The sequence below is a fragment of the Triticum urartu genome, chromosome 6 (assembly GCF_003073215.2).
Source record: "Triticum urartu cultivar G1812 chromosome 6, Tu2.1, whole genome shotgun sequence".
Lineage (NCBI taxonomy): Eukaryota > Viridiplantae > Streptophyta > Magnoliopsida > Poales > Poaceae > Triticum > Triticum urartu.
Window position 1 is genome coordinate 517,324,661 of NC_053027.1, and position 69,847 is coordinate 517,394,507.

A 69,847-nucleotide genomic window follows, 5' to 3' on the forward strand; every position below is an offset into this window, starting at 1 on the left:
CGACACCGACTCCGACCCTAGTGATGATGACTTTGAAGACGAAGCTGGAGCAAACATCATGGAGTCTTCCACTGATCAAAATTTCTAGATGACTACCATATATTAGTAGTATTTCCCCCATGTATATAGTAGTAGTGAGCACTTTTGCGATAGTTCTAGACCGTTTGTATGCCCTTGCTTGATTGATTGAGTGAAATGATTGTGTTTGTCTCATGTGCATATGGGCAGTGTTCTCTCATTAGACCTCTTCTATTCTAAATCTCTCCCATCTAAACCCCTCAGATGCCTCCGAGACGTGACACCGGTTTTGCTTTCCCACCGGAGCTCACCCAGTTGATCCAGCAGCACAATGCCTTGATGCAATTGCTAGTTCAAAACCAGGGCAACAACAACAACAACAACAACAACAACAACCCACCGCCAGTGGACAACCTAGCCCGTTTTCTAAGGTTACAGCCGCCGGTGTTTTCCAGTAGCACCGAGTGTTGGGGAACGTAGTAATTTCAAAAAAATTCCTACGCACACGCAAGATCATGGTGATGCATAGCAACGAGAGGGGAGAGTGTAATCTACATACCCTTGTAGACCGACAGCGGAAGCGTTATGACAACGCGGTTGATGTAGTCGTACGTCTTCATGGCCCGACCGATCAAGCACCGAAACTACGGCACCTTCGAGTTTTAGCACACGTTCAGCTCGATGACGATCCCCGGACTCCGATCCAGCAAAGTGTCGGGGAAGAGTTCCGTCAGCACGACGGCGTGGTGACGATCTTGATGTTCTACCGTCGCAGGGCTTCGCCTAAGCACCGCTACAATATTATCGAGGATTATGGTGGAAGGGGGCACCGCACACGGCTAAGAAAATGATCACGTGGATCAACTTGTGTGTCTAGGGGTGCCCCCTACCACCATATATAAAGGAGCAAGGGGAGGAGGCCGGCCGGCCCTATAGGCGCGCCAAGGAGGAGTCCTCCTCCTAGTAGGAGTAGGACTCCTACTAGGAGGGGGAAGGAAGTGGGGAGGGAGAAGGAAAGAGGGGGCGCCGCCCCCCCCCCCTCTCCTAGTCCAATTCGAACCAGGGGGAGGAGGCGCGCGGCCCACCCTGGCTGCCCTTCTCTCTCTCCACTAAGGCCCATATGGCCCATTGCTTCTCCCGGGGGGGTTCCGGTAACCCTCTGGTACTCCGGTTTTCTCCGAATCACCCGAAACACTTCCGGTGTCCGAATATAGCCGTCCAATATATCAATCTTTATGTTTCGACCATTTCGAGACTCCTCGTTATGTCTGTGATCACATCCGGGACTCCGAACTAACTTCGGTACATCAAAACTCATAAACTCATAATATAACTATCATCGAAACCTTAAGCGTGCGGACCCTACGGGTTCGAGAACAATGTAGACATGACCGAGACATGTCTCCGGTCAATAACCAATAGCAGAACCTGGATGCTCATATTGGCTCCCAAATATTCTATGAAGATCTTTATTGGTCAGACCGCATAACAACATACGTTGTTCCCTTTGTCATCGGTATGTTACTTGCCCGAGATTCGATCGTCGGTATCTCAATACCTAGTTCAATCTCGTTACCGGCAAGTCTCTTTACTCGTTCATAATACATCATCTCGCAACTAACTCATTAGTTGCAATGCTTGCAAGGCTTATGTGATGTGTATTACCGAGAGGGCCCAGAGATACCTCTCCGACAATCGGAGTGACAAATCCTAATCTCGAAATACGCCAACCCAACATTTACCTTTGGAGACACCTGTAAAGCTCCTTTATAATCACCCAGTTACGTTGTGACGTTTGGTAGCACACAAAGTGTTCCTCCGACAAATGGGAGTTGCATAATCTCATAGTCATAGGAACATGTATAAGTCATGAAGAAAGCAATAGCAACATACTAAACGATCGGGTGCTAAGCTAATGGAATGGGTCATGTCAATCACATCATTCTCCTAATAATGTGATCCCGTTAATCAAATGACAACACATGTCTATGGTTAGGAAACATAACCATCTTTGATTAACGAGCTAGTTAAGTAGAGGCATACTAGTGACGTTTAGTTTGTCTATGTATTCACACAAGTATTATGTTTCCGGATAATACAATTCTAGCATGAATAATAAACATTTATCATGATATAAGGAAATAAATAATAACATTATTATTGCCTCTAGGGCATATTTCCTTCAGTCTCCCACTTGCACTAGAGTCAATAATCTAGATTACACAGTAATGATTCTAACACCCCCATGGAGTCTTGGTGCTGATCATGTTTTGCTCGTGGAAGAGGCTTAGTCAACGGGTCTGCAACATTCAGATCCGTATGTATCTTGCAAATCTCTATGTCTCCCACCTGGACTAGATCCCGATGGAATTGAAGCGTCTCTTGATGTGCTTGGTTCTCTTGTGAAATCTGGATTCCTTTGCCAAGGCAATTGCACCAGTATTGTCACAAAAGATTTTCATTGGACCCGATGCACTAGGTATGACACCTAGATCGATATGAACTCCTTCATCCCCAGACTCCTTCGTTTGCTGCTTCCGAAGCAGCTATGTACTCCGCTTCACATGTAGATCCTGCCACAACACTTTGTTTAGAACTGCACCAACTGACAGCTCCACCGTTTAATGTAAACACGTATCCGGTTTGCGATTTAGAATCGTCCGGATTAGTGTCAAAGCTTGCATCAATGTAACCATTTACGATGAGCTCTTTGTCACCTCCATATATGAGAAACATATCCTTAGTCCTTTTCAGGTATTTCAGGATGTTCTTGACCGCTGTCCAGTGATCCACTCCTGGATTACTTTGGTACCTCCCTGCTAGACTTATAGCAAGACACACATCAGGTCTTGTACACAGCATTGCATACATGATAGAGCCTATGGCTGAAGCATAGGGAACATCTTTCATTTTCTCTCTATCTTCTGCATTGGTCGGGCATTGAGTCTTACTCAATTTCACACCTTGTAACACAGGCAAGAATCCTTTCTTTGCTTGATCCATTTTGAACTTCTTCAAAATTTTGTCAAGGTATGTGCTTTGTGAAAGTCCAATTAAGCGTCTTGATCTATCTCTATAGATCTTAATGCCCAATATGTAAGCAGCTTCACCGAGGTCTTTCATTGAAAAACTCTTATTCAAGTATCCCTTTATGCTATTCATAAATTCTATATCATTTCCGATTAGTAATATGTCATCTACATATAATATCATAAATGCTACAGAGCTCCCACTCACTTTCTTGTAAATACAGGCTTCTCCGAAAGTCTGTACAAAACCAAATGCTTTGATCACACTATCAAAGCGTTTATTCCAACTCCGAGAAGCTTGCACCAGTCCATAAATGGATCGCTGGAGCTTGCACACTTTGTTAGTTCCCTTTGGATCGACAAAACCTTCCGGTTGCATCATATGCAACTATTCTTCCAGAAATCCATTCAAGAATGCAGTTTTGACATCCATCTGCCAAATTTCATAATTATGAAATGCGGCAATTGCTAACATGATTCGGACAGACTTAAGCATCGCTACGGGTGAGAAGGTCTCATCGTAGTCAATCCCTTGAACTTGTCGAAAACCTTTTGCGACAAGTCGAGCTTTGTAGACAGTAATATTATCGTGAGTGTCAATCTTCTTCTTGAAGATCCATTTATTCTCAATTGCTTGCCGATCATTGGGCAAGTCAACCAAAGTCCATACTTTGTTCTCATACATGGATCCCATCTCAGATTTCATGGCTTCAAGCCATTTTGCGGAATCTGGGCTCACCATCACTTATTCATAGTTCATAGGTTCATCATGATCTAGTAGCATGACTTCCAGAACAGGATTACCGTACCACTCTGACGTTTAGTTTGTCTATGTATTCACACAAGTATTATGTTTCCGTATAATACAATTCTAGCATGAATAATAAACATTTATCATGATATAAGGAAATAAAATAATAACATTATTATTGCCTCTAGGGCATATTTCCTTCACCGAGCCTATAGTTGCTGATGATTGGCTACGCCGTATTGGAAGGGAGTTGACCACCGCAGGTTGCACAGATGCTGAGAGAGTGCGCTTTGCCACACATCAATTGGATGGACCAGCAGCCTCATGGTGGGAGAATTACACAGCCACTTTTCCTATAGCCAATGTCACTTGGGACCAGTTTCAGCAAGCTTTCCGCACAGCCCATGTCTCCACTGGAGCTATGCAAATGAAGAAGCGGGAGTTCCGCAACTTACGCCAGGGGAACCGTACTGTGGCTCAGTACGTGGATGAGTTTAGCAAGTTATCTCGCTACGCCCCTGATGATGTGGCCACAGATGCCGCGAAGCAGGAGAAGTTTATGGAAGGGCTGAATGATGAGATGACCATGCAGTTGATGGTAGCAACCTTCAACAACTACCATGAGTTGGTAGATAAGGCTCTTATGATTGAAGGGAAACAGCAGCAGATTGAGAGCCGCAAGAGAAAGTATGGACAAGGGAAGTATAACTCAGGAGCTCAGCAGAAGCCTCGCCTAACCCCGAACACGGGAGGACTTGTTCACAACCATGGAGGTCACAACCACACTGGAGGAGGATCACATAACCACAGTGGTGCTAAGAATGGGAATGGGAATGGAGCTAACAACAATGAGAACCGCTCCAACCCGTCCACTCCCGCCAAAAGAGACTTAAGTCAGGTTACCTGTTTTAAGTGCGGGAAGACAGGGCACTATGCCAATTATTTCCCCGAAGGAGGAATGGAAACGGAAATGGAAGCACTGGGAAGAAGCCCAATCCATAAAACAAAGGACAAGTGAACCACGTTAACGTGGAGGAGGTTGAAGAGCAGCCGGACGCGGTAATAGGTAAGTTTTTGGTTAAGTCATTTACCGCTCTTGTTCTTTTCGATACTGGTGCATCGCATTCATATATATCAAGGGGATTCGTGGATAAGTTTAAACTACCAACCCAAACCCTTAGGACCCCTCTTTTAGTGAGTTCACCCGGAGCAGAGTATATGGCTAGCCAATGGTGTGACCAGATACCCTTAACCATTGGTACACATGTTTTTCCGTCCGACCTAATTATCTTGGGAGTCACAAGGATTGGATGTGATATTGGGTATGGACTGGATGTCAAAGTTTGGAGGAAGCATTGACTGTGCTAGTAAGTCGATTTATCTCACCACCCCGGAAGGAAAAAGGATTAAGTATGTATCTAGGCATGTGCCTAGGAGGAGTCAAGTGAATGCCCTTACGGGAGTTGTTCAGGAGGAAGTGCCTGTAGTGAAGGATTACCCGGTTGTTTTCCCAGAGGAGTTACCAGGCATGCCACCAGATAGAGATATTGAGTTTTTGATAGAGCTGTTACCAGGAACAGGACCAATATCCAAGAGACCCTATCGGATGCCCGCAAATGATCTGGAAGAAATTAAGAAATAGATCAAGGAGTTATTGGAGAAAGGATACATCCAAAGGAGTTCATCACCTTGGGGAGCCCCAGTACTTTTGGTTGAGAAGAAGGATAAATCCCTAAGGATGGTTGTTGATTATCGAGCCTTGAATGAAGTGACGATAAAGAACAAGTACCCACTGCCGATGATCAATGATCTGTTTGATCAGTTGTAAGGAGCTAAAGTGTTCTCAAAGATCGATTTACGATCAGGGTATCATCAGTTGAAGATACGAGAGAAGGACATACCAAAGACGGCGTTCACAACGCGATATGGATTATACGAGTACACGGTCATGTCGTTTGGACTAACTAACGCCCCTGCCTATTTCATGAGCATGATGAACAAGGTGTTCATGGAGTATTTGGACAAGTTTGTTGTGGTGTTTATTGATGATATCATGGTATACTCGAAGAACGAGGAGGAGCACAAAGAGCATTTGTGTTTAGTTCTCGAGAAGCTCAGGGAACACCAGTTGTATGCTAAGTTTAGCAAATGCGAGTTTTGGCTGAAGGAAGTCGGATTCCTTGGACATGTTATATCAGGAGAAGGTATAGCAGTAGACCCCAGCAAGGTTTAGTCAGTCACTGAATGGTTGGCACCCACCTCAGTTAGCGAGATCTGTAGTTTTCTTGGACTCGCAGGATACTACCGGAGATTCATTGAGAATTTTTCCAAGATTGCAAAACCAATGACTGAACTGTTGAAGAAGGATACCAAGTTTAAATGGACAGAAGATTGTGAAACAAGTTTCCAGGAGTTGAAGAAACGTTTGACTACAGCCCCAGTGCTAGTACTGCCAGATATACATAAGGAGTTCCAAGTGTATTGCGACGCCCCTCGCTTAGGACTTGGATGTGTGCTTATGCAGGACAGAAGAGTTGTTTCGTATGCCTCACGACAACTAAAACCTCATGAGTTGAATTATGCTACGCATGATTTGGAGCTAGCAGCCGTAGTGCATGCGTTGAAGACTTGGAGACATTACCTTATTGGAAACCGTTGTGATGTGTACACGGATCACAAGAGTTTGAAGTACATCTTCACCCAGAAGGAGCTGATGTTGGGGAACGTTGCAGAAAACAAAAAAAATTCCTACGTTTTCACCAAGATCCATCTATGAGTTCATCTAGCAACGAGTGATCGGATGCATCTACATACCTTTGTAGATCGCGAGCGGAAGCGTTCAAAGAACGGGGATGAGGGAGTCGTACTCGTCGTGATCCAAATCACCGGAGATCCTAGCGCCGAACGGACGGCACCTCCGCATTCAACACACGTACGGTCAGCGTGACGTCTCCTCCTTCTTGATCCAGCAAGGGGGAAGGAGAGGTTGATGAAGATCCAGCAGCACGACGGCGTGGTGGTGGATGCAGCAGTCACCGCAGCAGGGCTTCACCGTTCTTCTACGAGAGGGAGAGGTGTAGCAGGGGAGAGGGAGGCGCCAAGACTCCAGGGGTGCGGCTGCCCTCCCTCCCCCCCTTTATATAGGCCCCCTAGGGGGGTGCGCCGGCCCTAGGAGATGGTATGTCCTATGGGGGGCGGCGGCCAAGGGGGAGGAGTGCCCCCCAAGGCAAGTGGAGGCGCCCCCTACCCTAGGGTTCCCAACCCTAGGCGCATGGGGGCCCAAGGGGGGCGCACCAGCCCACTATGGGCTGGTTCCCTCCCCACTTCAGCCCATGGGGCCCTCCGGGATGGGTGGCCCCACCCGGTGGACCCCCGGGACCCTTCCGGTGGTCCCGGTACAATACCGTTGACCCCCGAAACTCTCCCGATGGCCGAAACTGCACTTCCTATATATAATTCTTCACCTCCGGACCATTCCGGAACTCTTCGTGACGTCCGGGATCTCATCCGCGACTCCGAACAACTTTCAGATTACTGCATACTCATATCCATACAACCCTAGCGTCACCGAACCTTAAGTGTGTAGATCCTACGGGTTCGGGAGACATGTAGACATGACCGAGACGACTCTCCGGTCAATAACCAACAGTGGGATCTGGATACCCATGTTGGCTCCCACATGCTCCTCGATGATCTCATCGGATGAACCACGATGTCGAGGATTCAAGCAACCCCGTATACAATTCCCTTTGTCAATCGGTATTTTACTTGCCCGAGATTCGATCGTCGGTATCCCAATACCTCGTTCAATCTCGTTACCGGCAAGTCACTTTACTCGTACCGTAATGCATGATCCCGTGACCAGACACTTGGTCACTTTGAGCTCATTGTGATGATGCATTACCGAGTGGGCCCAGAGATACCTCTCCGTCATACGGAGTGACAAATCCCAGAGATACTTGACATTGGAAAAACTCTAGCAAACGAACTATACGATCTTGTGCTATGTTTAGGATTGGGTCTTGTCCATCACATCATTCTCCTAATGATGTGATCCCTTTATCAATGACATCCAATGTCCATAGTGAGGAAACCATGACTATCTGTTGATCAACGAGCTAGTCAACTAGAGGCTTACTAGGGACATGTTGGTGTCTATGTATTCACACATGTATTACGATTTCCGGATAACACAATTATAGCATGAATAAAAGACAATTATCATGAACAAGGAAATATAATATAATCCTTTTATTATTGCCTATAGGGCATATTTCCAACAGTCTCCCACTTGCACTAGAGTCAATAATCTAGTTACATTGTGATGAATCGAACACCCATGGAATTCTGGTGTTGATCATGTTTTGCTCTAGGGAGAGGTTTAGTCAACGGATCTGCTACATTCAGGTCCATATGTACTTTACAAATATCTATGTCTCCATCTTGAACATTTTCACGAATGGAGTTGAAGCGGCGCTTGATGTGCCTGGTCTTCTTGTGAAACCTGGGCTCCTTGGCAAGTGCAATAGCTCCAGTGTTGTCACAGAAGAGTTTGATCAGCCCCGACGCATTGGGTATGACTCCTAGGTTGGTGATGAACTCCTTCACCCAAATTGCTTCATGCGCTGCCTCCGAGGCTGCCATGTACTCCGCTTCACATGTAGATCCCGCCACGACGCTCTGCTTGTAACTGCACCAGCTTACTGCCCCACAATTCAAAATATACACGTATCCGGTTTGTGACTTAGAGTCATCCAGATATGTGTCGAAGCTAGCGTCGACGTAGCCCTTTACGACGAGCTCTTCGTCACCTCCATAAACGAGAAACATTTCCTTAGTCCTTTTCAGGTACTTCAGGATATTCTTGACCGCTGTCCAGTGTTCCTTGCCGGGATTACTTTGGTACCTACCTACCAAACTTACGGCAAGGTTTACATCAGGTCTGGTACACAGCATTGCATACATAATAGAACCTATGGCTGAGGCATAGGGGATGACACTCATCTCTTCTATATCTTCTGCCGTGGTCGGACATTGAGCTAAGCTCAATTTCACACCTTGCAACACAGGCAAGAACCCCTTCTTAGACTGATCCATATTGAACTTCTTCAATATCTTATCAAGGTATGTGCTTTGTGAAAGACCTATGAGGCGTCTTGATCTATCTCTATAGATCTTGATGCCTAATATATAAGCAGCTTCTCCAAGGTCCTTCATTGAAAAACTCTTATTCAAGTAGGCCTTAATGTTGTCCAAAAGCTCTATATCATTTCCCATCAAAAGTATGTCATCTACATATAGTATGAGAAATGCTACAGAGCTCCCACTCACTTTCTTGTAAACGCAGGCTTCTCCATAAGTCTGCATAAACCCAAACGCTTTGATCATCTCATCAAAGCGAATGTTCCAACTCCGAGATGCTTGCACCAGCCCATAAATTGAGCGTTGGAGCTTGCACACCTTGTCTGCATTCTTAGGATCGACAAAACCTTCCGGCTGCATCATATACAATTCTTCCTTAAGGAAACCATTAAGGAATGCCATTTTGACGTCCATTTGCCATATCTCATAATCATAGAATGCGGCAATTGCTAACATGATTCGGACGGACTTCAGCTTCGCTACAGGTGAGAAAGTCTCACCGTAGTCAACCCCTTGAACTTGTCGATAACCCTTAGCGACAAGCCGAGCTTTATAGATGGTCACATTACCATCCGCGTCTGTCTTATTTTCTATGGCTCGCCGATCATCGGGCAAGTCAGTGAAAGTCCATACTTCGTTTTCATACATGGATACTATCTCGGATTTCATGGCTTCCAGCCATTTGTCGGAATCCGGGCCCGCCATCGCTTCTTCATAGTTCGAAGGTTCACCGTTGTCTAACAACATGATTTCCAAGACAGGGTTGCCGTACCACTCTGGTGCGGAACGTGTCCTTGTGGACCTACGAAGTTCAGTAGCAACTTGATCTGAAGTTTCATGATCATCATCATTAACTTCCTCTCTAGTCGGTGCCGGCACCTCAGGAACACTTTCTTGAGTCGCGCCACTTTCCGGTTCAAGAGGTAATACTTCATCAAGTTCTACTTTCCTCCCACTTACTTCTTTCAAGAGAAACTCTTTCTCTAGAAAGGATCCATTCTTGGCAACAAAGATCTTGCCTTCGGATCTGAGGTAGAAGGTATACCCAATAGTTTCTTTAGGGTATCCTATGAAGACGCATTTTTCCGACTTGGGTTCGAGCTTTTCAGATTGAAGTTTCTTGACATAAGCATCGCATCCCCAAACTTTTAGAAACGACAGCTTAGGTTTCTTCCCAAACCATAATTCATACGGTGTCGTCTCAACGGATTTCGACGGAGCCCTATTTAAAGTGAATGCGGCAGTCTCCAAAGCATAGCCCCAAAATGATAGCGGTAAATCGGCAAGAGACATCATGGATCGCACCATATCTAATAGAGTGCGATTACGACGTTCGGACACACCATTACGCTGAGGTGTTCCAGGCGGCGTGAGTTGTGAAACTATTCCACATTTTCTTAAGTGTGTGCCAAATTCGTGACTCAAGTATTCTCCCCCACGATCTGATCGCAAGAACTTGATTTTCCTGTCACGTTGATTCTCAACCTCACTCTGAAATTCCTTGAACTTTTCAAAGGTCTCAGACTTGTGTTTCATTAAATAGACATACCCATATCTACTCAAGTCATCAGTGAGAGTGAGAACATAACGATAGCCACCGCGAGCCTCAACACTCATTGGACCGCACACATCAGTATGTATGATTTCCAATAAGTTGGTTGCTCGCTCCATTGTTCCTGATAACAGAGTCTTGGTCATTTTACCCATGAGGCATGGTTCGCACGTGTCAAATGATTCGTAATCAAGAGACTCTAAAAGTCCATCTGCATGGAGCTTCTTCATGCGTTTGACACCTATGTGACCAAGGCGGCAATGCCACAAGTATGTGGGACTATCATTATCAACCTTACATCTTTTGGTATTCACACTATGAATATGTGTAGCATTACGCTCGAGATTCATTAAGAATAAACCATTCACCATCGGAGCATGACCATAAAACATATCTCTCATATAAGTAGAACAACCATTATTCTCGGATTTAAATGAGTAGCCATCTCGTATTAAACGAGATCCTGATACAATGTTCATGCTCAAAGCTGGCACTAAATAACAATTATCGAGGTTTAAAACTAACCCCGTAGGTAAATGTAGAGGTAGCGTGCCGACGGCGATCACATCGACCTTGGAACCATTCCCGACGTGCATCGTCACCTCGTCCTTCGCTAGTCTCCGCTTATTCCGCAGCTCCTGCTTTGAGTTACAAATGTGAGCAACCGCACCGGTATCAAATACCCAGGAGCTACTACGAGTACTGGTAAGGTACACATCAATTACATGTATATCACATATACCTTTCGTGATGCTGGCCTTCTTGTCTGCTAAGTATTTGGGGCAGTTCCACTTCCAGTGACCACTTCCCTTGCAATAAAAGCACTCAGTCTCGGACTTGGGTCCATTCTTTGGCTTCTTCCCGGCAGCTTGCTTATCGGGCGCGGCAACTCCCTTGCCGTCCTTCTTGAAGTTCTTCTTACCCTTGCCTTTCTTGAACTTAGTGGTTTTATTCACCATCAACACTTGATGTTCCTTTTTGACTTCTACCTCTGCTGATTTCAGCATTGCAAATACTTCAGGAATGGTCTTTTCCATCCCCTGTATATTGAAGTTCATCACAAAGCTCTTGTAGCTCGGTGGAAGCGACTGAAGGATTCTGTCAATGACCGCGTCATCTGGGAGATTAACTCCCAGCTGAGTCAAGCGGTTATGTAACCCAGACATAGTGAGTATGTGCTCACTGACAGAACTGTTTTCCTCCATCTTACAGCTGAAGAATTTGTCGGAGACTTCATATCCCTCGACCCGGGCATGAGCTTGAAAAACCATTTTCAGCTCTTCGAACATCTCATATGCTCCGTGTCTCTCAAAACGCTTTTGGAGCCCCGGCTCTAAGCTGTAAAGCATGCCGCACTGAACGAGGGAGTAGTCATCGATACGTGTCTGCCAAGCGTTCATAATGTCTTGTTCTGCAGGGAGAGCAGGTGCTTGTAGGACATAATCTTTCTTGGCAGCTATGAGGATGATCCTCAAGTTCCGGACCCAGTCCGTATAGTTGCTGCCATCGTCTTTTAGCTTGGTTTTCTCTAGGAACGTGTTGAAGTTGAGGACAACGTTGGCCATTTGATCTACAATACATGTTGTAAAGATTTTAGACTGAGTTCATGATAATTAAGTTCATCTAATCAAATTATTCAATGAACTCCCACTCAGATAAACATCCCTCCAGTCATCTAAGTATAACATGATCCGAGTTAACTAGGCCGTGTCCGATCATCACGTGAGACGGACTAGTCAACATCGGTGAACATCTTCATGTTGATCGTATCTTCTATACGACTCATGCTCGACCTTTCGGTCTTCTGTGTTCCGAGGCCATGTCTGTACATGCTAGGCTCATCAAGTCAACCTAAGTGTTTGCATGTGTAAATCTGTCTTACACCCGTTGTATGTGAACGTTGGAATCTATCACACCCGATCATCACGTGGTGCTTCGAAACAACGAACTGTCGCAACGGTGCACAGTTAGAGGGATCATCTTATTTACTACTGTCATTCTAAGTAAACAAGATGCAAAAACATGATAAACATCACATGCAATCAAATAATAGTGACATGATATGGCCAGTATCATATAGCTTCCTTTGATCTCCATCTTGGGGCTCCATGATCATCTTGTCACCGGCATGACACCATGATCTCCATCATCGTGTCTCCATGAAGTTGCTCGCCAACTATTACTTCTACTACTATGGCTAACACGTTTAGCAATAAAGTAAAGTAATTTACATGGCGTTTCTCAATGACACGCAGGTCATACAAAAAATAAAGACAACTCCTATGGCTCCTGCCGGTTGTCATACTCATCGACATGCAAGTCGTGATTCCTATTACAAGAACATGATCTCATACATCACATATATATCATTCATCATTCATCACAACTTTGGCCATATCTCATCACAGAACACTTGCTGCAAAAACAAGTTAGACGTCCTCTAATTGTTGTTGCAAGTTTTACGTGGCCGCAAGAGGGTTCTAGCAAGAACGTTTTCTTACCTACGTTAAAGCCACAACGTGATTTGTCAACTTCTATTTACCCTTCATAAGGACCCTTTTCATCAAATCTGCTCCAACTAAAGTGGGAGAGACAGACACCCACCAGCCACCTTATGCAACTAGTGCATGTCAGTCGGTGGAACCGGTCTCACGTAAGCGTACGTGTAAGGTTGGTCCGGGCCGCTTCATCCCACAATACCGTTGAAGCAAAATTAGACTAGTAGCGCCAAGAAAGTTGACAACATCTACGCCCACAACAAATTGTGTTCTACTCATGCAAAGAGAACTACGCATAGACCTAGCTCATGATGCCACTGTTGGGGAACGTTGCAGAAAACAAAAAAAATCCTACGTTTTCACCAAGATCCATCTATGAGTTCATCTAGCAATGAGTGATCAGATGCATCTACATACCTTTGTAGATTGCGAGCGGAAGCGTTCAAAGAATGGGGATGAGGGAGTCGTACTCGTCGTGATCCAAATCACCGGAGATCCTAGCGCCAAACGGACGGCACCTCCGCGTTCAACACACGTACGGTCAGCGTGACGTCTCCTCCTTCTTGATCCAGCAAGGGGGAAGGAGAGGTTGATGAAGATCCAGCAGCACGACGGCGTGGTGGTGGATGCAGCAGTCACCGCAGCAGGGCTTCACCGTTCTTCTACGAGAGGGAGAGGTGTAGCAGGGGAGAGGGAGGCGCCAAGACTCCAGGGGTGTGGCTGCCCTCCCTCCCCCCTTTATATAGGCCCCCTAGAGGGGTGCGCCGGCCCTAGGAGATGGGATCTCCTGGGGGAGCGGCGGCCAAGGGGGAGGAGTGCCCCCCAAGGCAAGTGGAGGCGCCCCCTACCCTAGGGTTCCCAACCCTAGGCGCATGGGGGGCCCAAGGGGGGCGCACCAGCCCACTATGGGCTGGTTCCCTCCCCACTTCAGCCCATGGGGCCCTCTGGGATGGGTGGCCCCACCCGGTGGAACCCCGGGACCCTTCCGGTGGTCCCGGTACAATACCGTTGACCCCCAATGTCGGGGAACGTAGCATAAATTCAAAATTTTCCTACGTGTCACCAAGATCTATCTATGGAGTCATCTAGCTATGAGGGAGGAGTGGATCTACATACCCTTGTAGATCGCGCGCGGAAGCATTCAAGAGAACGGGGTTGATGGAGTCGTACTCGTCGTGATCCAAATCACCGATGATCCTAGCGCCGAACGGACGGCACCTCCGCGTTCAACACACGTACGGAGCAGCGACGTCTCCTCCTTCTTGATCCAGCAAGGGGGGAGGAGAGGTTAATGGAGATCCAGCAGCACAACGGCGTGGTGGTGGAAGTAGCGGGATTCCAACAGGGCTTCGCCAAGCGCTGCGGGAGGAGGAAGATGTGTCGTGGGAGGGAGAGGGAGGCGCCAGGGCTTAGGTATGGTTGCTCCTCCTTTTCCCTACTATATATAGGGCCAAGGGAGAGGGGGGAGGCGCAGCCCTAGCCCCTTCCTCCAAGGAAGGGTGCGGCCAAGGGGGGGAGGAGTCCATCCTCCCCAAGGCACCTCGGAGGTGCCTTCCCCTTTTAGGACTCTCCCTTTTTTTTCTCTACTCTTGGCGCATGAGCCTCTTGGGGCTGGTGCCCTTGGCCCATATAGGCCAAGGCGCACCCCCTACAGCCCATGTGGCCCCCCGGGGCAGGTGGCCCCACCCGGTGGACCCCCGGGACCCTTCCGGTGGTCCCGGTACAATACCGATGACCCCGAAACTTGTCCCGATGGCCGAAATAGCACTTCCTATATATAATTCTTTACCTCTGGACCATTCCGAAACTCCTCGTGACGTCCGGGATCTCATCCGGGACTCCGAACAACTTTCGGGTTACCGCATACTAATATCTCTATAACCCTAGCGTCACCGAACCTTAAGTGTGTAGACCCTACGGGTTCGGGAGACATGCAGACATGACCGAGATGACTCTCCGGTCAATAACCAACAGCGGGATCTGGATACCCATGTTGGCTCCCACATGTTCCACGATGATCTCATCGGATGAACCACGATGTCAAGGACTTAATCAATCCCGTATACAATTCCCTTTGTCTATCGGTACGACACTTGCCCGAGATTCGATCGTCGGTATCCCGATACCTTGTTCAATCTCGTTACCGGCAAGTCTCTTTACTCGTTCCGTAACACATCATCCCGTGATCAACTCCTTGATCACATTGTGCACATTATGATGATGTCCTACCGAGTGGGCCCAGAGATACCTCTCCGTTTACACGGAGTGACAAATCCCAGTCACGATTCGTGCCAACCCAACAGACACTTTCGGAGATACCTGTAGTGTACCTTTATAGCCACCCAGTTACGTTGTGACGTTTGGCACACCCAAAGCACTCCTACGGTATCCAGGAATTGCACAATCTCATGGTCTAAGGAAATGATACTTGACATTAGAAAAGCTTTAGCATACGAACTACATGATCTTGTGCTATGCTTAGGATTGGGTCTTGTCCATCACATCATTCTCCTAATGATGTGATCCCGTTATCAACGACATCCAATGTCCATGGTCAGGAAACCGTAACCATCTATTGATCAACGAGCTAGTCAACTAGAGGCTTACTAGGGACATGGTGTTGTCTATGTATCCACACATGTATCTGAGTTTCCTATCAATACAATTATAGCATGGATAATAAACGATTATCATGAACAAGGAAATATAATAATAACTAATTTATTATTGCCTCTAGGGCATATTTCCAACAGTCTCCCACTTGCACTAGAGTCAATAATCTAGTTCACATCGCCATGTGATTAACACTCACAGGTCACATCGCCATGTAACCAACATCCAAAGAGTTTACTAGAGTCAATAATCTAGTTCACATCACTATGTGATTAACACTCAATGAGTTCTGGGTTTGATCATGTTGCTTGTGAGAGAGGTTTTAGTCAACGGGTCTGAACCTTTCAGATCCGTGTGTGCTTTACAAATCTCTATGTCATCTCCTAGATGTAGCTACCACGTTCTATTTGGAGCTATTCCAAATAACTGTTCTACTTGGAGCTATTCTAAATTGTTGCTCCATTATACGTATCCGGTATCTCTACTCAGAGCTATCCGGATAGGTGTTAAGCTTGCATCGACGTAACCCTTTACGACGAACTCTTTTACCACCTCCATAATCGAGAAAATTCCTTAGTCCACTAGTTACTAAGGATAACTTTGACCGCTGTCCTGTGATCCATTCTTGGATCACTCTTGTACCCCTTGACTGACTCATGGCAAGGCACATTTCAGGTGCGGTACACAGCATAGCATACTGTAGAGCCTATGTCTTAAGCATAGGGGACGACCTTCGTCCTTCCTCTTTCTTCTGCCGTGGTCGAGCTTTAAGTCTTAACTTCATACCTTACAACTCAGGCAAGAACTCCTTCTTTGACTGGTCCATCTTGAACACCTTCAAGATCATGTCAAGGTATGTGCTCATTTGAAAGTACCATTAAGTGTTTTGATCTATTCTTATAGATCTTGATGCTCAATGTTCAAGTAGCTTAATCCAGGCTTTCCATTGAAAAACACTTTCCAAATAACCCTATATGCTTTCCAGAAATTCTACGTCATTTCTGATCAACAATATGTCAACAACATATATTCATCAGAAATTCTATAGTGCTCCCACTCACCTTTTTGGAAATACAAGTTTCTCATAAACTTTGTATACACCCAAAATCTTTGATCATCATCAAAGCATACATTCCAACTCCGAGATGCTTACTCCAGTCCTTAGAAGGATTGCTGGAGCTTTGCATACTTATTAGCATCTTTCAGGATTGACAAAACCTTTCGGTTGTATCACATACAACCTTTCCTCAAGAAAATCGTCGAGGAAACAATGTTTGACATCCTATCTGCAAGATTTCATAAATAATGCAGTAATCGCTAATATAATTCCAACAGACTCTTAGCATCGCTACGAGTGAGAAAGTCTCATCATAGTCAACTCCTTGAACTTATCGGAAAACATCTTAACGACAAGTCGAGCTTTCTTAATGGTGACATTTACCATCATTGTCCGCCTTCCTTTTAAAATCCATCTGCACTCAACAGCCTTACGACCATCGAGCTGTTCTGCCAAAGTCTACACTTTGTTTCCATACATGGATCCTCTCTCGGATTTTATGGCCTCGAGCCATTTATCGGAATCTGGGCCCACCATCGCTTCTCCATAGCTCGTAGGCTCATTGTTGTCTAGCAACATGACTTCCAAGACAGGATCACGTACCACTCTGAAGTAGTACGCATCCTTGTCATCCCACGAGGTTTGGTAGTGACTTGATCTGAAGTTTCATGATCACTATCATAAGCTTCCACTTCAATTGGTGTAGGTGCCACAGGAACAACTTCCTGTACCCTGCCACACACTAGTTGAAGAGACGGTTCAATAACCTCATCAAGTCTCCACCATCCTCCCACTCAATTCTTTCGAGAGAAACTTTTCCTCGAGAAAGGACCCGATTGACCAAAGTAGCTCACTTCATCCCAGTGAAAACCACCTATACAAGTGCAAAGTTGGCCAAGATCTATATGTCCAGGATCGTATGTCTGCATAGAGTTCCGAGGACCATCGTATCGGATCGAGGAACACAGTTTACTTCAAAGTTTTGGCATAAGTTACACCAGACTTTGGGAACGAGATTGGAGTTCAGTACAGCATTTCACCCGCAGACAGATGGACAGACTGAGAGAGTCAATCAAATTTTGGAGGACATGTTGAGAGCCTGTGCGCTAGATTATGGATCTAGTTGGAATGACAATTTACCGTATGCAGAGTTCTCATACAACAATAGCTACCAAGCCAGTTTGAAGATGGCACCGTTTGAAGCCCTGTATGGACGCAGGTGCAGAACACCGTTGATGTGGGATGAGGTAGGTGACCGACAGTTGTTTGGACCAGACTTGATTAAAGAATCTGAGGAGAAGGTAAAACTGATCCGAGACCGACTAAAGATTGCTTAGTCCAGGCAGAAGAGTTACACAGACTCAAAACGCAAGGAGGTAACCTACAAAATTGGAGGCAGAGCATATCTGCGAGTATCGCCCTTGCGAGGAGTGAAACGTTTTAGAGTTAAAGGAAAGTTAGCCCTGAGATTTGTAGGACCGTATCGCATTTTGGAACGGATGGGAGAAGTCGCCTACAAGTTGGAGTTACCTGAGGGATTGTTAGGAGTCCACGATGTGTTCCACGTTTCACAGCTGAAAAAGTGTCATGCTGAGATGGCGGAAATACCATTAAGAGATACAGTACCCTTGGAGGCATTCAGTTGGACAGTGATTTGACTTACGAGGAGAAGCCAGTTAAGATTCTTGAGTTTGCCAGCAGAGTCACCCGCAGTAAGGTTATCAAGTTTTGCAAAGTTCAGTGGAGCCACCATACCGAGGATGAAGCTACCTGGGAACGAGAGGATGATCTCCGCAAGGACCACCCATACCTATTTTCTAGCCAACCCGAATCTCGAGGGCGAGATTCATCTTAAGGGGGTAGGTTTGTAACATCCCAAAATTTCAATTTGGAATGTTATACATAGATCATCCATGCATATCATGTTTTATTGCTTTTCCGTTCCGTAATCCTCAAAATCCTAAGCAGCTCAAGGACCCTCGGAGAGAGTTGGGGATTTCCCGGTCTTCATATTTGATTCTTTTATCAAATAATGAAAAGAGGATTTGATTTTAATTATTTCTCTCCGAAAAATATTTCACATTGAAAATTAAAGAGATGAGATAATATGACTTCTCCAAAATAAATGATATATTGAAGGAAAAATATTAAAATCATTAAATTGATTTTTATTTGATTTTATTCGGATTTTATTTGCATTAGAAAAATTGCATGTTTTTCAAAATTGCATTTTAGGGCCAAGAAAATGATCATCTTGTTCTAAATATTTTATTTAGACGGTGAAAAATTGTTTTGGCATTTTTTAGGTTTTTTTTTAGGATTTTATTTCGGTCGGCGAAGTTTTTTTTAAAAAAAAAAGGTTCCGCACCGACTAGGCCTAAGGCCCAGCCGCGCCAGGCCGCCGCCTCCTGCGCGCGCGCTGCCGCCGCCGCCGCCACTCGGACCAGAGTCCGAGTTGGACTCCGCCTCCGCCGCGCCTTGCCCCCTTCTCCAAGTCGCCACCCCGCCCCCTTTATATACGCCGCCACCGCCGCCCCAACACCACCACCATCGCCGCCGCCGCCGCCAAGCCCCGCCGCCCCGCAAGCCGCCGCCCCGCACCCCGCCTCGCCGGACCTCTCGCCGGAGGTATCCGCCGGATCCGAGCCGTCGTTTTTAAAAAAAAAACCGTTCGGTTTAATTTTTTTTCGAAACCCTAGTTTTCGTTTTTTTATTAATAGATCGGTTTTTCTCCTGTTTATTATTTTAGCGAGCGTTCGCTCCTTCGTTCGTTTTAACGAATGGTTCCTCGTCCGTTAGAAACAACTAACGAACGCTCGTTCGTTAGTCTGTTCGTGAGTTTTCTTTTATCGGATTTATTCTGCGATTTCTCTGGTCGTGATTTATGATCCGATCTTAGTTTCTGTTTATCTTTTCGCTCGTTTAACGGAATCAGGCGATTCAAGCGCATGGAGTTTCGTCTCGAAACCCTCTTTCCGTTTAACCAACTCAAACAAGTTTTTGCTACTGTAAAATTTGACCTAGTTTTAGGTTAGTAAACGAAGCTTCTTTCTTTCGTCGTTTGAGTTTCGTTGCTCCGTTTGATTTGATTCTTTTTGCGAACCGGAGTTCTTAATTTGAACTTTCTGGTCAACCTCTCTTATTTGAGTTTTGCTTGTGCATCGTTGCTTGTTACTTATGTATGTTATTGTTTGTTTGCGATAGAATTCCCGGAGTGCGAAGCATGTTACTACGAGTCTCTAGGATTCGCGGATCGTCAGCAAGGCAAGTAACACTTTGATCATATCCCATCATTACCCAGTTTTTATGCATTAGTTCCAATCCTCAAATATTGCATGATTAGGATGTCATTAACTTGTGGGTTGAGAAGTAGTTGCTGAGGTAGAACCTATTGCCCTGTTACATTCAAACCCTTAGGAGTTACTTCTACGTATTGCTTATTGCTATGCTATGCTCGTAGATGTGGTTTGGGTTTGAGTGAAATTCATGTCAAATGTGAGATTGTTAATTAATGGTTCAACTTAAGGTGGCAACTTAATCAAACAACTGGGTGGACTGAGGCACCTGGGGAACCCAGTGTTGTCTGTTTTTTTTTGGAAATCCCGGGTACCCGTGTGATCTTCCTATGGACCGCCACTCAGGCTCAAAGGGAACTGAGATGATTCATGCTAGAAACTTCCGTGTGCAGCCACAAGCTATTATGGGCTCTAGCATAGTTGAGTAAGTTACGTGAAGCTCTTGAAGAGGTAGATCAACAGGTAGTGGGTTTTGTAGGTTTGGTATGGTCTAGCCAGATAGAGAGTTAACGTTTCTGAAGGACTGTGTCTCGGTCATCCGTTTCTCAAACACCATGTAGTGCGAGAAATTCAACGGAGGCGATCGAGTCTTGTGAGGAAAAGTGCGCAAACCTCTGCAGAGTGTACAATCTAATCATGGTTAGCCGTGTCCCCGGTTATGGATAATTCTTGAGTATCTTGTACTTGGGTTATCACATGTATCTCACCATGCTTAATTAATACTGTTGGGTTGACTTTAATTGGGATTGAGTTGGGGATACCTTCTCAATGATGTTTCAACCACCATGATAGTAAAATTAAAATCTATTTCGTTGTTGTAGGGAAAAATTGGCTTTTTGCAAAACTACAACCATACAGCTTTCCACCAGCCATATATGCATGTAGTGATAGCATTATTCTGTTTCTGCTCTACTGTGTTATATTGTCAGCATATTCCATGTGCTGACCCGTTTTCGGATTGCAACGTATTATGTTGCAGACTTTTCAGACGAGGAGTAAGGTTCGTTAGGTCGTTTCGTGCAGCTCAGCTATGCCGTTGGAGTTGATGGACTCACCTTATCTTCCAAGCCTTCCGCTGTTATCGCATTAGATGGCCTTAAGCCATATTATTGTAATAAGTTCTCTTTGGAGACATTCGATGTAATAGTGTGTGATTGCTACTCTGTTATAAATCCTTCGAGTACTGTGTGTGTCAGCATTACCGATCTAGGGATGACACTGAAGCACAGAGACTTGACCATCTGAGGTCGGGTCGCTACAGTTAAAGGCAACGTCATTGCGACAATTCCATAAAGACCAAAGTAATGCACATGCTCCCACTCGGATATGTGCCGCGGACTTTAGCTCCACTCCAGCCAACCAGTTATCAAACAAATGTGATGTCGTGAGAGGTGTAGTTATGTTAAATGTAGCATGAATAGTTCTCCAAAGCAGTTTAGCAAGTGGACAATTGATAAATAGATGTTCTATTGTTTCATCCTGATCACAAAAGCAACATCTTTTATTTCCTTCCCACTTACGCTTAACTAAGTTATCTTTAGTAAGAATGACACCCTTATGCACAAACCACATAAAAAAATTTATCTTCAAGGGCACCTTAACTTTCCAAATATGAACCGTCCTCGGGATAGTCCCGGTATTAATCAAATTCGTGTACATGAATTTAACCGAGAAGACACCTGAGCTGAAAAGCTTCCATTGCATAGTGCCTGGTACATCCGAAAGGTTAACCTCCGTTAACCTACGCACAAGATGTATCCACCTAGTCCAACGGTCACCAATAACAGACCGTCTAAACTGTATGTTAAGCGGAATAGTACCCAACACTGTAGCAACGGAAACCTCGTTCCGTTGCGCAATGTTGTATAGGGATGGATACTGTAAGGCCAGCGGCGAATCTCCTAACCAAGTATCCTCCCAAAATCGAGTATCCCGTCCATTCCCGACGATAAATTTAATCCTGTTGAAGAAAGCCACTTTCGTCCTCATAATTCCTTTCCAGAATGGCGAGTCAGTCGCTTTTGCCGTAACCTGGGCTAATGTTTTGGCATAGAGATATTTGTTACGCAATAGTTGAGCCCAAACTCCATCTCTTTCTATGGATAACCGGTATAGCCATTTGCTGAGTAAGCACCTATTTTTCACCTCCAAGTTTTCAATTCCCAAGCCTCCCTGGTCCTTTGGTCTACAAATTACATCCCGCTTTGCCAAACGATACTTATTTTTGTTCTTGTCAATTTGCCAGAAAAATCTAGATCGATAAAAGTCCAATCTTTTCCGTACCCCAACCGGGACTTCAAAGAAAGAAAGGAGAAACATGGGCATACTTGTAAGTACAGAATTAATAAGCACCAATCTTCCTCCATAAGACAAGAGTTTGCCCTTCCAGCAACTCAGCCTCTTTTCAAATCGATACTCGATACATTTCCATTCTTTATTAGTGAGCTTAGGGTGATGAATCGGAATCCCTAGGTACATGAAGGGTAGTGTGTAGCTGCATATGTGTAGCTTAAAAGTGCTAGTAAAACAAGTCAGTTCGTCAGTGGAGCCAAGCCAAGCAGCAGCAGGTGCCCAAGAAGGGAGAAACATGTGCTGTTGGCAGCCTAACAAGCACTGTAATTACTAGTCCTATACCATTATCCACGCTCGTCGGCAAGCTAGCTAGAGCAGCTAGCAACGGTTTCACCTACCACGGAAAGATCGAGAGAGAGAGCGCGCCGGATCGGCGGCAGGGGAGGCGAGGTGTGCACGCTACAGCAAACGCAACGCCATTGATGGGGACTCGAGCCCTGTGCGGCGCAGTGCAGCGAATCGATCGCGCGGGTGTCAGCTCACATGCAAAGGGAATCCGCCCATCCTTGTTTTTCCAAATGAGACAAGCGGGCGCTCTGTTAAGCCCGAGCTTTGCACTGTGCGACCAGACCGCCACCATCAGGCCATGAGCAGCAGCAGTGCGGTGCAGTGGAATCACCGGCCGGGTGAGTAAACGTGTGGTGGTGCGACTGTTACGAGGGGCGATCGCGGGCTCACGGGCAGCATCGCGGGGCTTTCTCGGTGGCAAATCTGGGCCGCTGTTGCTGCTGCTCCTGCCTGTAACGCCGATTTAGCACTGTATATCGCACGAAGATAGTCGGCAGTGAGCTCTGTGTGCAGAGCCATGGCTTGGGTGGGAAAAAATCGTCAAGTGGAAGAATCATGCAGCGGTAAAAAAAATGAAGGGAGCTGACAGAGCTGATCTGCCCAGCAGGCTGTGCTGTCCTCAGTTAGCAGCTTACATGTTTCCTTGTGTAATTTCTGAAGCCATTCTATCATTCTGCCTGGCTGGCTCTGATATCCCTTTTTCTTTCGGGGTCAGTGAAACGGAGAACAATCTTTCTCCTAACCGCAATTCACACCATTAGTTTTACCACCAAACAGTGAGCAGTGAGCATTTCTGCTCGCTCTGGACCGGACCGCAGTACTACCTGCATCACAAATGAAAATTATGACTCGCTGCAGAGCCTGGAGATTGGTTGGTTTCTGGAGACGGATAAAAACGGGGCAGGGCAAATCAGAACTGCAGCGGGGGCAGCCAAACCCCAATGCCTGCAAAACGCTTTGAAGGCGCCATCATTTGCCACGCAGTGGATACGCGCACAGCTCAACGTGTGGAGACACGACGTATACGTGTCAGGTCGGTGGTGCTTCCTGACGATGTGCGTGCAAGGAAAGATTTTTTTTAACAGGCAAACAGCGCCTTGGATTAATCTGGGAAACAGCTTACATAGAGAAATACAAATCCCTGCATCTGAATCTGCATTAATCCCTGAAGCAGGTAACAGCGCCGTCGAGTATGATCAGGGCTAGCGCAGCTAAATCTATGCGTAAGAGAAGCTTCATGATTGTCTGTGATTGCTAACCTTGCTGCCACTCGTACGTACCTGCTAAATCTAACAAAGTTGATTATTGTGACACGTGTCATAACACCCAAAGGGTGGGTCAATCTAACCAAGTTGACTATTGTGGCCCATCAACGTTTACGAGTGGGCCAACCATATCATAATCACGTTTCAAACTGCTGAACCGGTGCTTAACTGAATGGTATTTTCTTGCTACATATTACCTCAAAGTGATAGTTTTTGGTCAAAATTTAAAAGGTGGTAGTTTTCGCCGTCGGTCTCCCCAAATGTGCTAGTGTTTTGCTATTTATCTCTACTATTAAGGCATCATTTAGTTCATAGGATTGAAAAATCATAAGAATAGGAAAGTCATAGAAAATGAGATGACATGCATCTCAAATCCTATGCATAGAAATAGAAAAGGAGATGCCCTTTGATTCACACCGTAGGATTTTTTCCATTGAGTCTAGGCTAATGTTTATTTTCCTATGAAATATGAAGGATAGGAAGAATTTCTCTATAGGAATAGGATTTCATTCTTACAGACCAAAGAACTCTGAAGGAATTGTTTCTATAGAAATCCTATCATATGAAAATCCTACAAAAGCCTTCTTTGGTTTGTAGGATTTTTGTAGAAATTCTATATGATAGGATTTGCAAAGAAAAATTCCTTTGAAGTCTTTTGGTTTGTAGGAATGGATTCCTATTCCTATGTAGGATAGGAATCAATCCTTCACGTTTTGGAGGAAAAAAACATTAGCCTAGACTCAATGGAAAAAATCATATCCTATGCATCAAATGACATCTCTTTCTTTATAGGAATTGATATGCATGTCATCTCACTTCCTATGATTTTTTTATTTCTATAAAATTCATATCCTATGAACCAAAAAAGGCCTAAGGAGGGATCGAACGTCGTGCTAGTGTTTTGCTATTTATCTCTACTATTAAGGCATCATTTAGTTCATAGGATTGAAAAATCATAAGAATAGGAAAGTCATAGAAAATGAGATGACATGCATCTCAAATCCTATGCATAGAAATAGAAAAGGAGATGCCCTTTGATTCACACCGTAGGATTTTTTCCATTGAGTCTAGGCTAATGTTTATTTTCCTATGAAATATGAAGGATAGGAAGAATTTCTCTATAGGAATAGGATTTCATTCTTACAGACCAAAGAACTCTGAAGGAATTTTTTTTCTATAGAAATCCTATCATATGAAAATCCTACAAAAGCCTTCTTTGGTTTGTAGGATTTTTGTAGAAATTCTATATGATAGGATTTGCAAAGAAAAATTCCTTTGAAGCCTTTTGGTTTGTAGGAATGGATTCCTATTCCTATGTAGGATAGGAATCAATCCTTCACGTTTTGGAGGAAAAAAACATTAGCCTAGACTCAATGGAAAAAATCATATCCTATGCATCAAATGACATCTCTTTCTTTATAGGAATTGATATGCATGTCATCTCACTTCCTATGATTTTTTTATTTCTATAAAATTCATATCCTATGAACCAAAAAAGGCCTAAGGAGGGATCGAACGTCGTGATGGTTGGACCTCCCTTTATGGTTCGACCACCTCGTTCGATCCTCCCGCCTCCACCTCGTTCGATAACCCAACCCTCCACCCCTGCTCGTATGTGAAAAAAGAATCTCCTCACACGATCCCACCCATCCCGCACGAAAGAAAAAAAATAAAACAACCCACGATACGCACGTCCCACCGCCCACTCCCCTTCCCCAAATCCATCTCCCTCAATCCTGTGGCCCTATCGCCGCCGATGACTTCGAGCGGCAGCACACTGTAGCCATACCATCTCTTTGGAGCAGTGGATCCGCGCCCTAACATGTCTACTCCTCTGCCAGGACGCCCGCCCTTCACCTTCGCCTGCATACCACCTCGCCTTACTGCCGTGCTTGGGGTCGCCGGTGTAGGAGGAGCCGCAACCCACGGCGGCGTCTTCTTAAGCCGCCCCTCTTGGGGAAAGCGACGGCGAACCCGCCACCCGAGATGCCATACTTGACGGAGAACATGGTGGTGGTGAGCATGGCGACACTGACCCGGACGCTGACACACGCGTCGGCGTGCGAGCTCGCCTATCAACTGGACGTCGTCCCGGCCATCAACGAGACTGGCGCCAACAGCACGCCCTCCCGGGGCTCCCACACGGGAGCGAGAGGAGAGGGTGGCACCGGTGAGCTTGTATCCGTCGAGCACGTCGACAGTGGTGCCGATGCGGCACCTGCGTAGGCTGCGGCACCAGTGAGCCTTGCAGCGTACGCGGAAATGCCGGCGCAGATCCACAAGATCGAATGCATGCACTTGTAAGACTCCTGTGTAACCCTGTGTTCTCCATTCACACTTTACTGTCAAGGTGTGCCCATGTATGTCGTTGACTGGTGAGTCGTTTTGATATCTCCATTGATTGGTCGTCCAAGTTAATCTGGCTGTGGCATGGCATGCACGATAGGTGTTTGCCCTTTTGTTTGTGTTGGCTGTGGTAGGTTCCCTGCCTGTCGTTTTTACCCTGCTGAGAAGTACAGTTTGTTTATCCTGCCGTCTTACGACAAGGATTACCGGCTTCAGTCTCTTATAGGGGTGCTCAAGTAGCCTCTGATACCGAGGAGGCGGACGAAGAGCACACGGAGGCGCACCTTCCTGTAATCTGAACCACAATCAATGTCCATTGGGATGCGGATTGAAATCCTTTTAGTTTCTTTATTGAAGCAATACAGTTTTAATACTCAAATTGTTGATGGTATGCCAGAAGTAAATGTGCATTGACTTTGTGTCCACACATGGTTAATTCATGCGTGTTGGCAGAGAATGGATGTTAGATAGTTACTACTCCCTCCATTTCAAAATATAGTGCGTCTGCGCTTTCCGAGATCTAATTTTGACCATAAATTTAACCAACGAGACCAACTGCGGCGGGAGAAAAAATTATATAATTGAAAACTTCTTTCGAATACGAATTCACTGATATAATTTTTGCTCCTGCCGCAATCGGTCTTGATAGTTAAATTTACGGTCAAAGTTGAAGCACGTGGATAGAGGAAGTACTACATTGTGGAATGGAGGGAGTACGTAATAAATGTGTTGGAGAAACCAAACGACAGTATGCAATGTAATTAGTGTTAATTCATCTTTGCTGGACCATGAAGATAAATGGTTACATACAGCTGCACTCATAATCAGCAGGCAACGTAAGTAAAACATAACTTTTTTATGGTAGAAAGTCCTGAGATTTGCATTAGTAAATTTTCTAGAATTATTACCATTGAGTTCTCGCGTTTCACTAGAAATAAAAAATGGAAGTCGTAATTTCGTGGAATTTGTATCATGATTTTTTCAAGAATTACAATATTGGAATTATCATTCTTTTTTATTTGAAATTTTAACAATCATGAAATCCAGTATTTACTTTAATTATCGCATTACGAGATTCTGAGTTTATAGAAGACAAAGAACTTAATGAAATATATTTGATTTCACATTTACTAAATCTTGAAAATTATTCAAATGGATTAAACATTAAATACTTTCAAAGTTGAAACGATATTACAATTTTAAAACTGGTACAAAAACATAAAGTTGTGAAAGATATTTTTAGAGTTCAAATAATATTGTATTTAAAAAACTTGGGACAAACTGAATACTAGATGTGTTGCATGACTCAAAACTCTGAGATCAACAAAATCTGCATGCATGTGATTCACAAGTTAATGAGTCGTTGTTGGTTGTTGGGGGTTGGCACGAGAGCATGGGGATGAGTGGGCCAGGAGAGGGACAGTCCGTGCAGACATACTACTTATACAAGAAAACGCAGAACGAACTAAAACAAAGAATACAAGCATGCTAATATAGTGGTGCAAATCCCTATGCATATTGAATGGTGAGATATCAAGGGAGGTAGCCCGCAGGTGCTCCTATGCATTTTCGCTGATACCGACAGCTATATCAAAAATTTTAGTTTGAGCATCACTGTCCATTGTATACAACTACTTGTTTGTGTGTAACCGTAACTTCACTTATTAGGTGATTCTTTGATTTGTTGAGTTAACTCCTGCTGTTTTGTGAATGTTCTCTGAATCTAGAAAACTAAGCGATTTTCAGTTATCAACGGTCTACTGTGTTGTGCTCCTACTTGACTTCTGTGAGAGGAGAGGAGGATGCACGATAGTTTGGTCGTCATAGGTTTGCCCATATACATTTTGTGGAGAATTAGAGAGGAGAGTGAGAGACTGCCGGGCAGTAGTTTGATTATCATATGTTTGTACATATACATATTTGGTTACACATCTTTTATACTGAACTGTCCTCTAGATTCATGTGCATATTCATGAATTATTGTTTCCTTGTTTTTGTATTGCCCCCTTGAAGGGTTAGGCGTGTCATATGTTCAGACATGTGTAGTAACATATATTTTTGTAGTAGCCTTCCACGGATGATTCCTAGTAGTATTAGTAAAAATCAAGCCTCATACATCATTATCGAGGTTTAGTTTGTATTCTGCAGACAAAGGCAATCCAATAAAATCATGAATTCCACATTTTATGTTTTGTGCACAGGCTTCTTTCAACTTCCTGTCTAATAAAAAATTATTGGTGACGATGTTTCTGACAAACTTATTCTTCTCTTTTACTGTAAAAATATAATAGTATCTCATTTTAGTGTCGCTTATTATGCCACTGGTTATTTGAGGTGTTGGCAACTAGGCGATTATTATCCATGATAAATCATTGATTGACTAAGTTTACTCATTATCTAGGCTAGCCTGTTTTGCAGGCAAGTGCTATCTTCTTCCTGCAATAAACCTCTTTCTAAAATAATGTGCGCTTGGTACGGATGATTCCTAGCAGTATTAGTGAAAATCAAGCCTCATACATCATTATCGAGGTTTAGTTTGTATTCTGCAGACAAAGGCAACCCAATAAAATCATGAATTCCACATTTTATGTTTCGTGCACAGGCTTCTTTCAACTTCAAGTTCAATAAAAAATTATTGGTGACGATGTTTCTGACAAACTTATTCTTCTCTTTTACTATAAAAATATAATAGTAACTCTTTTTAGTGTCGCTTATTATGCCACTGGTTATTTGAGGTGTTGGCAACTAGGCGATTATTATCCATGATGAATCATTGATTGACTAAGTTTACTCATTATCTAGGCTAGCCTGTTTTGCAGGCAAGTGCTATCTTCTTCCTGCAATAAACCTCTTTCTAAAATAATGTGCGCTTGGTATGAAGCGATAGTTGTTTCTTGCGCCATTTTTGTTGTTGTTGTTTCATTTTTGTTTGATCTTGTTACTGATAGTGCTTTGTCGCAAATGCCATCTATGATGTCATAGCAAAGGTTATCTGTAAGCAACTCGCTGTTATCCTTATTCCTACACAATCAGGGGCACTTAATGCATAGAATAATTCACATAGCATTCTATTCACTGTACATACTTTTAGATAGATCATATATTCTTGTAAGTACAAGGTGTTGGCACTGGAAAAAGAATGTAATGAACATGTAGCCATCTAGAATGATTCAGAGATTTCTAGAATAGTATGCCCATTTCCATTCTAAAATTTTCTGTTGTGCTTATATAAAGAAAGATATCCAAGGATTCAAACAACAGTGGAAAATATCGAGACGATCTCAGTCCAGTCAGGTCCAAAGTTTAGAGTTCCAAAGTTTGAGATTTTACCATGGAAAATGGATATGGTGACTGAAGTAACCAATCAGTCGAGTCTGGTGCTGCGTTCAGATTTGATTATGGTTTGGTCTTTTGGAATTGGAGATTGAGCATGAACCTATCAGATTTGGTTTCCGTTTTATCTTCAACAGAAGATGTTATCTATGACATAATTTCTGGTATTGGCTCAACTTCTACTCCAGCTGTACAAAAAGGATATGTAAAGATGAGAGAATGAGTAATCCCATGCCTTTTGTTACTCTGTTGTTCATATTTATACTTTATCTTCTCGTATTTCAGGTGGCACTTAGCTAGGTTTGGAGAAATGGACATGGTGATTGATAGGAAGGGAGTTGAGTGGGAGTAAGACATGTACTTTGTGGACAAATTTAAATTTTGAAGGGAAAGACCTTTTGGTTCCATACATGGTCAGAAAACTTCACTCTGTGTTGTATATCGTAAATGTTAACATATCATATCAGAGAAACACACACCTACGGATGGACATTTGTCTTGTTCGTAGGGTATGATGTCCCGTGGCAACGCACGGACAATCAACTAGTACTCACATAGAGCAGCGACACTCACACTCATTCACCTGCATGAATTTGATTACCGATAAAGGCTTCTAAAAGCCACATGAGTCGACCATCCAAAAAAAATGGGAAGCCGTGAGTGATGGGCGTACTCAGGTAGTCAGGCTAGAGACGGACACTTAGTATTGCAGGACGTTGGACCACAAAATCTTCACCATAACATTGAGGAAGATTCCAGCCTCATAATTCGCTCAGTTAGATATTTGAATTAGCTGGAACGATGTCTCAGAACTCTTCAAGAAGAGGTTTCAGCTCGCAGGGACTTCGAGCTTTCTTTTTTGATGTGTAAAGCCGGTCACTTAGGTTTATATCTATCAAACCGAGCTCTTGAACCCAATGTTTGGAACATCAACGTCCCTCTTCTATCATAATCAAGATTTGATCGTGAAGTTTTAGTGTCACATAAGATCCACAATATGTTATTTGTCGGTGCAACGGCTTTGGGTTGTCTTATTTGACATGGCTAGAGTGAATACACTGCTTGTCAAGAATGCGTACCCCACTATAAAATACTTTTTTCGAGTATGTTGGTAAGATCCGATCATTCGCTTCTGTGCTTGGACTTCTGCGTAACTAGGGACGCAAACCCAGTAGAAACCTAGTTTCATAATTGAATCAAAATAGTCAATACATGAAGAACCACTATGTACGTTGTTTATGACGTACAGACATATATGAAAATATTTATGCAATAGTTATGACACATAATGTTGTTCTTTCAACTTGATTCCTCAACAATTCGGTCATTGTAACCGACTCTTCGTTCTCTCTGTTTCACTTTGGTGTTCCACTAATAATCACCATGATGAATTTCTCTTAATATTTAGTTTTGCATAGGATTTAGCCAACTTTTGTTTCACGATCTCTCTTTATTACTCATACAAATGGCTCACCAAAACTTGCATAGGGACATAGGGGTTATAATTCAGAGGAAGAGGATACCTGAGAAAGTGGCCAGGGTAACAACACATCGAATCTTAGAGACGTGAAAATATAGGGTACACTTGAGAAGTGGAAGGTACCTCCTGGTGTTTATATGGAATAACATCAACACATGCTAGAATCTGGTAGGGTCCAAAGGGGAATGTATCTGGTGCACCTGCACTTGTGGTGCTATCGGTGCACCGGATGCCACAAAATGTTTTAAAAAATCTGAAAAAAAAATCTAGCATGTTAACACAACAACAATGTATGATGTAAAAAAATTCGTGTAAAAATTTGAAATACTTTTTGAGATACAAAAATGACAAATCTTCAGTATGCTAATGGGCCAAATCTAAAGCCCATGTTATGTTATGTATTCAGTGTTGAATTTGTCATTTTTATTTTTCGAGGAAGGTTTTGAATTTTAACTTGAAATTTTGTGACAACCTACATTGATGTTTTGTGAGTGTGCTAATTTTTTTTAAAAAAATTTGAACATTTTAAAAGTATAATGTGAGCTCGGTGCACCGGTAGCACCACAAGCTCCGGTGCACCAGATATTTCCCCAGGTCCAAAGTATTGAAAGAAAGGGTTGTGGTTACCCCGCTATGCCACCGAGATTTCAGAGCATATGGCTTTTAACTTTAAGAAAACCATATCATACACATGGAAGGAGTGATCAGAAAACCTATGTAACCTAGCGTTTTAATATGCTGGTTGACTTTGTGAGGTGCAACTCCAGGTTATCTCTCATCGCACGATGCTTTGGAGCTTCAATGACACAACCTTTGTTCATATCGATAAAGCACTTTGAGAATGAAGAAAATCCAACAAACAAAGGATAGGTATTGCTCAATGGCTTGACAAAGAAAGTCAGTCAGACCATTTCCGTGGCAGTCTTCTCACGGTGCATAATCCGGTCAGTACTCCTAATAAGGTCGCTAATGTGGACCAAAGTACCAGATTGGAGGTATAAACAATTTTTTTTCAAATACAGGTTGTATTTTTTATTGGAAATAAACATTTTTTAACCTACACGACCAATATTTACATTGTATAAACATTTTCTAAAATTCAAGTAATCGTTTTTTGAATTATAAAAAACTTTCATTAAAATGTCACAAAAAATTAGATGGTGTGATTTTTTTTACAATGTCAGAAAAAAAATTCAATGGTACCTACAATTTTTTTGAATGTATGAAGCACTATTTTTGACTGATGTGAAGATTTATTCTATATTGTATAAACATTTTTTTAAAGTGGTATGTACACTTCTGTAAATAGGTAATATTTTTTTTAGTGAAACAAATGTTCTTTGTACGCCTGATTAGCATTATTCTTTATGCGGTTAACATTTTCAATGCATGATTAACATTTTATAAATATTTACCTAAAGTGCTTTCGTATTATATATATTTAAAATAATACAAAATATAAAAAATTTAACGAACAAAAAAAGAATAATTCTGTGAAGAATAACGAAAAAACGTGTATGTCAGTCAGCTCGGCGCGGCAGCTTGTTACTGCACCGGCCCAGTTCCCTGCTCCCAAATGGCCGATACACTCGCCCATGTAAGTTTTTTTTTTTTGAGCGGTCTCGCCCATGTTAGTTGTCGTTGTACGTGAGTAAGCCCGCCCATGTAAGTTGTTGTACGTGAATGATTGAGCTGTCCTCGGTTTTGGGAGTCTTCCAGCAGGTCAGTTTTGGGAAGCTTCTGCCCGGTTTCTTCTTTTTCTGTTTATTTTATATTTTCCTTCTCCATTTAATTATTTGTTATTTATTTATATTCTCCTTTTTCATGTTAGTTTCTAAGAACTTTTACTTTTTATTTTCATATTTCATAAGTGTTTGAAAGTCATGAACATTTTCAAACTTCATGATTTTTTCAAATTCACGAAGTCTTTTTTATTCTAGAACTTTTTCGAATCCACAACCTTTTTTCAAAATTTGAATTTTCAAGAGTTTCTGAAGTTTTTTAATTCACGATAATTTTGTATTTTGGTAAAAAAAATATTTTGAGCTTTTTTTTGGCGAAACAGACCCTCAGATCTGATAACTGACCAGCATTACAAGGCACACCCACAAAAGAAGAAAAACACAACTAGATCCCTGAGAAGCCTCCAGACCCTTTCTTCCAAGATGAGCCGATGGCGCGCAGCTGCAGCCGCTTGGACAGCCCCGCTGCCAGATTCCGGTGAACGTTGTAGTCTCACGCGAACGGAGAGTCATCACTACCAAACATCCCGAAGAAGCAACGGTCAACGCCGGATTCAAAGCCACCGATATGAGAATCCCATCGTCGGAGCTTTTTTCAATCATGTGAACATTTCAAAAAAGAAAACCGGTCAACAGTCTCGTGTTAGCCGAGAGTAAATAGAATGTATGGGTTATGGCTTGTTGTGCTAGTCCATGCGCGAGGAGTGTGCAAGCGGCAGCTCGCTAACCGGCGCTAAACAAGCTGAATATGGAAAAATGTAAATGACGCATTCTACGTCACACATGGCTTGGCGAGCGAACGATGATCTGGCCTGCCCGTTAAGGCGTTTCAACGATTCCATTTTTTCTGGTTTTAGAAACCTTCTATAAGGTAGATTTTCCTGAACCGATTTTTTTGTTTTTTTTCCTGATTCTTTTTTCTTTTCTCCCCCTTTTCCATTTTCCCCTTCTCTGTTTCCGTTTCATTCCTTTTCTAGAAATGTTGTGTTTTTCCAAGAAGTCATAAAGTCCACATTTTTTTTCCATTTTTCATAAATTGTTCAAAACTCCATTATAAAAATGTTCCTGTTTTTAATTTTTCTTCAAAGCTTCAAATAAAATGTTTCCGCTTTGAAAGATTGTTCACAAATTCAGAAAGACACAAGAAAAAGGCCATACATTTCATCTTATACGAAGAACGGGCCTCCGTCCAGGCCCTTGCCTCATATATATAAATAATTTCCCAAAAAGTAAGACAGCCGAAAAAGCATAAAAAATCTGATTTGCCGGATTCGAACCAGCGGCCTAAGGATTGACCATGACTTGGCGAGCGAACGATGATCTTGCCTGCCCGTTAAGGCGTTTCAACAATCCAGGTTTTTCTTTTGGTTTAAGAAACCTTCTGTAAGGTAGATGGTTCCTGAACCGATTTTTTTTTCCCCTGATTCTTTTCTTCTTTTCTCTTATTTTTTCCATTTCCATTTATCTGTTTTTGTTTCATTCCTTTTGGAGAAATGTCGTGTTTCACAATTCTTGTCATTTTTATAGTGTTTCCATTTTTCATAAATTGTTCAAAACTCCAAAGTAAAATGTTCCAGTTTTTAAATGTTGTTGAAAACTTCAAATAGAATGTTTCTGTTTTCAAATATTTTTCACAAATTCAACAAGACGCAAGAAAAGGGCCATACACATTTCATCTTATGGGAAGAATGGGCATCGGTCCACCTTGGCCGCTGCCTCATATCTCTACTTCTAATGAACGAGTCTGTAGGTCGTTCGTTCGCTCCCCCTCCCTCATCGATCGATAGACGACCTCCCGATCCCACGCGCCAACATTTTTTCAATATTCCTTCTGGTTTTTTCAAAAGCAAAACCCAGTTTTCCACCAGCAGCATGAAAATCGACCGATCATGACATCAATTTGCGTCCAAATCTTTCCTTGCACATCGTAACTTTTCATAGGAAAACCATGACATCAATTTGCGTCCAGATCTTTCCTTGCACATCGTAACTTTCCATAGGCAAGGTCTCCTTTGAGAAACAAAACATCATCCAATCTCTCGTTCCATAGGCAAGTTTCTCCTAAAAATCAGGGTATGCGATTTGTTTGCATGACGTGCAATGCATGAAAGAAACCCCGGATCCTACCCGATTTCATGGCGCCTCCTCCAGTTCTCCCATTCTCCCGCTGGTGAGGCATCCCCATGCCGGCGGCCTTCTCCAGCTGTCCAGCATGCTGCGTCCCCATCGACGGCACCCAGAGACGTCCCAAGGCCTATGAAACCGACAACGTGGTGGATCGGACACAACACCCAGACGAACCAGATGGGGGAACCGCCGGTCGCCCCGCCAGCCCGAACTGACATGGAGAGGAGGACACCGGATACTCACGTGGCTGGCCCTCTTCCACGATGTCTGCGACTAAGGGATGCGCAGCCGGTGTGTCCACGCCTCCACGGTCAAGGCAAAGCGCGACCAACGGAGATGCGGACAGTGTGACTGTCGTGGAGCGATCGCTTGTGCGGCCGGTTGCTAATCGACAGTATGTACGCCTCCTTGAACCGCAGCGGGCACGAAAGTATTATCCCAGAGATTATTGTGGGACAGAGGAGGCGACTTGGATCAGGGAGCATATGGATAGTCGCTTGCAAAAATGCAGAGGCAATGTCAACGGCTGCTGACCCTCTCGTTGGCCACCCCTGATGGTGGCGTATGGTACTGGAATCAACGCCAATTCCATCGCCATGCCCCTTCCTTGGTAAAGACCCAAGCTCCTCTCATCGCCGCTCCACTGGATGCACTTTCCTGCCTTAGCCTTTCAGTTTTTTCAGGGGTGCAATTTCTCCGCCTCGTTAAGCAAGTGATATACACAGTGGAGCAAGAATTAACATCATGGAAGAGGAGGAATACAAATTTTTTTACGTGACATATTCGATGAAATGTAGTGTAGGTACTACATATTTTAAATTTTGCGTGAGGACTCAGGCGTGTGGCAGCGTTAGCGGCCTCCGACGCTCCTCAGCTCGGCCTCTGCCGCTGTCGACCTACCACACCCACGATCCTCGCAAGCGGCGTCACTCCTATCCCCTCAGCGTGTTACCTTCCTTCTGTGTGTTACATTTTTTTGCTGCACTTCCAGTTGTTTTGGTCTATCATTGGTCTCAAAAAAGTACTCCCTCTGTAAACTAATATAAGAGCGTTTAGATCACTATTTCAGTGATCTAAACGCTCTTATATTAGTTTACAGAGAGAGTACATTGTTATTGATGAGCAAACTGTTGGGTAACGTAGTAATTTCAAAAAAAATCCTACGCTCACGCAAGATCATGGTGATGCATAGCAACGAGAGGAGAGAGTGTTGTCCACGTACCCTCGTAGACCGAAAGCAGAAGCGTTAGCACAACGCGGTTAATGTAGTCGTACGTCTTCACGGCCCGACCGATCAAGCACCGAAACTACGGCACCTCCGAGTTCTAGCACACGTTCAGCTCGATGACGATCCCCGGACTCCGATCCAGCAGAATGTCGGGAAAGAGTTCCGTCAGCACGACGGCGTGGTGACGATCTTGATGTTCTACTGTCGCAGGGCTTCGCCTAAGCACCACTACAATATTATCGAGGACTATGGTGGAGGGGGGCACCGCACACGGCTAAGAGATCAATGATCAACTGTTGTGTCTATGGGGTGCACCCCTGCCCCAGTATATAAAGGAGCAAGAGAGGGAGGCGGCCGGCCTAGGAGGAGGGCGCGCCAAGGGGGGAGTCCTACTGCCACCGGGAGTAGGACTCCTCCTTCCCTTGTTGGAGTAGGAGAGAAGGAAAGAGGGGGAGAGGAACAAGGAAAAGTGGGCTGCACCCCTTGTCCAATTCGGACCAGAGGGGGGCGCGCGCCTCCTTCCTTTTGGCCTCTCTCCTCTATTCCCGTATGGCCCAATAAGGCCCATATACTCCCCGGCGAATTCCCGTAACTCTCCGGTACTCCGAAAAATACCCGAATCACTCGGAACCTTTCCGATGTCCGAATATAGTCGTCCAATATATCGATCTTTATGTCTCGACCATTTCGAGACTCCTCGTCATGTACCCGATCTCATCCGGGACTCTGAACTCCTTCGGTACATCAAAACTCATAAACTCATAATATAACTGTCATCGAAACCTTAAGCGTGTGGACCCTACGGGTTCGAAAACTATGTATACATGACCGAGACACGTCTCCGGTCAATAACCAATAGCGAAACCTGGATGCTCATATTGGCTCCCACATATTCTACGAAGATATTTATCGGTCAGACCGCATAACAACATACGTTGTTCCCTTTGTCATCGGTATGTTACTTGCCCGAGATTCGATCGTCAGTATCTCAATACCTAGTTCAATCTCGTTACCGGCAAGTCTCTTTACTCGTTCCGTAATACATCATCCCACAACTAACTTATTAGTTGCAATGCTTGCAAGGCTTAAGTGATGTGCATTACCGAGAGGGCCCAGAGATACCTCTCCGATAATCGGAGTGACAAATCCTAATCTCGAAATACGCCAACCCAACAAGTACCTTCGGAGACACCTGTAGAGCACCTTTATAATCACCCAGTTACGTTGTGACGTTTGGTAGCACACAAAGTGTTCCTCCGGTAAATGGGAGTTGCATAATCTCATAGTCATAGGAACATGTATAAGTTATGAACAAAGCAATAGCAACAAACTAAACGATCAAGTGCTAAGCTAATGGAATGGGTCAAGTCAATCACATCATTCTCCTAATGATGTGATCCCGTTAATCAAATGACAACTCATGTCTATGGCTAGGAAACATAACCATCTTCGATCAACGAGCTAGTCAAGTAGAGGCATACTAGTGACACTCTGTTTGTCTATGTATTCAGACATGTATTATGTTTCCGGTTAATACAATTCTAGCATGAATAATAAACATTTATCATGAAATAAGGAAATAAATAATAACTTTATTATTGCCTCTAGGGCATATTTCCTTTAGTCTCCCACTTGCACTAGAGTCAATAATCTAGTTCACATCGCCATGTGATTTAACATCAATAGTTCACATCACCATGTGATTAACACCCATAGTTCACATCGTCATGTGACCAACACCCAAAGGGTTTACTAGATTCAATAATCTAGCTAGTTCTCATCGCTATGTGATTAACGCCCAAAGAGTACTAGGGTGTGATCATGTTTTGCTTGTGAGAGAAGTTTAGTCAACGGGTCTGCCACATTCAGATCCGTAAGTATTTTGCAAATTTCTATGTCAACAATGCTCTGCACTAAGCTACTCTAGCTAATCGCTCCCATTTTCAATATGTATCCAGATTGAGACTTTGAGTCATGTGGATCAGTGTCAAAACTTGCATCGACTTAAACCTTTACGACGAACCTTTTGTCACCTCCATAATCGAGAAACATATCCTTATTCCACTAAGGATAATTTTGACCAATGTCCAGTGATCTACTCCTAGATCACTATTGTACTCCCTTGCCAAACTCAGGGCAGGGTATACAATAGGTCTGGTACACAGCATGGCATACTTTATAGAACCTATGACTGAGGCATAAGGAATGACTTTCATTCTTTCTCTATCTTCTGCCGTGGTCGGGTTTTGAGTCTTACTCAACTTCACACCTTGTAACACGGGCAAGAACTCCTTCTTTGACTGTTCCATTTTGAACTACTTCAAAATCTTGTCAAGGTATGTACTCATTGAAAAACTTATCAAGCGTCTTGATCTATCTCTATAGATCTTGATGCTCAATATGTAAGCAGCTTCACCGAGGTCTTTCTTTGAAAAACTCCTTTCAAACATTCCTTTATGCTTTGCAGAATAATTCTACATTATCTCCGATCAACAATATGTCATTCACATATACTTATCAGAAATGTTGTAGTGCTCCCACTCACTTTCTTGTAAATACATGCTTCACCGCAAGTCTATATAAAACTATATGCTTTGATCAACTTATCAAAGCGTATATTCCAACTCTGAGATGCTTGCACCAGTCCATAGATGGATCGCTGCAGCTTGCATATTTTGTTAGCACCTTTAGGATTGACAAAACCTTCTGGTTGCATCATATACAACTCTTCTTTAATAAATCCATTAAGGAATGCGGTTTTGTTTTATCCATTTGCCAGATTTCATAATATGCGGCAATTGCTAACATGATTCGGACAGACTTAAGCATAGAACGAGTGAGAAACTCTCATCGTAGTCAACACCTTGAACTTGTCGAAAACCTTTTGCGACAATTCTAGCTTTGTAAATAGTAACACTACTATCACCGTCCGTCTTCCTCTTGAAGATCCATTTTTTTATGGCTTGCTGATCATCGGGCAAGTCAACCAAAGTCCACACTTTGTTCTCATACGTGGATCCCATCTCAGATTTTATGGCCTCAAGCCATTTCACGGAATCTGGGCTCATCATCGCTTCCTTATAGTTCATAGGCTCGTCATGGTCAAGTAACATGACCTCCAGAACAGGATTACCGTACCACTCTCGTGTGGACCTCACTCTGGTTTACCTACAATGTTTGGTAGTAACTTGATCTGAACTTACATGATCATCATCATTAGCTTCCTCACTAATTGGTGTAGTAGTCACAGGAACAAATTTCGGTGATGAACTACTTTCCAATAAGGGAGCAGGTACAGTTACCTCATCAAGTTCTACTTTCCTCCCACTCACTTCTTTTGAGAGAAACTCCTTCTCTAGAAAGGATCTATTCTCAGCAACGAATATCTTGCCTTCGGATCTGTGATAGAACGTGTACCCAACATTTTCTATTGGGTATCCTATGAGGATGCACTACTCCGATTTGGGTTTGAGCTTATCAGGTTGAAACTTTTTCACATAAGCATTGCAACCTCAAACTTTAAGAAACGACAGCTTAGGTTTCTTGCGAAACCATAATTCATACGGTGTCGTCTCAACGTATTTAGATGGTGCCCTATTTTATGTGAATTTCTATCTGCTCCAGATGACCAAGCGAATTGGCCCGTAGTGCAAAGCCGCCGAATACGAAGATCTGTCCGGGGAGAAAAGTCTCACCCTGGATCGCATCGCTGTTGATGATCGGAGAAGCCAACGGGCCTAAAAGTGACGACACAGAGGAACTCTCAATGAAAGCACCAATGTCGGTGTCAAAACCGGCGGATCTCGGGTAGGGGGTCCCGAACTGTGCGTCTAGGCCGGATGGTAACAGGAGGCAGGGGACACGATGTTTTACCCAGGTTCGGGCCCTCTTGATGGAGGTAAAACCCTACGTCCTGCTTGATTAATATTGATGATATGGGTAGTACAAGAGTAGATCTACCACGAGATCAGAGAGGCTAAACCCTAGAAGCTAGCCTATGGTATGATTGTTGTTCGTCCTACGGACTAAAACTCTCCGGTTTATATAGACACCGGAGAGGGCTAGGGTTACACAGAGTCGGTTACAATGGTAGGAGATCTACATATCCGTATCGCCAGGCTTGCCTTCCACGCCAAGGAAAGTCCCTTCCGGACACGGGACGAAGTCTTCAATCTTGTGTCTTCATAGTCCAGGAGTCCGGCCGAAGGTATAGTTCGGCCATCCAGACACCCCCTAATCCAGGACTCCCTCAGTCGCGCTGGACTAGGTCGGTGCGAGGCTTGCAACTTTCTGCTATGAAGCTCATCAACAAAATCGAAGCTGCCGGTCCTCGACGTTTGTGGCTGATTGTTTGGCTTAGGCTAACTTGGTCCTCGGGTCCCGTTTGTTCGGAGGGGTCTTGATGGGTCGTCAGCGAGGAAATTGGAGACGCCTGCTCGCGGAGAGGCGATGCCAATGACATTGTTGGTTGTCGTGACGGTGTCCTCTCCTCGGCGGTGTGTGGAGTCTTATGAGTGCCAGGTCCGTCGGATTGCCCTTTTCGTTGAGCGATTTGTAATGGTTTTCGCCTGGTTTTTCGTTAATTAACTGGGCAACTCTCTTCTTCTTAATCAATGAAAATAGCAAATCTTTTGCCTCGTTTGAAAATAAAATAAATTTGGAAGTATCAGTGCGATTCTACCAGCGGTGGTTTGCGAGTACACATGGATAGGAAATGAGATGAGATCAAATCTACATGATTCCATCTGTTCCTGGTCCTGGGTGGACGGGGTGTCAGGGTGAGTTGTTCCATTTGTTTGACCCTCATTATGTGGTGCTCATGAAATGTGCAACACATGTACCATGAAGTTATTTAGTTTCATTTTCTTGAATATACCATACTCTCCTCATTTCAAAATATATTCTAAAATATAAGGCATTTTTTGATTGTTCATAAATCTCTCATAAAATATTCGCTCCATGGTTACAAATCATAATATACGTATGGAACCGAGTTTGAATATGGATATAGGAGTGTCTATTTTATGTAATTTAAATTATGCTTTATTTGACTAAGTATAGGTCATAGCATTTTTAATAGTGACTAACACACATAGTGGCATGGCACTGCGTGCATAGAAACATTAAAAAATATTAAGCGCTAATATACGTTGTTATGTTTTTAACAAATGGATGGGTGCAAAGCTCGAGACCCCATTCAATGGAGCCGTCTATGGACAACGATTGTTTAAACATGGTCGTACATATACTGACATGCGATGATGTCTTATTATTGATAGACCCTCTTGTACACTTCATGCATCTATAGTTTTGTGTAGGTTATCAGAATTATATTATATAGTCATTAGTATCAACATGTTTCTAAACATTTGTACTGCTCTGTCCGCCATGTTAGATTCAACATGAGATCATACATTGGCAACATTGTTTCATAGTTGGACTGGGGTAGAAAACAACATTTCATCATGCAACATTATCATTATTTTATGGTTTCTAATATCCACCTCTCGCAGATTTTGCCTCCATATACATTCTTTAACCACTTTATCAACAACATGTGTACCTTATATGGCTTGGGCCATCCTGCTACATCGCAATCATTAGAGATTATAATTCTTAGAGTTGCATTGAAATTATTGAGATTTTCTAGGGATTTCAGTGAAGCACTCGAAATAGCTCAACCCGGCTGGAATTCTAATAAATATATTTGGCAACGTATATTACCCGCTGGTTTTCCAACAAGCACAACAAGTAATTTATATATTTTTATCATCATAACGTTCAAGATACAAGCATTTATTTTATTGTCACTATATTCAAGATAATAATTTATTAATTTGCAAGGATGTGTCCAATTATTTTCTTTTGATTTTGTGCTCCCCTAGAAAGGTAAAGAATTGGTTCGTTCAGTTTGAACAGAGATAATTCTATGTTGCACATTCTTTGCATCTTCCACGTGAATTCATGGTAACTATGTGTATATTGTTTTGTAGAAGGTGGTTATGAGTTGAAAAAGAAATTTTTATTATACCTGCTCAAATACCATGGGAATGAAGCTAAAGAACACTTTCCTGAAGCACATCAAATACATCGTTGAAGAACATTTTGGCATGCTTTGTGTTATACTCCCTCCGCTCCTTGATATAGGGTGTATAGATTTTTGAGAAAAAAATCTGAAATATAAGGTGTATTACATTGCACCACTTGTTAGGATAATTTTTTTTAGAGATCTGATTACATTTCCTTATATTAGGCAAGGTCTTCTGTTTTCTCATGTCAATTAGTCAGGTGAAATCTCGCTCAAAAGTTGTGAAATTTTCCCTACACGTGCGTTCTTTAATTTTCGTGCCAAAAACTATACACCCTATATTTAGAAATGGAGGGAGTATGTAATCAGGAAAATGTAAAAAGCCACGGGCATTCTATTAGTACAAATAATTTTCCTGAAAAACAATATAAAACAGAAGAAAGAGCACCAAAAATCCGACCTGCCGGATTCGACCAGCGACCTAAGGATTTATCTGCAACTACTACAGTCCTCCGCTCTACCAACTGAGCTAAGGTCGGTTTGTGTTCCGATCATCTGTAAAACTTTAATTAACTTGGAAAGCGCTTCAATATCACACCATCGTTCCATGCATTTCCCTTATTCTGCATTTCACTGTGACACCGCAGACATCGCCGGGCTTCCTCTTGTTCAACGCTAGACTTTTATTTCAACGCTAACCACTGCAGTTTTGTTAGTTCTGAATCTACATTTTCGGTGTCATCTTTTTGACCTTGCCGGCCCTATCTTTTCCAGAGTAGTAAAGCAAAAGGTTTCTGCTCGCACATGACACAGGGGACATACTCGCGCATCTCACAGTCCCCGGAGCCATCTCTTTTACTTTATTAAGCTGACAACTATATAATTGGTTATTGATGTTAGCTGGAGGTCATCTGTATGGTTATCAACTGCGAACCAGGGCTTTGCACACGTGACCTGCGAGTATATCCCTTCCCTCGGTATTTTAATGAAGTACTATGCATGCCATTTATAGATGGCTGCTCGAATTTCTGCTGTAAATTCCCACCGTGAGCACCAGAATGATACTAGTAACAATGTTAGTTTCCGAACAATGCTCTCTTACATTAATAGTAAACTTTTTTCATTCAACAAATGAAAGAATTTCATCTCAACGCCTCTACAGGCACACAGATTAACATCAGCACGCGCGTGGAAGGTGGAACACTCTCCACACAGCAACAACGCCACCGCAACTATAACTACACACACACCATCATGGTCCTACACGTACGAGCCTACCCCAAGGTGGAGCAGGCGGACGTGTCGGGGTCGACGAGCGCCGGGACCAGGTACTTCCGGCCGTGGGCTCCGTTCGCGTTGAAGCTGGCGCCGGTGGCCGGGTCCACGAGCAGCGAGCCGGCGTAGCCGGGGTACGCCCCCTTGCCGTACACCCCGGCGCACGCCGTGGCGGCCTCCAGCGGCGCCTCGGCGGGGCCCTGGAAGAAGCCGTTGCCGAAGGGGTTGGTTACGGTGCCGACGATCATGGACGCGAGGGACACCACCATGCCGTCGACGCCGACGTCGCCGTTGGGCGGCGCGAGGGGCGCCGTCTGCGGGCCGTACTGCGGCTGGTGGAACGGCCACGCGCACTGCCCGGCGCACTGCGTCGCCGGGTTGCCCACCCACACGTACGCGAACCGCCCCGCACGGGACCGCGGGGACGCGCCGTGGGAGCCGCAGCGGCTCATGCAGAAGCCGTCGACGGCCACGTCGTCGGCCGTGAGCACCACGTTGATGGCGCGGCTGGGCCCGCCGCGCGCCGCGAGCCGGACGAGGTCCCGCTCCCGGATGTGCTTGCCGAGGGAGTAGGACCGGTCGAAGACGTGGGAGCCGAGGGCCAGCGCCGGGAAGCGGGCCTTGGAGCTGGCGTAGTACTTCTGCGCCGTCTTGAACCAGGTGGCCACGGACGGCTCCGGCTGCGGGGCCGGCGCCGGGGACGCGGAGGCGAGCGACGAGACGAAGTCGGTGACGATGGCGCGCTGCGGCGCGGAGAAGTTGCCGTACCAGACGAGGTTGACGGCGATGCGGCCGGAGAGGAGCGCGCCCTTGTGGTACTTCATGGTGATGGGCTGCTCCTGCACCAGCGCCTGCAGCCTCCTCGTGGCCCCGCAGGACTGCAGCAGCATTGCGCACACCACGAGCGCCACCGCCATGGAACCGAAGGACGCCATTGCCGCAGCTCTGAGGCGGTGGGTCTCTCCTCGTCTTGCCTAGGATGCTCTGTATCAGCTCGTGAGCCGGTGATGGACTGGTGGGGAGTGAGCTCGGGTTTTATAGAGGGAGAGACAGTGGAGCACCGCAAAGGTGGTGGGCATGGTACCGAGGGACGGGGCACCGCGTGACGTATGAATGAGGGGCGCCGCTGGCTTCTTTCTTTCTGCGGCCAAAGTAAAGACGGGGGCGTCCTTGGCCCGAACGGTCACTGACAGCTGGCTTTTCGCGTGCTCCTGCGCGCGCCCAGCTGTGGCCGCGAGGCCGAATGACCCTTTTGCCCCGTCGCTTTGTCCCTCGGGGACAGTTGCGTGAGCGCGCCCGCGCGCGACGCCGCGGGGGCAGTTCGGTGATCGCGGCCGGACGGGGTAAAGTGGGGGCTGCGGGAGTGGGTAAAAGCAGGGGTTGGCTTATCGAGGCGTTTGAAAGCTGCTTCGCTCGCTCGGCTGGGCAGCACGGGAACGGGAAGGAATACGAACGTTGGGTGCGGGCCGGGCCGGGCCGGGCTGGGCCGCTCCAGCTTTTCTGAAGTACGTTGCGGGGTCACTCGCGGGCTGCTTCCTGGATCCGGTGTAGGCAGGCACAGTGCACTGGGGGTACTTCGGTACTGTCGGAGCACAGTATAGCAGGTTTGTCCGTCGCGGCTGCCTTTGCCACTGGCGTTGGGCTGGCGCTTGGTGGAATGTGGTTGGCAAAAGAAGCGAGACGAGACCGTCGAACAGTGCTCCTTATGTTAACCCATGGCCATCTGCACGGAAATGGTGGATCGGGCGGAGCAGCTGGCCGTCGATCTGCTTCAGCGACGAGATCTGGCAGGTCTCATGCACTTCTTTTTTTTAGTAAAAGGTCTCACAGCACTTCAGAAATGCATTTACCGCGTTGGTCTTTTCAGTTCTCAGGCCCTACTAGCAAATAGTGGGTTAGAGGGTATGACGACCCAGTAAAGCTGATGGGCGAGTTAAGGCCGCCCCAGTCTCCCGTGTCCTCCCGGATCCTCGCTGCGCGTATTATCATTAGCCTGCTAGGCCCATCTTGGTAGGGCACCGCCCAAGCGAGCGAAAGTGCAGGACCCACTGGCCGGCCCATCTCCGTAGGGCGCGATCCGCACGTTTTAATGCGCGCGATAGGGCGCCATCCCATCCTCATCCGATCCGACGTGTTGTTTCCGGCGTCGCCTAGAGATCTGCGTAGCGTAGCGTACGGCTAGCCGCCAGCTGGTGGTGAAGCGGCTAGGCGCGTCGCCGGCCGGACTGGCCCCACGTACTACGCCTCACGACGCGCTCGTGAGTGAATCCGCCCGCTCACTGCTCGTCGAGCACCAGCACCAGCAGCCGCTGCCGGACAGACGGCCGCCCGCCAGGCGCCAGCCGTGCAGCCGGAGGGACACGCGTGCGCACGTACGTGGACGCGCAGGCCTACCTGTCAGAAGGGCCTCGTGGGCGCCCGTGGGCCGTTGGATCCATCTGTGGCCTAGTGAGTGAGTGTGGGAGTACGTGCGTGCGTGCGTGCATGTCGACAGATCGTGCCCTCTCGATCGACAAATATTTTGTCTTCCCCTTAAAAAAAAGACAAATATCGTGTGCCCACTCATCAACAATGATGATAAAATCCTGTTTTCACTCGCATTTTGGCGTACGTGTCTGCCGAACACAGCAGGAGCGGCAGCAGCTCTCGTGTTCCTTTCGAGCGAATGATTCAGGCCAGCTGGGCGACGCCGACGACGCCTTGGCATCTTCTGCTCCAGGAACGTTCGGCCAGCCATCATCATGAGCGACCTTGTGGACGGTTCGGCGATTGTAGCTCCGCATGGCCTCGTTGCCACACCGGCCACCGGCAACGCGCGCGGCGTCTTCCCGTTTCCTCGCACGGCGGGCGGCCAGCCACTAGCCAGCTCAATGGCATTCGGCGGTTTGGCAGGCTGCTGACAACGCCACAGTACCGTCGTATCGCCGCTCATGGTGTTTCCCTTGTTTTCGCCCGCCTCGGCGCGATCTCAGTCGGGTCGGCGCCGCGCCGTTCCAAAAGAGGAGGAAAAGATCGCGTGGGCACCCGTAACGGTTACACTCGTAGTACAATCTAGTATCCCAACTTTCTCCGGCATTCAAGTGGCAATGATCTGGATATATAATCTCCTACAGCTCCGTTAGTGTTAGGAGCACCTAACCGTGCACAATGATGGCGTGCTACCGTTTTACAGTCAGGAACAGTCTAGCAGCGCGTTAAGCTCGCGCCCAGTACGGGTCACTACTCCCGGGGGTAGTACTACTACTGAACATCCATAGCTCACCCTGGAAACTGCACCGTTTTACTGTGCAAAGTACTGACTTACTACACCAGTAAAAACACGGGTGATGTGGCTGTGGCTGATCGTACCTGACGAGTACTTACTTGATCATTACCCATGGTAGGTATGTAATTATACCAGCCGGTCGGAAACAGGCCAGTGAATACGGAGTAACGACGCGTATGATGATGCCCATAGTTATGTACGCGTACGTACCACGTCCGGCCGCGCATACGGCACAGGTATGCAGTGGCGCTGCTGCTACGTCCGTCCATCCATCCTTAATGCAAGGACAGGGATTGGGCGCCCAGGCTGTCGCCTCGTAGGACGTCTCTGTGGCCACATTAAACCGGCTGCCCGCGCTGCGCCGTGTCTCTCGCGTGTCTCCCCTGTCCTGTAGCTCCCGCACGCGTGATCTTTATCTGCGTGGGATGCACTTGGACTTGCGTCGCGCACGACTGCATCGGATGCTCGTAGAGAGTAAAATAACGAGTAGTAGTACAAAGCATGTTGATTTGTGAAATGGTCTGCCGCTGAATGTGGGTGCCGCTAGCTTTTGCTGCTTGTAGTCCTACAGACGCTGGAGTGGTTTTGCAGGTTTTTTACTCGCTAGGGACCGGATAGGCATGGGGACGCCGCATTCCACGGGCTTTGGCTAGTGTTTTAGTTTAGTTTTGTAGCAATAGCAATGCATATTTTAGTAGTATAAGATAATCCACCCGGGTTAATTTGGTTTACAGACGGCCGCCCGATTGTCAACGCCAATCCTCAGACCTTAAGAAGATCTGATGGGTGTTTTGGTTAGACACCTGGAGAGAGCACTTCGTTCTAGCAAGAACGTTTTTGTTCCGAAACTGTGTGTGTCATCCGCAACCTTGGCTGGTAACAATTGTTTTGCGCACCTTATTGTGCCCATGCCATGGGTGAGTCGACGATCAAACACATTGGCTGAAATAATGCTCTCTCCTGTTACAATTTACTTCAGTTGTTAAACTTTTAAGGTTGCCTAAGTTTATGGAAAAACATGTTATCATCAACAACATCAACTTAGTGAACTTAGTTTTATTAGATTCACTGTATGATATATTTTCATGTTTTATAAAAATAAGGGAAAAGATATAGAGAAGGACAACCCATTTTATTCCCCCAAAAAAATTCCGCTAGAAGGAGGGCTTGAACCTCCGACCTTGTGGTTAACAGCCACACGCTCTAGCCAACTGAGCTATTCCAGCTTTGTGATAATATTTGCATTTGATATTATAGACATTAGCATATTTCTTAGAACATTTACAGTCGAATCATTCAAACCACCTCTCATACACCCGCAGACGTGCCCGATCGGTGACCGAACAGGAGAGAGAAGGAAAAAAAAGACCCAACCGGACTCCTCATATCATCTCTATATGTCCGGGCTGTCCGCGAACCCTCATATCCATCCCAGATTTAGGGAGGATATGAGGGCTCGCGGACGCGCCCAGTCAGTCCGTCGCGTAGGACGCGACCCTACCTGGGACAACCTTTTTTCTTTCTTCATTCATTATTTTCATTCTCTCTTTTTTATCTTCACCAATCATGTGCAAGTAACCGGACATTTGAGGAAGAAAATGAGGATTGTGGTTGCGCGGACAGACAAATAGGGGCTCAAAACGGACACGCCCCTCACTGATCGGACGCGTCCACGGATGTTTGAGGGGTCGAATTAGAGGTATGTGCTTGTAGCTCTTATATATCCGGTTTGACTTGGACAAAATTAAAATTTCAAGTAATTTGAAACAAAAGATGTAGTTATGTGTTTTCGTAGGCACAATCCATAGTGGCCTTAGAGGCACAGACATCTAGACCGAGCCAGGGACAACATTCAACCAAATGTGGGGACGGGTCAAAAGCATGTGATGTCAATGGAGGTGGAGCCGATAGAGGAGACCACGTCGGACTGGTCAAGCCTAGGGTTGTTTTCCATCCACTGGATTGCGAGAGTTTATATGGAAGCTCCGTGTTTCAGGCTTTCAACCAACTTTTGGCTCTGGTTCCTTTATATATTGGAAGCTTCCTCCTTACAGTGCATGTCAAAGCTCGTGCCATCTACGCGAGAGTGGGGGGATCAGCACGGAAGCCTTGGGCTAGGAATGGAATGGACTTTAACTGCAAGACTGATCTAGTTGTTAAAACGTTAGTAAAATCTTCAACAGATACATATTAGATCTTAGGGCTGCGACAATTCAAACCATGACAGAGTGAGTAAGATCCAAGTTGACGCCCAAATACTAAGGGACAAGGAGCATAACAAAGGAGGCTAGGTGGGAGATAAGTGTAGGTACATCTACTACCCACTGAGTGTCTTGGAGATTGTTGAACAAAACAATTGAGAGACTAATGTGTATGCTAGTGTGCAAAGAGTAAAAATGGTACTTTGAATTATTGATAAGTTTGCTAAAACTTTTGAGAATATTGCGAGCGTTGTAGAGAAGATTGCTACATCTTTACAGAAGATTGTCAAGCTATTGAGAAGTATGCTATTGAGCAGATTGGGTATCAAAGATGGCCCCTAAAAAATGTTGTTGAGAGCGATTGGTTCGGTATCTTGTCCGAGGAACAATTGACTGCGGAAGAAGAATGAAGACAACAAGAAGGCGTAGTTCTTTCTCTTTGTTTCAATTATTTCATTTGAGTCATAGGGCAAATCATACTATTAGGGGGTCCAAATTAGTCCACGTTTAGGTCTTTATTGAATACACAATCATAAACCTATCTCCGAGTAAAGTCAAGAGAAATATCTTTGTGCGTCACGTTTTTCTTCAAAGTCAAAGATGAGGTTCTTCTAGACCGCGAGTGAAAATCAAGGGCAGTTGAGTCAGCTTTACTTGTACCTCAAGTAAATTTGCCACGTGAGTTTGAAATCAGATCATTGGACACGTGTTGGTTGACCGTTGCGAGGCACATGCCTTGATTGGTCATCTCACACCTCAGGATTGCTTTGGCTATAAATAGCCACCCAACCCCCAACCTTCACTGGTTGGCTGCTCGCTGAATTGACAAGAGTTTGTCAAAGCAGTCCCTCTTTTGAGAGATTTCACCGAGAGAAAACCCATAACTTGAATCAGATATACCTAAGAGAGTGATCAGAAGTAACTTATTTATCTCAACGTGCAAGCATATGCCACATCATCATACAATTATGGATGGGATAAGGCCCACCTCAACATGCAACCTTGCATGGGAAAAGACCCAATACCAAATGCAACCATGCGTTCAATTAATATTTTACAATTATACATAATAATAATAATAAGTCATATGTATTTTTAATTTAGCTTCACGCGTTATCAGTATAAATATTTATATTCCACACAATCAAATCCCATTCAAATGTATTTCAACCGATTCCTGCAGCAATGCGTGAGATACCATGCAGTTTAGTTAAGTGATTGAGCATCACACAAAACTAAGTTGATACGAAATGGTGACCTATTACTCTTTGTGAGCTGCACACCCGCTAGATGGATAGGTGTCGATCTGAGTAACCAAGTGTGATTGTGGTTTCCTGAGGACTTTCTTTGTGAAAGTTTGGAGTTTGCCTTGAGTATTCTATCAAAAGTAAATCAACTGAAGTTTGAGGAACTGCACGTTGAAGAGAATATGATGGAGAGAGATTTTCTCATGTCTTCAATCACCTGTCCCCCCAACTAGGCATAGCACTTTGGCAGATGTGTGAACTGGCTGAACAAATTACTTGTCGCCATTGATCAACATTGGTTCTTTCTTAGCTAGCATTCCTTTCGGTACTTGTCTTGTTTGAGTTTTTGCTCTCCGTGATTGTTATCTATGATTAGTTCTTTACAAATGAGTACGTTCACATTTTTTTCATCTATGACTACTTAGTTATCCTTCTCGCATCTATCCGTATATATTTCTCCCGATAGCTGGAACTAGTTTTTCTTCCAAGGGAAAAACATGCTGCATGTGCATCACCAAGTGCTCTAGACGCCTCCTATGCACCACAAAGGGAAAAAGGTACTACATGTGCAGCAACACGGGTTCATGTTGCCTCATACGCAACACTAAGGTCTCCTACTTCGTCCCCTACAACAAGATACAAAGCAACCGCCTATTCTCCAAGACTCATGTCTCATGCTTTGACTGTACACCACGATAAAAAGTTGTTGTCACTTCTACAACACTCAGGCCTCCCGTAGCACCAAGGGAAAGTCATTTGTTTGCTCCCATAGCAACTTTTGATGTTGCAGATGGTTAGGGCCCTGCAAATAGGTTGAGAAAGGCAACATCAAAGATGGTTGTTCACGTGACAATAAGTTTTATGGTAATTATATGCTTGAAAATAATAGTTGAACTATTGAGTATTTTTGTGCCTCTGAACTGTGTGAACTATGTGGTTTGCGTGAGATGAACTGTGTGCTATTTGACAGTGTGAACAGTGTGGTATGTGCTTGATGAATTATGTTGGTGTGTGCGTGTGAACTATGAGATTAAGATAATTAGGTAATGGTTGGTTGAAGTACTAGTTTATTTGTTACATCATCTCGATGATATGTCTTGATGATGTCGATAATGTGATATTGATGATGTTGGGGAACGTAGTAATTTCAAAAAAAAAAAATCCTACGCACACGCAAGATCATAGTGATGCATAGCAACGAGAGGGGAGAGTGTGTCCACGTACCCTCGTAGACCGAAAGCGGAAGCGTTAGCACAACATGGTTGATGTAGTCGTACGTCTTCACGATCCGACCGATCAAGTACCGAACGTACGGCACCTCCAAGTTCAGCACAAACTCCGATCCAGCGGAGTGTTGAGGGAGAGTTTCGTCAACACGATGGCGTGGTGACGATGATGATGTTCTACCGACGCAGGGCTTCGCCTAAGCACCTCTACAGTATTATCGAGGTGGACTATGATGGAGGGGGGCACCGCACACGGCTAAAAGATCAAATCAATTGTTGTGTCTATGGGGTGCCCCCTACCCCCGTATATAAAGGAGCAATGGGGGAGGTGCGGCCGGCCAGGAGGAGGCGCGCCAGGAGGAGTCCTACTCCCACCGTTCCTTGTTGGATCATGAGAAGGGGGAAAGAGGAGGGAGAGAGGAAGGAAGGGGGGCGCCGCCCCCCTCTCCTTGTCCTATTCGGACTAGAGGGGGAGGGGCGCGCGGCCCTGCCCTAGCCGCCTCTCCTCTTCTCCACTATGGCTCACTATGGCCCATTAAGCCCCCGGGGGGTTTTGGTTACCCCTCGGTACTCCGGTAAAATCCCGATTTCACCCGGAACATTTCCGATATCCAAATATAGGTTTCCAATATATCAATCTTCATGTCTCGACCATTTCGAGACTCCTTGTCATGTCCGTGATCACATTCGGGACTCCGAACAACCTTCGGTACATCAAAACTCAAAAACTCATAATATAACCGTCATCGAAACTTTAAGCGTGCGGACCCTATGGGTTCGAGAACTATGTAAACATGACCGAGACATGTCTCCGGTCAATAACCAATAGCGGAACCTAGATGCCCATATTGGCTCCTACATATTCTACGAAGATCTTTATCGGTCAGACCGCATAACAACATACGTTGTTCCCTTTGTCATCGGTATGTTACTTGCCCGAGATTCGATCGTCGGTATCTCAATACCTAGTTCAATCTTGTTACCGGCAAGTCTCTTTACTCGTTCCGTAATACATCATCCCGCAACTAAATCATTAGTTGCAATGCTTGCAAGGCTTTAAGTGATGTGCATTACCGAGTGTGCCCAGAGATACCTCTCCGACAATCGGAGTGAAAAATCCTAATCTCAAAATACGCCAACCCAACAAGTACCTTCGGAGACACCTATAGAGCACCTTTATAATCACCCAGTTACGTTGTGATGTTCGGTAGCACACAAAGTGTTCCTCTGGTAAATGGGAGTTGCATAATCTCATAGTCATAGGAACATGTATAAGTCATGAAGAAAGCAATAGCAACATACTAAACGATCGAGTGCTAAGCTAACGGAACGGGTCAAGTCAATCACATCATTCTCCTAATGATGTGATCCCGTTAATCAAATGACAACTCATGTCTATGGCTAGGAAACATAACCATCTTTGATCAACGAGCTAGTCAAGTAGAGGCATACTAGTGACACTCTGTTTATCTATGTATTCACACAAGTATTATGTTTCCGGTTAATACAATTCTAGCATGAATAATAAAAATTTATCATGATATAAGGAAATAAATAATAACTGTATTATTGCCTCTAGGGCATATTTCCTTAAGTCTCCCACTTGCACTCGAGTCAATAATCTAGATTACACAATAATGATTCTAACACCCATGGAGTCTTGGTGTTGATCATGTTTTGCTCATGGAAGAGGCTTAGTCAACGGGTCTTCTAAAGGAAATATGCCCTAGAGGCAATAATAAAGTTATTATTTATTTCCTTATTTCATGATAAATGTTTATTATTCATGCTAGAATTGTATTAACCGGGAACATAATACATGTGTGAATACATAGACAAACAGAGTGTCACTAGTATGCCTCTACTTGACTAGCTCGTTAATCAAAGATGGTTATGTTTCCTAACCATAGACAAAGAGTTGTTATTTGATTACGGGATCACATCATTAGGAGAATGATGTGATTGACTTGACCCATTCCGTTAGCTTAGCACTCGATCGTTTAGTATGTTGCTATTGCTTTCTTCATGACTTATACATGTTCCTATGACTACGAGATTATGCAACTCCCGTTTACCGGAGGAACATTTTGTGTGCTACCAAACGTCACAATGTAACTGGGTGATTATAAAGGAGCTCTACAGGTGTCTCCAAAGGTACATGTTGGGTTGGCGTATTTCAAGATTAGGATTTGTCACTCCGATTGTCGGAGAGGTATCTCTGGGCCCTCTCGGTAATGCACATCATATAAGCCTTGCAAGCATTGCAAGTAATGATTTAGTTGCGAGATGATGTATTACAGAACGAGTAAAGAGACTTGCCGATAACGAGATTGAACTAGGTATTGAGATACCGACGATCGAATCTTGGGCAAGTAACATACCGATGACAAAGGGAACAACGTATGTTGTTATGCGGTCTGACCGATAAAGATCTTCGTAGAATATGTAGGAGCCAATATGAGCATCCAGGTTCCGCTATTGGTTATTGACCGGAGACGTGTCTCGGTCATGTCTACATTGTTCTCGAACCCGTAGGGTCCGCACGCTTAAGGTTTCGATGACAGTTATATTATGAGTTTATGAGTTTTGATGTACCGAAGGAGTTCGGAGTCCCGGATGAGATCGGGGACATGACGAGGAGTCTCGAAATGGTCGAGACGTAAATATCGATATATTGGATGACTATATTCGGACATCGGAAAGGTTCCGAGTGGTTCGGGTATTTTTCGGAGTACCGGGGAGTTACGGGAATACGGGGAAGAAGTATATGGGCCTTACTGGGCTTTAGGGGAGAGGGAGAGGCAGGCCGCATGCCCCCCCATTGACTAGTCCGAATTGGACTAGGGGGAGGGGCGGCGCCCCCTCCTTCCTTCTCTTCCCTCTTCCCCTTCCTTGTCTCCTACTCCTACTACATGGAAGGACTCCTAGTTGGACTAGGAAAGGGGGAATCCTACTCCTGGTGGGAATAGGACTCCCCTAGGGCGCGCCATAGAGAGGGCTGGCCCTCCCCTCCTCCACTCCTTTATATACGGGGGCAGGGGGCACCCCATAGACACACAAGTTGATCTTCGTGATCGTTCTCTTAGCCGTGTGCGGTGCCCCCCTCCACCATACTCCTCGATAATATTGTAGCGGTGCTTAGGCGAAGCCCTGCGACGGTAGAACATCAAGATCGTCACCACGCCGTCGTGCTGACGGAACTCTTCCCCGACACTTTGCTGGATCGGAGTCCGGGGATCGTCGTCGAGCTGAACGTGTGCTTGAACTCGGAGGTGCCGTAGTTTCGGTGCTTGATCGGTCGGGCCGTGAAGACGTACGACTACATCAACCGCGTTTTCATAACGCTTCCGCTGTCGGTGTACGAGGGTACGTAGACAACACTCTCCCCTCTCGTTGCTATGCATCACCATGATCTTGTGTGTGCGTAGGAATTTTTTTAAAATTACTACGTTCACCAACAGTGGTATCAGAGCCTAGGTTTTATGTGTTGATGTTATATGCACGAGTAGAACACAAGTGAATTGTGGGAAATATAAGTCATACTGCTTACCAGCATGTCATACTTTGGTTCGGCGGTATTGTTGGATGAAGCGGCCCGGACCGAAATTACGCGTACGCTTATGCGAGACTAGTTCTACCGATGTGCTTTGCACACAGGTGGCTGGCGGGTGTCAGTTTCTCCAACTTTAGTTGAACCAAGTGTGGCTACGCCCGGTCCTTGCGAAGGTTAAAACTGCACCAACTTGACAAACTATCGTTGTGGTTTTGATGCATAGGTAAGATTGGTTCTTACTTTAAGCCCGTAGCAGCCACGTAAAACTTGCAACAACAAAGTAGAGGACGTCTAACTTGTTTTTGCAGGGCATGTTGTGATGTGATATGGTCAAGACATGATGCTAAATTTTTTTGTATGAGATGATTATGTTTTGTAACCAAGTTATCGGCAACTGGCAGGAGCCATATGGTTGTCGCTTTATTGTATGCAATGCAATTGCGCTGTAATGCTTTACTTTATCACTAAGCGGTTTGGATCATGGTTTAGTTGATTTGGATCACGTGATCACTTAGAGGATTAGAGGGATGTCTATCTAAGTGGGAGTTCTTAAGTAATATGATTAATTGAACTTAAATTTATTATGAACTTAGTCCTGGTAGTATTTTGCAAATTATGTTGTAGATCAATAGCTCGTGTTGTTGCTTTCATATGTTTATTTTGATATGTTCCTAGAGAAAATTGTGTTGAAATATATTAGTAGCAATGATGCGGATTGGATCCGTGATCTGAGGTTTATCCTCATTGTTGCACAGAAGAATTATGTCCTTGATGCACCGCTAGGTGACAGACCTATTGCAGGAGCAGATGCAGACGTTATGAACGTTTGGCTAGCTCAATATGATGACTACTTGATAGTTTAGTGCACCATGCTTAACGGCTTAGAATTGGGACTTCAAAGACGTTTTGAACGTCATGGACCATATGAGATGTTCCAGGAGTTGAACTTAATATTTCAAGCAAATACCCGAGTTGAGAGATATGAAGTCTCCAACAAGTTCTATAGCTAAAAGATGGAGGAGAATCGCTCAACTAGTGAGCATGTGCTCAGATTGTCTGGGTACTACAATCGCTTGAATCAAGTGGGAGTTAATCTTCCAGATAAAATAGTGATTGACAGAATTCTCTACTCACCATCATCAAGTTAGTAGAACTTCGTGATGAACTATGATATGCAATGGATAACAGAAACGATTCCCAAGCTCTTCGTAATGCTGAAATTGACGAAGGTAGAAATCAAGAAAAACATCAAGTGTTGATGGTTGACGAGACCACTAGTTTCAAGAAAAGGGCAATGGAAAAAAGGGGAACTTCAAGAAGAACAGCAAGCAAGTTGCTGCTCAAGTGAAGAAGCCCAAGTCTGGTCCTAAGCCTGAGACTAAGTGCTTCTACTGCAAAGGGACTGGTCACTGGAAGCGGAACTACCCCAAGTGATTGGCGGATAAGAAGGATGGCAAAGTGAACATAAGTATATTTGATATACATGTTATTGATATGTACTTTACTAGTGTTTATAGCAACCCCTCAGTATTTGATACTAGTTCAGTTGCTAAGATTAGTAACTTGAAACGGGAGTTGCAGAATAAACAGAGACTAGTTAAGGGTGAAGTGACGATGTGTGTTGGAAGTGGTTCCAAGATTGACATGATCATCATCGCACACTCCCTATACTTTCGGGATTAGTGTTGAACCTAAATAAGTGTTATTTGGTGTTTGCGTTGAGCATAAATATGAATTGATCATGTTTATTGCAATACGGTTATTCATTTAAGTAAGAGAATAAATTGTTGTTCTGTTTACATGAATAAAACCTTATATGGTTACACTCCCAATGAAAATGGTTCGTTGGATCTCAATCGTAGTGATACACATATTCATAATATTGAAACCAAAAGATGCAAAGTTAATAATGATAGTGCAACTTATTTGTGGCACTGCCGTTTAGGTCATATTGGTGTAAATCGCATAAAGAAACTCCATGCTGATGGGTTTTTGGAATCACTTGATTATGAATCACTTGATGCTTGCGAATCATGCCTCATAGGCAAGATGACTAAAACGCCGTTCTCCGGAACAATGGAGCGAGCAATTGACTTATTGGAAATAAAACATACTGATGTATGCGATCCGATGAGTGTTGAGGCTCGCGGTGGGTATCCTTATTTTCTGACCTTCACAGATGATTTAAATAGATATGGGTATATCTACTTGATGAAACATAAGTCTGAAACATTTGAACAGTTCAAAGAATTTCAGAGTGAAGTGGAAAATCATCATGACAAGAAGATAAGGTTTCCACGATCTGATCGCGGAGACGAATATTTGAGTTACGAGTTTGGTCTTCAATTAAAACAATGTGGAATAGTTTCACAAATTCATGCCACCTGGAACACCACAACATAATGGTGTGTCCGAACGTCATAACATATTTTATTGGATATAGTGCAATCTATGATGTTTCTTACTGATTTACCACTATAGTTTTGGGGTTATGCATTAGAGACAACTGCATTCACGTTAAAAAGGGCACCATCTAAATCCCTTGAGACGGCACCTTATGAACTGTGGTTTGGCAAGAAACCAAAGTTGCCGTTTCTTAAAGTTTGGGGTTGCGATGCCTATATGAAAAAGTTTCATCCTAATAAGCTCAAACCCAAATCGGAGAAGTGCGTCTTCATAGGATACCCAAAAGAAAATGTTGGGTACACCTTCTATCACAGACCCGAAGGCAAGATATTCGTTGCTGAGAATGGATCCTTTCCAGAGAAGGAGTTTCTCTCGAAAGAAGTGAGTGGGAGGAAAGTAGAAAACTTGATAAGGTAATTGTACCTTCTCACTTATTGGAAAGTAGTTCATCACAGAAATCTGTTCTTGTGACTAGTACACCAATTAGTGAGGAAGCTAATGATGATGATCATGTAACTTTAGATCAAGTTACTACCGAATCTCGTCGGCAAACCAGAGTGAGATCCGCACCAGAGTGGTACGGTAATCCTGTTCTGGAAGTCATGTTACTAGACCATGACGAACTTGCGAACTATGAGGAAGCGATGATGAGCCCAGATTCCGCGAAATGGTTTGAGACCATGAAATCTGAGATATGATCCATGTATGAGAACAAAGTATGGACTTTGATGGATTTGCCCGATGATCGGCAAGCCATAGAAAATAAATGGATCTTCAAGAGGAAGACGGACGTTGATAGTAGTGTTACTATCTACAAAGTTAGAATTGTCGCAAAAGGTTTTCGACAAGTTCAAGGTGTTGACTACGATGAGAATTTCTCACTCGTATCTATGCTTAAGTCTGTCTGAATCATGTTAGCAATTGCCGCATTTTATGAAATCTGGCAAATGGATAAACAAAACTGCATTCCTTAATGGCTTTATTAAAGAAGAGTTGTATACGATGCAACTAGAAGGTTTTGTCGATCCTAAAGGTGTTAACTAAATATGCAAGCTCCAGCGATCCATCTATGGACTGGTGCAAGCATCTCGGAGTTGGAATATACGCTTTGATAAGTTGATCAAAGCATATAGTTTTATACAGACTTGCGGTGAAGCCTGTATTTACAAGAAAGTGAGTGGGAGCACTACAACATTCCTGATAAGTATATGTAAATGACATATTGTTGATCGGAAATAATGTAGAATTATTCTACAAAGCATAAAGGAGTGTTTGAAAGGATTTTTTCAAAGAAAACCTCGGTGAAGCTGCTTACATATTGAGCATCAAGATCTATAGAGATAGATCAAGACGCTTGATAAGTTTTTTCAATGAGTACATACCTTGACAAGATTTTGAAGTAGTTCAAAATGGAACAGTCAAAGAAAGAGTTCTTGCCTGTGTTACAAGGTGTGAAATTGAGTAAGACTCAAAACCCGACCACGGCAGAAGATAGAAAGAGAATGAAAATCATTCCCTATGCCTCAGCCATAGGTTCTATAAAGTATGCCATGCTATGTACCAGATCTATTGTATACCCTACACTGATGTTGGCAAGGTAGTACAATAGTGATCTAGGAGTAGATCACTGGACAGCGGTCAAAATTATCCTTAGTGGAATAAGGATATGTTTCTCGATTATGGAGGTGAGAAAAGGTTCGTCGTAAAGGGTTACATCGATGCAAACTTTGACACTGATCCAGATGATTCTAAGTCTCAATCTGGATGCATATTGAAAGTGGGAGCAATTAGCTAGAGTAGCTCCGTGCAAAGCATTGTTGACATAGAAATTTGCAAAATACATACGGATCTGAATATGGCAGACCCGTTGACTAAACTTCTCTCACAGGCAAAACATGATCACACCTTAGTACTCTTTGGGTGTTAATCACATAGCGATGTGAACTACATTATTGACTCTAGTAAACCTTTTGAGTGTTGGTCACATAATGATGTGAACTATTGGTGTTAAATCACATGGCAATGTGAACTAGATTATTGACTCTAGTGCAAGTGGGAGACTGAAGGAAATATGCCCTAGAGGCAATAATAAAGTTATTATTTATTTCCTTATTTCATGATAAATGTTTATTATTCATGCTAGAATTGTATTAACCGGAAACATAATACATGTGTGAATACATAGACAAACAGAGTGTCACTAGTATGCCTCTACTTGACTAGCTCGTTAATCAAAGATGGTTATGTTTCCTAACCATAGACAAAGAGTTGTTATTTGATTAACGGGATCACATCATTAGGAGAATGATGTGATTGACTTGACCCATTCCGTTAGCTTAGCACTCGATCGTTTAGTATGTTGCTATTGCTTTCTTCATGACTTATACGTGTTCCTATGACTATGAGATTATGCAACTCCCGTTTACCGGAGGAATACTTTGTGTGCTACCAAACGTCACAACGTAACTGGGTGATTATAAAGGAGCTCTACAGGTGTCTCCAAAGGTACATGTTGGGTTGGCGTATTTCGAGATTAGGATTTGTCACTCCGATTGTCGGAGAGGTATCTCTGGGCCCTCTCGGTAATGCACGTCATATAAGCCTTGCAAGCATTGCAACTAATGAGTTAGTTGTGAGATGATGTATTACGGAACGAGTAAAGAGACTTGCCGGTAACGAGATTGAACTAAGTATTGAGATACCGACGATCGAATCTCGGACAAGTAACATACCGATGACAAAGGGAACAACGTATGTTGTTATGCGGTCTAACCGATAAAGATCTTCGCAGAATATGTAGGAGCCAATATGAGCATCCATGTTCCGCTATTGGTTATTGACCGGAGACGTGTCTTGGTCATGTCTACATTGTTCTCGAACCCGTAGGGTCCGCACGCTTAAGGTTTCGATGACAGTTATATTATGAGTTTATGAGTTTTGATGTACCGAAGGAGTTCGGAGTCCCGGATGAGATCGGGGACATGACGAGGAGTCTCGAAATGGTTGAGACGTAAAGGTCGATATATTGGACGACTATATTCGGACATCGGAAAGGTTCCGAGTGGTTTGGGTATTTTTCGGAGTACCGTGGAGTTACGGGAATACGGGGAAGAAGTATATGGGCCTTACTGGGCTTTAGGGGAGAGGGAGAGGCAGGCCGCACGCCCCCCCATTGACTAGTACGAATTGGACTAGGGGGAGGGGCGGCGCCCCCTCCTTCCTTCTCTTCCCTCTTCCCCTTCCTTGTCTCCTACTCCTACTACATGGAAGGACTCCTAGTTGGACTAGGAAAGGGGGAATCCTACTCCCGGTGGGAATAGGACTCCCCTAGGGCGCGCCATAGAGAGGGCTGGCCCTCCCCTCCTCCACTCCTTTATATACGAGGGCAGGGGGCACCCCATAGACACACAAGTTGATCTTCGTGATCATTCTCTTAGCCGTGTGCGGTGCCCCCCTCCACCATACTCCTCGATAATATTGTAGCGGTGCTTAGGCGAAGCCCTGCGACGGTAGAACATCAAGATCGTCACCACGCCGTCGTGCTGACGGAACTCTTCCCCGACACTTTGCTGGATCGGAGTCCGGGGATCGTCATTGAGCTGAACGTGTGCTATGTTGGAAATATGCCCTAGAGGCAATAATAAAATGGTTACTATTATATTTCTTTGTTCATGATAATTGTCTATTATTCATGCTATAATTGTGTTACCCGGAAATCGTAATACATGCGTGAATACATAGACCACAACACGTCCCTAGTGAGCCTCTAGTTGACTAGCTCGTTGATCAAAAGATAGTCATGGTTTCCTGACTATGGACATTGGATGTCATTGATAACGGGATCACATCATTAGGAGAATGATGTGATGGACAAGACCCAATTCTAAGCTTAGCTCAAAGATCGTGTAGTTCGTTTGCTGTAGCTTTTCTGAATGTCAAGTATCATTTCCTTAGACCATGAGATTGTGCAACTCCCGGATACCGTAGGAGTGCCTTGGGTGTGCCAAACGTCACAACGTAACTGGGTGACTATAAAGGTACATTACAGGTATCTCCGAAAGTGTCTGTTGGGTTGGCATGAATCGAGACTAGGATTTGTCACTCCGTATGACGGAGAGGTATCTCTGGGCCCACTCGGTAATGCATCATCATAATGAGCTCAATGTGACCAAGTGGTTGATCACGGGATCATGCATTACGGCACGAGTAAAGTGACTTGCCGGTAACGATATTGAACCAGGTAATGGGATACCAACGATCGAGTCTCGGGCAAGTAACATACCGATTGACAAAGGGAATTGTATACGGATTGATTGAATCCTCGACATCGTGGTTCATCTGATGAGATCATCGTGGAGCATGTGGGAGCCAATATGGGTATCCAGATCCCGCTGTTGGTTATTGACCGGAGAGGCGTCTCGGTCATGTCTGCATGTCTCCCGAACCCGTAGGGTCTACACACTTAAGGTTCGGTGATGCTCGGGTTGTAGAGATATTAGTATGCAGTAACCCGAAAGTTGTTCGGGGTCCCGGATGAGATCCCGGACGTCACGAGGAGTTTCAGAATGGTCCGGAGGTAAAGATTTATATATGGGAAGTCCAGTTTTGGCCATCGGGAAGGTTTCGGGGGTTACCGGTATTGTACCGGGACCACCGAAAGGGTCCCGGGGGTCCACCGGGTGGGGCCACCTATCTCGAAGGGCCCCATGGGCTGAATTAGGTGGGGAACCAGCCCCTAGTCGGCTGGTGCACCCCCCCTTGGGCCTGCCCTGCGCCTAGGGTTGGGAAACCCTAGGGGTGGGGGCGCCCCCCACTTGGCTTGGGGGGAAGCCACCCTTGGCCGCCGCCCCCTTGGAGATCCATCTCCCTAGGGCCGGCGCCCCCCAAGGCCCCTATATAAAGAGGGGGGAGGGAGGGCAGCCGCACCCTTTGCTCTTGGCACCTCCCTCTCCCTCCGTAACACCTCTCCTCCCCACTTGCGCTTGGCGAAGCCCTGCCGGGATCCTGCTGCATCGACCACCATGCCGTCGTGCTGCTGGATCTTCGTCAACCTCTCCTTCCCCCTTGCTGGATCAAGAAGGAGGAGACGTCTTCCTAACCGTACGTGTGTTGAATGCGGAGGTGCCGTCCGTTCGACACTAGGTCATCGGTGATTTGAATCACGTCGAGTACGACTCCATCAACCCCGTTCTCTTGAACGCTTCCGCGCGCGATCTACAAGGGTATGTAGATGCATTCCTCTCTCCCTCGTTGCTAGATGACTCCATAGATTGATCTTGGTGATGCGTAGAAAATTTTAAAATTCTGCTACGTTCCCCAACAGTGGTATCAGAGCTAGGTCTATGCGTAGTTACTATGCATGAGTAGAACACAAAGCAGTTGTGGGCGTCGATATTGTCAATTTGCTTGCCGTTACTAGTCTTATCTTGATTCGGCAGCATCGTGGGATGAAGCGGCCCGGACTGACCTTACACGTACGCTTACGTGAGACTGGTTCCACCGACTGACATGCACTAGTTGGATAAGGTGGCTGGCGGGTGTCTGTCTCTCCCACTTTAGTCGGATCGGATTCGATGAGCAGGGTCCTTATGAAGGGTAAATAGAAATTGGCAATTCATGTTGTGGTTTTGGCGTAGGTAAGAAACGTTCTTGCTAGAAACCTATAGCAGCCACGTAAAAAACTTGCAACAACAATTAGAGGACGTCTAACTTGTTTTTGCAGCAAGTGTTTTGTGATGTGATATGGCCAAAGGATGTGATGAATGATATATGTGATGTATGAGATGATCATGTTCTTGTAATAGGAATCACGACTTGCATGTCGATGAGTATGACAACCGGCAGGAGCCATAGGAGTTGTCTTTATTTATTTATGACCTGCGTGTCAACATAAATGTCATGTAATTACTTTACTTTATTGCTAAAGCGTAGCCATAGTAGTAGAAGTAATAGATGACGAGACAACTTCAAGAAGACACGATGATGGAGATCATGGTGTCATGCCGGTGACAACGATGATCATGGAGCCCCGAAGATGGAGATCAAAAGGAGCAAATGATATTGGCCATATCATGTCACTATTTGATTGCATGTGATGTTTATCATGTTTTACATCTTATTTGCTTAGAACGACGGTAGCTTAAATAAGATGATCCCTCACAATAATTTCAAGAAAGTGTTCCCCCTAACTGTGCACCGTTGCGAAGGTTCGTTGTTTCGAAGCACCACGTGATGATCGGGTGTGATAGATTCTAACGTTCGAATACAACGGGTGTAAGCCAGATTTACACACGCAATACACTTAGGTTGACTTGACGAGCCTAGCATGTAAAGACATGGCCTCGGAACACGGAAGACCGAAAGGTCGAGCATGAGTCGTATAGAAGATACGATCAACATGAAGATGTTCACCGATGTTGGCTAGTCCGTCTCACGTGATGATCGGACACGGCCTAGTTAACTCGGATCATGTTTCACTTAGATGACTGGAGGGATGTCTATCTGAGTGGGAGTTCATTGAGTAATTTGATTAGATGAACTTAATTATCATGAACTTAGTCTAAAATCTTTACAATATGTCTTGTAGATCAAATGGCCCACGTTGTCCTCAACTTCAACGCGTTCCTAGAGAAAACCAAGCTGAAAGACGATGGCAGCAACTATACGGACTGGGTCCGGAACCTGAGGATCATCCTCATAGCTGCCAAGAAAGATTATGTCCTAGAAGCACCGCTAGGTGACGCACCTGTCCCACAGAACCAAGACGTTATGAACGCTTGGCAGTCACGTGCTGATGATTACTCCCTCGTTCAGTGCGGCATGCTTTACAGTTTAGAACCGGGACTCCAAAAGCGTTTTGAGAGACACAGAGCATATGAGATGTTCGAAGAGCTGAAAATGGTTTTTCAAGCTCATGCCCGGGTCGAGAGATATGAAGTCTCCGACAAGTTCTTCAGCTGTAAGATGGAGGAAAATAGTTCTGTCAGTGAGCACATACTCAGAATGTCTGGGTTGCATAACCGCTTGACTCAGCTAGGAGTTAATCTCCTGGATGACGCGGTCATTGACAGAATCCTTCAGTCGCTTCCACCGAGCTACAAGAGCTTTGTGATGAACTTCAATATGCAGGGGATGGAAAAGACCATTCCTGAGGTGTATTCAATGCTGAAATCAGCAGAGGTGGAAATCAAAAAGGAACATCAAGTGTTGATGGTGAATAAAACCACTAAGTTCAAGAAAGGCAAGGGTAAGAAGAACTTCAAGAAGGACGGAAAGGGAGTTGCCGCGCCCGGTAAGCAAGCTGTCGGGAAGAAGCCAAAGAATGGACCCAAGCCCGAGACTGAGTGTTTTTATTGCAAGGGAAGTCGTCACTGGAAGCGGAACTGCCACAAATACTTAGCGGACAAGAAGGCCGGCAACACTAAAGGTATATGTGATATACATGTAATTGATGTATACCTTACCAGTACTCGTAGTAGCTCCTGGGTATTTGATACCGGTGCGGTTGCTCACATTTGTAACTCAAAGCAGGAGCTGCGGAATAAGCGGAGACTGGCGAAGGACGAGGTGACGATGCGCGTCGGGAATGGTTCCAAGGTCGATGTGATCGCCGTCGGCACGCTGCCTCTACATTTACCTACGGGATTAGTTTTAAACCTTAATAATTGTTATTTAGTGCCAGCTTTGAGCATGAACATTGTATCAGGATCTTGTTTAATTCGAGATGGCTACTCATTTAAATCCGAGAATAATGGTTGTTCTATTTATATGAGAGATATGTTTTATGGTCATGCTCCGATGGTGAATGGTTTATTCTTAATGAATCTCGACCGTAATGCTACACATATTCATAGTGTGAATACCAAAAGATGTAGGGTAGATAATGATAGTCCCACATACTTGTGGCACTGCTGCCTTGGTCACATAGGTGTCAAATGCATGAAGAAGCTCCATACAGATGGACTTTTAGAGTCTCTTGATTACGAATCATTTGACACGTGCGAACCATGCCTCATGGGTAAAATGACCAAGACTCCGTTCTTAGGAACAATGGAGCGAGCAACCAGCTTATTGGAAATCATACATACTGACGTGTGCGGTCCAATGAGTGTTGAGGCTCGCGGTGGCTATCGTTATGTTCTCACCCTCACTGATGACTTGAGTAGATATGTGTATGTCTACTTAATGAAACACAAGTCTGAGACCTTTGAAAAGTTCAAGGAATTTCAGAGTGAGGTTGAGAATCAACGTGACAAGAAAATCAAGTTCTTGCGATCAGATCGTGGGGGAGAATACTTGAGTCACGAATTTGGCACACACTTCAGAAAATGTGGAATAGTTTCACAACTCACGTCGCCTGGAACACCTCAGCGTAATGGTGTGTCCGAACGTCGTAATCGCACTCTATTGGATATGGTGCGATCTATGATGTCTCTTACCGATTTACCACTGTCATTTTGGGGCTATGCTTTAGAGACTGCCGCATTCACTTTAAATAGGGCGTCGTCGAAATCCGTTGAGACGACACCGTATGAATTATGGTTTGGGAAGAAACCTAAGCTGTCGTTTCTAAAAGTTTGGGGATGCGATGCTTATTTCAAGAAACTTCAACCTGAAAAGCTCGAACCCAAGTCGGAAAAATGCGTCTTCATAGGATACCCTAAAGAAACTGTTGGGTATACCTTCTACCTCAGATCCGAAGGCAAGATCTTTGTTGCCAAGAATGGGTCCTTTCTAGAGAAAGAGTTTCTCTCGAAAGAAATAAGTGGGGGGAAATTAGAACTTGATGAAGTATTACATCTTGAACCGGTAAGTGGCGCAGCTCAAGAAAATGTTCCTGAGGTGCCTGCACCGACTAGAGAGGAAGTTAATGATGATGATCATGAAACTTCAGATCAAGTTGCTACTGAACTTCATAGGTCCACGAGGACACGTTCCGCACCAGAGTGGTGCGGCAACCCTGTCTTGGAAATCATGTTGTTAGACAACGGTGAACCTTTGAACTATGAAGAAGCGATGGCGGGCCTGGATTCCGACAAATGGCTGGAAGCCATGAAATCCGAGATAGGATCCATTCATCCATGTATGAAAACGAATTATGGACTTTGACTGACTTGCCCATTGATCGGCGAGCCATAGAAAATAAATGGATCTTTAAGAAGAAGACAGACGCGGATGGTAATGTGACCATCCATAAAGGTCGGCTTGTCGCTAAGGGTTATCGACAAGTTCAAGGGGTTGACTACGACGAGACTTTCTCACCCGTAGCGAAGCTGAAGTCCGTCCGAATCATGTTAGCAGTTGCCGCATTCTATGATTATGAGATATGGCAAATGGACGTCAAAACGGCTTTCCTTAATGGTTTCCTTAAGGAAGAATTGTATATGATGTAGCCGGAAGGTTTTGTCGATCCTAAGAATGCTGACAAGGTGTGCAAGCTCCAACGCTCGATTTATGGGCTGGTGCAAGCATCTCGGACTTGGAACATTCATTTTGATGAGATGATCAAAGCGTTTGGGTTTACGCAGACTTATGGAGAAGCTTGCATTTACAAGAAAGTGAGTGGGAGCTCTATAGCATTTCTCATATTGTATGTGGATGACATACTGTTGATGGGAAATGATATAGAATTCTTGGAAAGTATAAAGGCCTACTTGAACAAGTGTTTTTCAATGAAGGACCTTGGAGAAGCTGCTTATATATTAGGCATCAAGATCTATAGAGATAGATCGAGACGCCTCATTGGTCTTTCACAGAGTACGTACCTTGACAAGATATTGAAGAAGTTCAAAATGGATCAGTCAAAGAAGGGGTTCTTGCCTGTATCACAAGGTACGAGATTGAGCACGGCTCAATGCCCGACCACGACAGAAGATAGAGAAAAGATGAGTGTCGTCCCCTATGCCTCGGCCATAGGGTCTATCATGTATGCTATGTTGTGTACCAGACCTGATGTAAACCTTGCCGTAAGTTTGGTAGGAAGGTACCGAAGTAATCCCGGCATGGAACACTGGACAGCGGTCAAGAATATCCTAAAGTACCTGAAAAGGACTAAGGATATGTTTCTCGTTTATGGAGGTGACGAAGAGCTCGTCGTAAAGGGTTACGTCGATGCTAGCTTCGACTCAGATCTGGATGACTCTAAGTCACAAACCGGATACGTGTATGTTTTGAATGGTGGGGTAGTAAGCTGGTGCAGTTGCAAGCAAAGCGTTGTGGCGGGATCTACATGTGAAGCGGAGTACATGGCAGCCTCGGAGGCAGCACAAGAAGCAGTCTGGGTGAAGGAGTTCATTACTGACCTAGGAGTCATACCCAATGCGTCGGGCCCGATGACTCTCTTCTGTGACAACACTGGAGCTATTGCCCTTGCCAAGGAGCCCAGGTTTCACAGGAAGACCAGGCATATCAAGCGTCACTTCAACTCCATTCGTGAAAGTGTTCAAAATGGAGACATAGAGATTTGTAAAGTACATACGGACCTGAATGTGGCAGATCCGTTGACTAAACCTCTCCCTAGAGCAAAACATGATCAACACCAGAACTGCATGGGTGTTCGATTCATCACAATGTAACTAGACTATTGACTCTAGTGCAAGTGGGAGACTGTTGGAAATATGCCCTAGAGGCAATAATAAAATGGTTATTATTATATTTCTTTGTTCATGATAATTGCTTATTATTCATGCTATAATTGTGTTATCCGGAAATCGTAATACATGTGTGAATACATAGACCACAACACGTCCCTAGTGAGCCTCTAGTTGACTGCTCGTTGATCAAAAGATAGTCAGGGTTTCCTGACTATGGACATTGGATGTCATTGATAACGGGATCACATCATTAGGAGAATGATGTGATGGACAAGACCCAATTCTAAGCTTAGCTCAAAGATCGTGTAGTTCGTTTGCTGTAGCTTTTCTGAATGTCAAGTATCATTTCCTTAGACCATGAGATTGTGCAACTCCCGGATACCATAGGAGTGCCTTGGGTGTGCCAAATGTCAAAACGTAACTGGGTGACTACAAAGGTACATTACAGGTATCTCCGAAAGTGTCTGTTGGGTTGGCACGAATTGAGACTGGGATTTGTCACTCCGTATGACGGAGAGGTATCTCTGGGCCCACTCGGTAATGCATCATCATAATGAGCTTAATGTGACCAAGTGGTTGATCACGGGATCATGCATTACGGCACGAGTAAAGTGACTTGCCGGTAACGAGATTGAACTAGGTATTGGGATACCGACGATCGAGTCTCGGGCAAGTAACGTACCGATTAACAAAGGGAATTGTATACGGATTGATTGAATCCTCGACATCGTGGTTCATCCGATGAGATCATCGTGGAGCATGTGGGAGCCAACATGGGTATCCAGATCCCGTTGTTGGTTATTGACCGGAGAGGCGTCTCGGTCATGTCTGCATGTCTCCCGAACCCGTAGGGTCTACACACTTAAGGTTCGGTGACGCTAGGGTTGTAGAGATATTAGTATGCAGTAACCCGAAAGTTGTTCGGGGTCCCAGATGAGATCCTGGACGTCACGAGGAGTTCCGGAATGGTCCGGAGGTAAAGATTTATATATGGAAAGTCCAGTTTTGGCCATCGGGGAGGTTTCGGGGGTTACCGGTATTGTACCGGGACCACCGGAAGGCTCCCGGTGGTCCACTGGGTGGGGCCACCTATCCCGGAGGGCCCCATGGGCTGAATTAGGTGGGGAACCAGCCCCTAGTGGGCTGGTGCACCCCCCTAGGCCTGCCCTGCGCCTAGGGTTGGGAAACCCTAGGGGTGGGGGCGCCCCCCACTTGGCTTGGGGGGGAAGCCACCCTTGGCCGCCGCCCCCTTGGAGATCCATCTCCCTAGGGCCTGCGCCCCCCAAGGCCCCTATATAAAGAGGGGGGAGGGAGGGCAGCCGCACCCTTTGCTCTTGGCACCTCCCTCTCCCTCTGTAACACCTCTCCTCCCCGCTTGCGCTTGGCGAAGCCCTGCCGGGATCCTGCTGCATCCACCACCACGCCGTCGTGCTGCTAGATCTTCATCAACCTCTCCTTCCCCCTTGCTGGATCAAGAAGGAGGAGACGTCTTCCTAAACGTACGTGTGTTGAACGCGGAGGTGCCGTCCGTTCGGCACTAGGTCATCGGTGATTTGAATCACGTCGAGTAGGACTCCATCAACCCCGTTCTCTTGAACGCTTCCGCGCGCGATCTACAAGGGTATGTAGATGCACTCCTCTCTCCCTCGATGCTAGATGACTCCATAGATTGATCTTGGTGATGCGTAGAAAATTTTAAAATTCTGCTACGTTCCCCAACATGCTAGAACTCGGAGGTGCCATAGTTTCGGTTCTTGATCGGTCGGGCCGTGAAGACGTACGACTATATCAACCGCGTTGTCATAACGCTTCCGCTGTCGGTCTACGAGGGTACGTAGACAACACTCTCCCCTCTCGTTGCTATGCATCACCATGATCTTGTGTGTGCGTAGGAATTTTTTTAAAATTACTACGTTCCCCAACATCTACAACATTCA

At 44.8% G+C, this 69,847-nt stretch overlaps 1 protein-coding gene and 2 non-coding genes across 3 annotated transcripts; all 3 read right to left on the reverse strand.

Annotated features, from left to right (window-relative positions):
- Positions 1 to 42,599: 42,599 nt before the first annotated feature.
- On the reverse strand, positions 42,600 to 42,684 carry TRNAY-GUA. The gene is given in 2 exon segments: positions 42,600 to 42,634; positions 42,648 to 42,684. It is a non-coding gene; the product is annotated as a tRNA-Tyr (tRNA).
- A 541-nt stretch (positions 42,685 to 43,225) lies between these two features.
- LOC125514751 (protein PHOSPHATE-INDUCED 1 homolog) lies at positions 43,226 to 44,439 on the reverse strand. The gene has a single exon (XM_048680103.1). The coding sequence runs from the start codon at positions 44,353 to 44,355 to the stop codon at positions 43,420 to 43,422; it is 936 nt and encodes a 311-aa protein (XP_048536060.1). The 5' UTR covers positions 44,356 to 44,439; the 3' UTR covers positions 43,226 to 43,419.
- Positions 44,440 to 47,837: 3,398 nt separating this feature from the next.
- TRNAN-GUU lies at positions 47,838 to 47,911 on the reverse strand. Its single transcript has one exon. It is a non-coding gene; the product is annotated as a tRNA-Asn (tRNA).
- Positions 47,912 to 69,847: the final 21,936 nt, after the last annotated feature.

What these genes read in the sequence shown, in the direction of transcription:
- LOC125514751 (XM_048680103.1), bottom strand. Translation starts at nt 44,355, where the DNA reads ATGGCGTCCTTCGGTTCCATGGCGGTGGCGCTCGTGGTGTGCGCAATG.